At 42.5% G+C, this 71,166-nt stretch overlaps 5 protein-coding genes across 9 annotated transcripts in view; all 5 read left to right on the plus strand.

Annotated features, from left to right (window-relative positions):
* The first annotated feature begins 2,029 nt into the window (after window positions 1–2,029).
* Window positions 2,030–7,814, plus strand: LOC142202193 (glutathione S-transferase theta-1-like). The gene is made up of 5 exons (XM_075272305.1): window positions 2,030–2,144; window positions 3,263–3,350; window positions 4,490–4,640; window positions 5,660–5,836; window positions 7,596–7,814. Exons 1-5 carry the CDS (start codon window positions 2,030–2,032, stop codon window positions 7,812–7,814), a joined length of 750 nt encoding a protein of 249 aa, XP_075128406.1.
* A 455-nt stretch (window positions 7,815–8,269) lies between these two features.
* On the plus strand, window positions 8,270–8,715 carry LOC142202313 (small ribosomal subunit protein eS12-like). Its single transcript, XM_075272416.1, has one exon. The coding sequence runs from the start codon at window positions 8,323–8,325 to the stop codon at window positions 8,713–8,715; it is 393 nt and encodes a 130-aa protein (XP_075128517.1). The 5' UTR covers window positions 8,270–8,322.
* Window positions 8,716–11,101: 2,386 nt separating this feature from the next.
* Window positions 11,102–23,880, plus strand: LOC142193630 (glutathione S-transferase theta-1-like). The gene is made up of 5 exons (XM_075262623.1): window positions 11,102–11,245; window positions 13,178–13,265; window positions 18,833–18,983; window positions 22,250–22,426; window positions 23,540–23,880. Exons 1-5 carry the CDS (start codon window positions 11,131–11,133, stop codon window positions 23,741–23,743), a joined length of 735 nt encoding a protein of 244 aa, XP_075118724.1. The 5' UTR covers window positions 11,102–11,130; the 3' UTR covers window positions 23,744–23,880.
* Window positions 23,881–36,135: 12,255 nt separating this feature from the next.
* Window positions 36,136–39,990, plus strand: LOC142193641 (D-dopachrome decarboxylase-B-like). The gene is made up of 3 exons (XM_075262633.1): window positions 36,136–36,300; window positions 38,924–39,099; window positions 39,681–39,990. Exons 1-3 carry the CDS (start codon window positions 36,199–36,201, stop codon window positions 39,751–39,753), a joined length of 351 nt encoding a protein of 116 aa, XP_075118734.1. The 5' UTR covers window positions 36,136–36,198; the 3' UTR covers window positions 39,754–39,990.
* Window positions 39,991–45,966: 5,976 nt separating this feature from the next.
* Window positions 45,967–71,166, plus strand: part of CABIN1 (calcineurin binding protein 1) — a 108,198-nt gene continuing 82,998 nt past the window's right edge. For all 5 annotated transcript variants that reach the window (XM_075275483.1, XM_075275492.1, XM_075275500.1 and 2 more), the window contains exons 1-14: window positions 45,967–46,040; window positions 52,311–52,361; window positions 52,464–52,556; window positions 52,642–52,755; window positions 53,495–53,629; window positions 54,410–54,590; window positions 56,447–56,576; window positions 57,340–57,489; window positions 57,570–57,856; window positions 60,990–61,155; window positions 62,930–63,063; window positions 67,248–67,465; window positions 68,153–68,231; window positions 68,368–68,555. In XM_075275483.1, coding sequence (XP_075131584.1) covers window positions 52,359–52,361; window positions 52,464–52,556; window positions 52,642–52,755; window positions 53,495–53,629; window positions 54,410–54,590; window positions 56,447–56,576; window positions 57,340–57,489; window positions 57,570–57,856; window positions 60,990–61,155; window positions 62,930–63,063; window positions 67,248–67,465; window positions 68,153–68,231; window positions 68,368–68,555 — 1,878 coding nt within the window. In that variant the 5' untranslated portion in view covers window positions 45,967–46,040; window positions 52,311–52,358. The remainder of the gene's footprint in view (window positions 46,041–52,310; window positions 52,362–52,463; window positions 52,557–52,641; window positions 52,756–53,494; window positions 53,630–54,409; window positions 54,591–56,446; window positions 56,577–57,339; window positions 57,490–57,569; window positions 57,857–60,989; window positions 61,156–62,929; window positions 63,064–67,247; window positions 67,466–68,152; window positions 68,232–68,367; window positions 68,556–71,166) is intronic.

Raw genomic sequence — 71,166 nt, forward strand, 5'->3', positions numbered from 1 at the left:
CATTAGTCCAGGGCCCACTATCTCATCCCTGCAGTGAATTCTTGATAGTGATGGTTACGGTTGCTAAGGAGTTTATTGATCCTTGGTGTGGTTAGGGTAATCTGTGGGTCTCCTTGGCTTATGGACCAGATGGAAGTTGCAATCTCAATACTGATGCCAGTGCTTATAGGCCTTCTAAGGTTCCTGGGCCCTGGTGCGACTGCACCCTCTGCACTCCCTCAAGTTACGCCCTTGCCTTTTGTGGCCATGTGCACTTTGCCCCTTTTTGGTCAAAAAGACACAAAAAAAAGCAATCGCCCCTTTCTAATATATTTTAACCTGACAGCTCTTTAATGCTGCCCATGGACTGGAGGGCATCTGATTTCTAGTGGTATATCATGTCACACAACGCCAAGGACATGACAAGGTCTAACTGCATGCAATTCTTCAGTAGAAAAAAGGGAACTCAACCTAAGGGTATGTTCACACATCAGTATGCCATCCGTCCGTCCGTTTGAATTCAGTTTAACACTTCAAAACGGACTGATGCACATACTGATTGTATACTGATGCTAGGTTCACACCTGCGTTCTGGTCTCCGTTCTGTGCTTTCCGTCTTCTGCATGCCAGAAGACGGAAACCACAGACCGGGTCCGGCCGTGAGCGGCGGTGAGCGTTTTATGCTCTCCGCCGCCAAACCGTTTTTTTTAATCCGGACACAGAGTACTGCATGTCCGACTCTGTGTCCGGATTATAAAACCCGGTTTCGCGGCAGAGAGTATAAAACGCTCACCGCCGCTCACGGCCGCACATCTTTCTCACCCATTCAAATGAATAGGTGAGAGAGACTCCTGCAGGTTTCCGTCTCCTGCCTCTGTTTTATGCAGGAAACGGAAACCTGCAGTACGGCAGAACACAGATGTGAACGAGCCCTGACACCTTTTTATGCTGATAGCAAACACTGTCTGTCCCCTAGAGGACAGATAAGGGGATTAAAAGTAGAAATTGTAAACAGAGTAGAGATAAGGAGATATAATAAATGTCCTTATGTCCTCCTTATCTCTACTCTGTTTACAATTGCTACTTTTAATCCCCTTATCTCTCCTCTAGGGGACAGACAGCGTTTGCTATCAGCATAAAAAGGTGTCAGTATACAATCAGTATGTGCATCATTCTGTTTTTAGTCTCAAACTGAATTCAAACGGAGGACTGATGGCATACTGATGTGTGAACACAGCAGTGGCGTAACTACCACCATAGCAGCGGTAGCAGCTGCCACAGGGCCCGGGACATTAGGGGCCCGGTGACAGCTGCTACCGCTGCTATCATTATTCTCGGACCAGATTTTTTATCCACAATTTGTCCTGGTATAGTGGTGACGTGACAGTATTTAGTCCTGTAGGGGCCACTAAGGGACATAATACTGTGTGCAGTGGCCACTATTGGGTATAATACTGTGTGCAGGGGCCACTATGGAACATAATAGAGCGCGCAGGAATGCGTAGGAGGGACTCGGTCGAGATCTCCGGTGTCGGGGGGGGGGGGGGGCCCATGTCAAAAGTTCGCCACGGGGCCCCGCCATTCCTAGTTACGCCACTGGAACACAGCATAAGATGCTATGATTGAAAGAAGCAACAGAGCTGCGTTGTATGAACACAGCCTCATAGTATTTCCAATTAATTAATTATGTTAATTTCTTCTAGGTGAGCTTGTCCTAGAGGACAGAATAACTCATTGGTGCTGCCAATAAAAAAAAGACATTATATAAGACTAAGAATACAATTTGTTTGATATGTTGTTAGGCAGAAAGTCCCACATTTTCTGTCATTTTGTGAAATATACTATGATATAATATAGTACTTATCAGCCATGAAATGCACGTCCCAGCAATGACAAGCTCATGTCATAAAACCTGCAGTATATATAGGTGTCAAGTGGTTTTGTGGGTGGGGCTCTGTTATCAGGGGTGTGGCTAGTCTAATAAAGTCAAGGATCCTTGTGTGGTTCATCTCACTTTCAGAGTCTACCAGATACTAAGAGGTTTTCAATCATGGCGGACCTAACACTTTACTTGGACTTGGTCTCCCAGCCCTGCCGCTCTGTTTATTTCTTTGCTATGGCTAACAATATCCCCTTCAAATTCCAGGAGATAGATCTTTTCAGAGGTCAGTCTAAAGTCATGTGACTGGTCAGATGTGCTTGGGGTAGTTTGTGAATGATGCAAATTTATTTTTTTGTTTGGCATGAAACTTTGATAAACTGGTAGTTGCTCCAGTGGTGGATTCTGCATATAGTCTAAACCGCTACTAGTAAGTGTGACGTAACCAAATGGCAAGGAATGTTTGCTAGTAAGGCTAACATTTATGTATGGTATGTGTATATATGTCTCAAAGGCCAAAAACCTTTAAATTTCCACAAATCTAGTGCTTTTACATTCTTGGTTACGCTACTATTTTTCTGATATGTTAGAGTGCATTCACATGGTACAGTTTAAAACTGCATCAGAAAAAACTGCATGCTGTGTTTGGTGCAGTTTGGTAACTTCCCATATGAAACATGTTTATTGCATGTGATACACCTTTTAAAATTAAGACTCTGCTCCAGATCTCTGATTTTTGTATTAGACATTGGAACTGCCTAGGGGAATTTATCGTCACATGTTTGGTTGCAAAGAAAAAATTATTTCAGCACTCGAAAAATGTAATTTAATCAAACATGACTTTTAATGGAAAAATATACAAAAAACACAAGAACCAAAAAAGAATAGAAAGACGCACTTACGACATGTAATGACAAGTGACGCAAGACACGACTGGTAGCTGGTTGCCTACGTGTTTCGGGGTCGAAGCCCCTTACTCATGGCTGTCAGGTGATCTGTGGCCAATCACTGGCTTTATAGGGTCACATGTTTGGTACCAGTGACGTCCGTACTAATAAGCTATCAATAATAATGTGACTGCTGATGCGATTGGCTGGCTGCAGTAGACATCAGAGATCCTTCATTTCCAGGCCAAGAATGTGTCAGTAAGGCATGAAATGGAGGACCCGGAATAGGTGAGTATGGCTTCTTTGGAGTACTCTGGCATGTTTTATCAGTATGGGTAGATCTGCTCTTCTTTCATCAGCACACACTGAGCTGTGTTGGCTGCTTGGGGGAAGGGTAGGTGCAAAAGTCAGGACAAATTCCCTTTTGAACAAGTGTAGTAAAATTTCCTTGTGGATTATTTCTAGTGATGTTCATGATTTCAGACTACTTATTACAGTATTTTGTTGCTTTCTTTAGGAGGCCATATGTCGGAGGATTTTTGTAGGTTGAATCTACTTCATAATGTACCTACTCTCAAGGATGGAGACTTCGTAATGACTGAGAGGTAAAGGAATATATTGTACTTTAAGGAGACATGTGCATATTGCCAGGATGTGATTGAACAGATAGATGACATCCATGCACTGCCCGTGCCTCCATAACCCCTTTTATTGAGACCAGTCTGCGACTTTTCAAGCAGACAGAAAAACCCGACATATAGGTTTTTGCTGTCCGCTTGAAAAGTCGGACATCTTTACAAGCGGACAGTGAAGGAAGGGCACGGAGTGCAAAAGAACGCACCCGATTGCCATTTAAATGAATGACAGGTGTCACAAACACAGCAAGTGTCCGCTCCTAATGTCCGTGCGAGATTTTGAACGGACACTAGGAGCGGACGCTACCTGTCGGACACTGACGGTAGTGTGAACGCCCCCTTAGACCAACAACTTGGGGAAGCCTGCAAAACATGCATTGAGGTGCAGAGGTCTCCAATTGGATGTGCACCATTTAGCTTATTCTGTTGTAATTGGCCTTATACCCCCAACTGTCATGTCTGAGGGTAATTTCTTGTTCCTTGCACTTTGGATCAGATTAGCTGGCTGGAACACTTCTGGACATCTTGTACTTTAGGCTTTATAATATTATTCTATGCTATGTATACTCTTGTTGAGTTTATCTCTAAAGAATTCTTTGTATAGTATCATAAGAATAGGGTGTATATTGCAGGTCATCAAAGAGTATTTACCTTTTCTATTGAGGACACTTGACATATAATTGGTGCACATCTGGTTTCCTATATGGGATTTTGTGTGTTGTACACTTTCATGGCTATTTTTGATGTAGACATTTTGGCATAGTTAGTAAATGGTGTAGAAAGGTTTCTATATAACTGTTTTGGCACTGGGCTCTATTTGGTTGGGTTAGACCAGGGGTACGGAACGTACGGCTCTCCAGCTGTTGCAAAACTACAACTCCCAGCATGCATACTGGCTCTGCTGTTCTGGGAACTCCCATGGAAGTGAATGGAGCATGCTGGGAGTTGTAGTTTCACAGCAGCTGGAGAGCCAAAGGTTCCCTACCCCTGGGTTAGACAAACTACTTGCTTGGACAAAACAGTTAAATGTATTTGTACACCTATACGTTAGTTAATGTATACCACTATTTCTAAGATCTTGTATTTCCTTACCATTCCTTCTTTGCCAGCACTGCAATCCTCCTTTATCTAGCTAACAAGTATAATACCCCTGAGCACTGGTACCCATCAGACCTCCAGAAACGTGCTCGTGTAAATGAATATCTTGCTTGGCAACATACAAATACCCATCCACGTGGTGCCAGACTGTTTTGGGTCAAGGTAAGCAAGTTTTTACTTAAAGCCGCACATTTAGGCATATGGATAAGAGGGGGAAATATAGCAGGTGGGCGTCTCCATGCAACAATCCGCCTCTCCTGCTGTACCGGTATGCAGAGGTGAGCTTGGACAAGCGGCTGTGGCAAACTGTAACTCAAACTGGTTAGCATATAGAGGGGTGGACGGCGAAAGATATCAGTGTGTTCCAGCAACTATAGTGGTTAGTGGTAACCGGAAACAGCAATAGCTGTTATACACTTGACGTGACTGACGGTATCAATCTGTGAGGGATCCTGACAGTTTCGCTTAGACCCCGTTCACATGGAATGGTGGATTTTAGTCCTGATTGTGATGTAGCAAGCCACGTCAGAATAGGGTCAAAATACGACTGTCACGGCTTCCGACAGTTGCGGCTTCCAAATGAATGGGCCTAGTCTGGAGGGTGCTGCTGCAAGCCGGACGCAGGGGCTGAATCAGCTGTGGAATCCGCCAGAAGAAAGGGCAGCACGCTTTTTTTTTTTTTTTTTCTGTGAGTGACATGCCGCTCACAGAAAAAAGTAAGCTGGCGGTCTACATAGACTGCTATTGTGAGGAGGCAAATTATGATGTGGATTCAGTGCTAAAATCTGCCCCTCTTGCCCTGTGTGAACGGGGCCTTACCGTCTACAGATCTTTTTGTTCTGGGATGTGAATTCTTGTTCATAGAAAAGATGACATTCCCTGAAAATAAGACTTGGGGCCCCTTCACTCCCCATAGAAATGAATGGGCTGCTTTTTTCCCTATTGCTTTCAATGTGATACGCACGTATGCCGGATCCCATAGAAGGCAATGGGATCTGTTTTAACGCTGCTGATACGGAACGTGTTACACCTTCAGAATCAGCGAGCGTATACTCCGTTTGGGGTCCTTAGTGTGTTTTTAGGAGTAAAAATTGACTGTCTTATTTTTAGGGCAACACGGTATGAGGTGTACATTATGTAAATTTATACTCCAAAGTATTTTTGTCTTTTTTGTGTTCTAGGCCATGACTCCATATCTCCTAGATCATGAAGCCACACCTGAGACATTACAATCTGCTCGTTCTGAGCTTGATGCTACTTTGACAACTCTACAAAATAAATTCCTCGAGGACAAACCTTTTTTGGTTGGAAATGAGATCTCCATTGCAGATTTAGTAGCTATTGCTGAGATTATGCAGGTGAGTAAATAATTTCTGGTTTTCTTTGAGAGTTGGTGTTGTCATCGTCACCACTGCCATGTATGGTGGAATTATAGTAAGGTGCTCTCCATACACCAGAAACTCAAATCTACTCCAACTAGGAGCTGGCATAAATTTCAGCTATACTTTATATCTTATGGCGTAACTAAGGTCTTGTGGACCCCAGTGCTAAAATTTTTTTTTTTTTTGGGCCCCACTCAGTATTATGTGCTGCGCAGTGGCCCCCCCACATGCAATTATGTGCTCCCAAGAGCACCCCCTTCCCTACAGACTCAGACCCCAGAGTATAAGAAGTAGAGTCCCAGGACAAGTGATTAAACCTAACACTTATAGGGAGCCTTCACATGGAGTTTACGCTCCGCTCATTCTGAACGTAAACTCGTTCAGAGTGAGCGGCGTTAAAACAGATCCCATTGATTTCTATGGGTGCCAGCATACGCGCGCTACCAGCGCCGCACCTCCCATGAGGCGACCTGAAGCGAGCGCTTCAGGCGGCGCTATGCCAGGGCCTCAGGGAGGGCGGCATTTTTGATTACCTAAGCCAGTCCAGGACAAGCTGTCCTGGACTGGCTTAGCACCGAGCGGTGGTTTGGGGAGGCCACTGGAGCAGCGCTGCTCCAGCAGCCTCCCCTCACGCTCAGGCAGAGAGCAGGTCTTCTCCGTGCCTGCTCTCTGCCTGCGAACAGTGCTAAGCCCCACTCCTTTGCTAAGCCACGCCCCTTCACACGGCCACAACCCTTCACTCTGCCCCCTCCTCCCAGGAGGGGGGGGCGGCTTTCTGTAGTTCGCCTCGGGCGGCGAAAGGGGTAGGTTCACCCCTGCGCGCTACCCATTGAAATCAATGGGAGGCTTTTTTACCTATGGCTTTCAATGTGATGCACGCATATCACATTGAAGGCAATAGGTGAAAAAGCCTCCCATTGACTTCAATTGGTAGCGCGCGTATGCCGGCACCCATAGAAATCAATGGGATCTGTTTTAACGTCGCTCATTTTTAATGTAAACTTGTTCAGAATGAGCGGAGTGAAGGCTCCCATACTCCTGGGAATTCTCAGTGACTGACGTCCTGCTCTCCAGACATCACTGTTGGGCCTGTGATTGGATGTCACGTGGAGTGTGATGACTTCATTATGCCAATGTGTCCCATGACTGCTGGGGCCTAATCGCAGGACCCAGCTGTGAAGTCTGACCTTATTCACCAGATGGAAGAGTGCTGGAGTGTGTTTAAAAAATAAATAAATAAAAAATAAAAATATATATTTTATTTTAAACCTTCCATGGACTGGTATCTAATGGAAAGGGCCCTAGCTAGGCCCCTTTTCACTAACAATAGGTATTGTGGTCGGAACAAAGCTTTCCCCAACCACTATCATGGTGGTCCGGCGCCTCTGCCATTTCCAGCTGACCACAGGCACTGGTTGCAGTCACACCCCCTGTTACTGTGAATGTTGTGCCACTGTTTACATCAGTTTCTCTCATAAATATTAATTCCTTCTTGCTCTTTAAGGCTGAGGCACACACTGCAACTATTTTTTTTTTTTTTTTTTTTCTCTGCCATGTTAACCTAGCCTGTTACTTCTAGCTTCTGCTCCTGGTTTTGCCCCCCCAAACAACCTACAACAAAAAAAAAGCTGTGTTTTTTGCAATGTGGTGCCTCAGCCTAAGTGACAGACTGATGGATTATGATTGAGTATTTATTTTATTTGGTTTTTCTATTAACCTATTTTGTTTTTTACAGCCAGTTGTTGTTGGAGTCGATGTCTTTGAGGATAAACCCATATTGTCGGCTTGGAAGCAAAGAGTAGAGGAGGCAATTGGAACAGATCTATTCAAAGAAGCACATGAGAAATTACTGCACCTCAAGGATACAAAAGACCAAGCAATCTCTCCAAAGCACAAGGAGCGACTTATAGCTAGACTAGAATATCACACTATTGGATTCAAGCAGATTTTATAAGAAATAAATGAGCCCAAAAAAATCAGTGGGGAGATGATGTTACCACATTGTGATAAATTGCCTAACGTTTATAATAAAAATGTATGGTCAAAGAGTTGTGTTATAGTGAGTGTGCTATATCAATTAGATGCATCTATGGCTTGGAACACTTGGGCAGATAGACTAATATTAATTTTCAAACCATGTAAACATAGATAAGACAGTCTTACGTTTCAGATTTATCACAGTCTAAGGGAGCCTTCACACAATGTAACTCCACGCTCATTCTGATCGTAAAAACACGTTCAGAATGAGCGCATAAAAAGCAGCTACCATTGACTTGAATGGGAGCCGGCATACATGTGCTCCCCGTTGAAATCAATGGAGGCTTTTTTCCCTATTGCTTTCAATGCATTACGCGCATAATACATCTTGATAACCTGACAGCGTGGGGAGCATTTTTAGAACAATCCTTAGTGCAGTGGAGCAGGTTGGCGGATTAACGCCGAACATCCATTAGACATCAAGGATGGCCGAGGAAGGCATTTCTGCTGGAGGTGTAATGGATATTAACACCGCTCTTCAAGAAGTGCTCAAGACCGCACTTATCCATGATGGCCTGGCCCGTGGCATTCGTGAAGCTGCCAAGGCTCTTGACAAACGTCAAGCTCACCTGTGCGTCCTGGCTTTCAACTGTGATGAACCAATGTATGTGAAGCTAGTTGAGGCTCTGTGTGCTGAGCATCAGATCAATCTCATCAAGGTTGATGACAGCAAGAAGCTTGGCAAATGGGTGGGTCTCTGTAAAATCGACAGGGAAGGCAAACACCGTAAGGTGGTTGTCAAGGACTATGGCAAGGAATCCCAGGCCAAGGATGTTATTGAAGAATACTTCAAGTGCAATACAATGGTTGATCTTTGATGTAATCAGCCGTGATTGATGTGTTTGATTGCAACCTTTTCACTGATGCAGCAGGTATGCATGGTTTATGGGTCTATTACAGGGGGCAGTGGTGTGCCACTTTTTTGGCCTAAAGTGTGACAGAAATTGGGCTTGATGTGAAATTTGACTCTCCTAGAATATTCCTGATCATAGTCAGTGTCAATATGGGGTGGGGCTTTGGGGGACAGGAAAGTCAGGTTTCATTATGTCAACATGTCTGTTTCAGCCATAAACAAGATCCAGCGCCCACCTCGAAATAAAAAAATAAATGAAAATTTGTAAAGTAAAAAAAAAAAAAAAAAAAAACAGTAAAGAATGTGTATCTTTATGGGGGGAGGGAGTGCCATATTAATTTTTCACTTCTAGCGGTAGAAAAGCTAGATTTGGACATGACAGTAATGTCTCTGCGTCGTGCCACTCCTCCAGGGGGTCATAACATCCAGTTCTATGACTCTTTAGAAAATGTGACAGTCTGTAATTTTATGATTGCAGAAAACCCAATGTAAAAGAATTAAGAGATCCATGGCCAGCATGAGTATTCGCACTATCTCTGACCCCTGAGTAGTCTGCTGTAGTTATGTAGTCAAACGGGAAAGCGTCTCAGGGCTCGTTCACATCTGCGCCCGGTCTCCATTCATGCAGGTTTCTGTTTCCTGCACAAAACTGAGCAGGAGACAGAAACCTGCAGGACTTTCATACCCATTCATTTGAATGGGTTTGAAAGATGTCCGGCTGTGAGCGTTTTATGCTTGCCGCCGCAAATTTTGTTTATTTTTTTTTAAATTGGACAGTCGGCCATGCAGTACTGTGTCCGGTTTAAAAAAAAAAAAATTTGCGGCGGAGAGCATAGAACGCTCACTGGCGCTCACGGCTGGACCTGGTCTGACAGGTTTCCATCTTCTGCATGCAGAAGACGGAAACCTGAAAACAGAGTCCAGGCGCTAGTGTGACCCCAGCGTCATATTCAGCATTTCTAGAAAGCAAAGCTATGACGTCCTGTAGACTAGGCAGAGGAGACTCCCCTCAGGCGAGGCTACATGGTGACTCTGGTTGCATGACCAAAAATTTCTGTCACCTTGCGACTCTCCTCAATGTAAGGCCTCATTCACATCTGCGTTCGGGTAATCCGCATAGGACTAGAGATGAGCGAACACTGTTTGGATCAGCCGATCCGAACAGCACGCTCCCACAGAAATGAATGGAAGCACCTGTGACACCTCCCGGCGGCTGGCAAAGTCAGTGTCACAGGTGCTTCCATTCATTTCTATGGGAGCGTGCTGTTCGGATCGGCTGATCCGAACAGTGTTCGCTCATCTCTATATAGGACCCCCCCCCCCCCCCAAATGGAATACCGAACGCATTGACAAGGCGGTGAGCAGTGAAAGCACACAGACCCCATAGACTATAAGGGTATGTTCACACAGAGTATTTTGCAGGCGGATTCTGATGCAGAACCCGCCTGCAAAAAAGTCTCCCATTCATTTGCTTTTGGGTTTTTTTTGTGCTTCTTTTTTCCTGCTAGTAGCAAAAAGAAACGCCCAATCTTCCCGCAGATTCTGCGGCGTCCGCAGCTGGAGACTCACTCCTGATTAGGTCCTTTCATTCGGGCCTAATCAGGAGCAGGGTGCCGTGATGAAATGTCGACGCACTGCATCAGCATCCCATTGCGGCTAGCTGCGCGTATAAATTACACAGAAGAAAAGGTTTCTTCTATGTGAACTTATCCTAATGGAGTCTGTGTGTTTTCTGCACGGTGTACGCACAAGTCATGCGGCGAGGAAAGTACTTCATGAACTACTTTCCTCTCCGTATGACTCGTGTGGAAAACACATGGACCCCATTCTAGTCTATGGTGTCCGTGTGCTTTCAGAAGCTCACCACTTGTCAATGTGTTCGGTATTTCGTTTGGAGGGTCCCCATGTGGACTCCCAAGAAGAATACTGAACACAGATGTGAACCAGGCCTAAGTGGATGAAACTGTACACCAAAGAAGCTGCGACTGTGATTTTAGATAAACAGTGGTTGATCCTTTTGTGACTTGAAGTCGTAACACCCTTGAGGTTCACAATGTGACTCCATTCACTTACATTGGTGACGGATGACTTGGCAATATTTGGTTGTCACTGTGTAGCCCCAGTATGAGATGGAATTATTAGTGTTTATTGTATAAGGAATTGATGACTTATGTACAGGAACCTTCTTCACAATCCAGACACAAGTGTCAGTATAATATAGGTCAAGAAATCTGCAGTGTAATGAGCCAAACGTGAGAGCCATGAAGTGTGGGTGGGCGGGGCTGTGGTGTCAGGGGCGGGGCTACAGTCAGTAATACAGAGTCCCTGCGCTGGAGCCTCTCAGTGTCAGTGTGTACTGAGTACAGAGCGGGTGACAGCCATGTGCGAGCTAATACTTTACCTGGACCTGCTCTCCCAGCCCTGCCGCTCTGTGTACATCTTCGCCAAGGCTAACAACATCCCCTTCCAGCACGAGGAGGTCTTACTTTTCAAAGGTCAGTGCGGGTCTTGCTGTCTGTCCTGGGTAGTTCTTGTACTATGGAGGAATCGGTGGACTGGGAAGAAACGTGCAGGAACTTCTAGCGGCAGCAGAGATGGGGTTGGCATATAGTGTGAATAGCGCCTAGTATGTGCCGGGACACTCCCAAGGCAAGGTCGCTGTACCTGATATGGGGGGGGTTAGGGGCATGTTCACACCTACCAATCTACATGTGGCGATAGGGCTTCATCAATAGCTAATCCCATGCACTAGAGAATAATCTGGACGACTCCTGTACTGTGTAGGGTGGGGACATCTTCATATGAGTAGTATAACTCCAATAGATCTATAAAACAAGCCCTGTTCACACAAGGAGTTTAAAACTAGGCAGATTCTCAAAATCTGCTTTGAGTTCTGCCATAAACCATTCACTTCAATCTATCTCTCCCTCCATATAAATGTACTCTGATAGGATCTCTAGATGTCCACAACCCCTAGTAATGCAGGGTGTGGCATATTGGGCTGTAACATATGTATATGGCTAGTTGTATGTAGTTCACACAAGTGCCTGGAATTTCTGTGATACTCTGAATGCTCCTTTATGTTATCGCTTTTAGAAAACTTCCCCCTTCAATCCCTCCCTGCAATCACCGCTGAGTCTTTTGTAGTTCCTGAACCGGTTAGTTCAGCTTAAGAATCTTAAGCTTTTACTGCTGATACACAGGGAGCGAAGATCACAATTTTATCATAGTATCGATGTGTGCGCACATATTTCACAAAATATCTGCTCCATTCAGTTGAACAGCTTTGCACATTTTTCTACTGCCATTCAACTGATTAATGGAAGTCAACAGATAATGGCCTTTGTTTCTTTTTAAGAGAAAAAAATAAATAAAACGCACCCTTTGCCTGCTCCTGCCTGACACCATCCTCCTGCTAGCTGTAAAAGGAACCCATTTTTTCAGCACTGAAATTCCACACCAGATTCCTCACCATTTTCCTCCATGTGAACCCTAAAGAACCTAAATAGCACATCAGGCACCAAAACAAACAGCATTGATTGTTCGGGAATGGTAGAGGCTAGAGAAATTGGTGATGGAATGAGTGGAGCAGCAGTTATTAATTGGTGTAAATAACTGGTCTTTTTGGTGGTGATGAAAGGTCGTGTTTAAAGGGCTTGCCCAGTTTGTGTGTTTCTGACCTATCAGGACTGACTCCTGCTGATCATGGAGCATGTGAACGCTTTGACCTCATCAGTTGGTGGGTGATGTAAATGGTGATCTTCTGACAGCGTGGCCCACTTGATGTACAAACTGTATCAGTGGAGCACCTTCCCTTATACTCTCTTAGGGTGCATTCACACTGAGTAAACGCTAGCTTATTCTGAACGTAAAACACGTTCAGAATAAGCGGCGTCTAAAGCAGCTCCATTCATTTCTATGGGAGCGGGGATACGAGCGCTCCCCATAGAAATGAATGGGCTGCTTCTTTCACTCCGTGCAGTCCCATTGAAGTGAATGGGGAGTGCCGGCGTGTACGCTCCGGCATGAGCAGAGCTTGCCGTATACGCCGGCACTCCCCATTCACTTCAATGGGACTGCACGGAGTGAAAGAAGCAGCCCATTCATTTCTATGGGGAGCGCTCGTATGCCGGCTCCCATAGAGATGAATGGAGCTGCTTTAGACGCCGCTTATTCTGAACGTGTTTTACGTTCAGAATAAGCTAGCGTTTACTCAGTGTGAATTCACCCTTAAAGCCGCTGCTTCATTCTATACAGCTAGTGAGCAACATAACTCCTGGCCAGCTGGGGGAGAGTATCTCAACAATGATACTGCATGGCAGCACCCATTATGTCCACATTAAGATGCAAATATCTACTAAAATCTTGGGTATGGTATGTTTCTGGTGATGCTATATACAATTACAATATGTGGCTGCTCTCTTTAGGTGATCAGTTGGCTGAAGACTTTGGTAAGGTGAATGTACTTCGTAAGGTGCCAGCTCTTAAGGATGGAGACTTCACAATGGCTGAAAGGTGAAGAATTTATATCCCTTTTACTTGAGTCTAAACCTAAATTGAACCATGGTTATTGTTTCTCCCATTGAAGTACATATTCAGTATGTAATGGGGCCATAGAATTAGGTAAAGGGTTTCCTGATATAAAAGTATTGTACATGAAAAATAATCCTTGTATTGTGCTCTCTACAACGCCAGTCCTTACTCACAAAAGCTTGGATTAACTTCCTATTTCATTGTCACTTATGAATTTTTTTTTTTTTTTTATGTCACATAATCCTGGTGTATTTTGAATTCATCATCCTACTACACCAGGTTTCTTGTGTTGGTCACAGATTTTTGGGCAAACTGACTGTTTTGCACACAAGCTGCAACTTTATTTTTTACATAGATATACAATGAGCGTTCAGTCTTGCCTGAAAAAGGACCATGCGATAAGCCTGCCTGAAGGGTTACACCTTTAATAAGCCGAAGCGGGATTCCTAGGTTTTAAAATATAAGGGTGTTGTTCTGACTTCTTAATTTTGTTGGGAGAATGGTCCGTCCCTAACAGGATATTGCAGCCACACCACTATTGTCAAGGCTGCTTTCTACCAGTGGAAGTTATTTAACTTCTGTCAACACCTGCTCCTATTTTCCAAAGTGGGTAAGGCTAAACCAGGACATGAACAAACTTCCCTTTAATTTAGAAACTACACCTTATATATTTTACACACTGATGCATTGTGAATTCCACAACAATTCTGCATGATTATACATGGAGCTTTTACAACATAATTACAGGTTTCTCAATGGATTTGGCAAACTTGTAACTGCACAGATACAATGTATTTATGGCGACTACTGAAATGTATTTATCAAGGTTGTATGTAAATTGTGGATAGGGCAAACTCTTGGAATGTGTCTGTCCATGTATAAGGGTAGACTATGGCCCAGTTGGATACATGTAGGATTTTGCTGTCCGCTTGAAAAATCGGACATCTTTGTAAACGGACACACGGACATTAAAGGACACTTCATAATATCCCATTTAAAATAATGGAAATTGTAAACGGATACAGCTAGTGTCCGATGCTAAAATCTTGCACGGACATTAGCTACAGACACTAGCTGTCGGACACCTACGCTAGTGTGAACCCAGCCTTAAAAGTCTAGTTTATCTGTAAAGGTGGCACTTTCCCAACTTCCTGCATCACCTCAGGGTTGTGAGTGATAAGGTGTCAGAGCAGGTTGTCAGTAACTGCAGAGAGGTGCAGGGAAAATGCTGTCCTCTCAAATGTAGGGGGGCCATATCTGAGGACCCCCATTTCGAATGGCACATGGTAGGTTTTAAGTGGCTATGGTAAAATGTTGCAGAAAGTTGTTTGCCAGTGGTGTCTCCCAAGTTTGAATCGGCCGTAGACCTTTGTTTTTTGCGGCAGCATCTTGCTGCTGAATCTCTATTTAAATTTGTGTGGGCCCTGCCTCATCTCCCTGTGTACAAACTGCACATCAGCCTTCTAAATCTATATGTTTTGTTGTGGTCTGGACATTGCTTGCTATGGGCAGAGTTGTAGTTATTGAAGTTGTGTGCTCTCTCTTCCAGCCCCTGCCTAGCAGTTCCCCAGTCATGATGCAGCATGGTGTGCATGCAGAACATTACCCCTAGTGTCAGGATTTGTGATCATATGGCATATCCTCATAAACACGAGTTATAATAGTGTTAGGGAAAATATCATCAGTACCACTTCAGTACCAGGCCAATTTGTGGTCCAGGACCAGACACTTTTTTTTTTTTTTTTTGTATGTGCGGTTTTGAGGGCTGTAACATTTTTCTCATGTCTCATTCAACTAATTTTTACCTCTTTTTTTCGGGGACACATAGGGCTTTATTTTTGTTTTTATTTTCGAATATGTTTTAAAAAAATTTTTTACATCTGGGAAAATATAAACCTAATAGGAGGGAAATTGTCTGGTTTTCACTTTTTTTTTTTTTTTTTTTTTTTTTTTTTTTTTTTTAATTTAATAACACAAAGTGCTACTGAAAAACTTTATAAAATAGTTTTTCCCCTCCGTTACGGTAATTTTTATTTTGTATGGTGATATTGGGGGTGGGGCTATAACCTTTAATAACAGTGTATTTTATTTTCCTTTTTTTAACTTATTTATTTTTTTTCCAGATTGAGTCCCCATAAGTTAGAGACCTTTGGGGACATCTGATCATTTTTTTTTTTTTTTTTTTTTTTGTTAGGGAGGCTGATTTCCCCTATAACTGAGGCTGCTACATTAAGCCTCAGTTGCAGCAGGAATCCAGCTTCTTGCACATTGTTCTTTACACTTACAGAGCTGATCTGGGTCTTGTAAGACACTGAGCCCGGCGGATCATGTGACCGCCGGGTCAGAAGGCAGCCGCATCATGGTGGCGCCCATAGCTGTGTATACAGTGCTCATTGAGCAGTCGAGAAGGCAGGGAAGGGAATAAACCTTCCCTGTCATCTCTCTGGGAGCTCTGGCTGAAGTTACAGCCGACTCCCAACTTCAGCAGCTGCACGATCTCCATGCAGTTGCTGTGTTCTGATTGGACCTACCGGTACGTCCTGTCAGAACTAGGCAACCACTTCCCGGACATTTATAGTCTATGGGCGGTCCGGAAGTGGTTAAAGAGGACCTCTCATGTCCTCATCAACATGCGGCATTATATACTTCTAGAAAGCAGACATTGTGGTGAATTCAGCACACTGTCAACTTTCCTGGTAATGTGCTCTGGTGCTGGAGATATCTGTGCCTTTAGTTTTGGCACCACTATCTTCCCACTGTTAGAAGGGTTGGCCTAACATCCTAGTGTCATTGCTGCGCTGTGAGGAACAGCCTACCCCGACTGTACTCTAACATAGCCTTGTATTGTCAGAGGGGGTGTTCTTTGTTGCACAGCAATGACGCTGAGCAACAAAGAACAAAATAATCCTACATGCAGGATTTTTCTGTTCGCTTGAAAAAAATGGACATGGTTGTAAACGGACACTTAAGGGCACAAGATAAAATCCCATGGAAATTGTAAACGGACACAGCTAGTGTCTGATGCTAAAATCTTGAACGGACATTAGCTACAGACACTAGCTGTCGGACACCTACAGTAGCGTGAACACAGCCTTCGACTAAAGTTGGGTGGAAAGGGGGTGGGGGTGTTTCTCACAGACCAGCAATGACGCTATGCTGTTAGGCCCACCCTTCTGACAGTGGAGATGTGTGCCAAAACTAACTGCACGGATCTCCAGCATCAGAGCACATACCAGGAAAGTATGTGCTGAATTCATCAAAGTCTGATTTCTAATGGTATATAATACTGCACTTTGAGAACATGAAATTGATAACAGAAAATGTTATTCCGGACTGCCTTAGTGTGTGTGTGTGTCTGTGTTTTTTTTTTTTTTTTTGTTTTTTTTTTTAAATATAAGAACCTGTGATGCCTGGTACATTTCAGGTTCCTTAGGGTGCATTCACACAGAGGAAAATGGCGCTGAATTTGGTGTGGAATCCGCATCAGATTCAGTGCTGAAAAAAAAAAAGCCACCCATTGAAGTCAATTAGAGGCTTTTTTTATTTTCAACGCTGAATCTAACATGGATTCCACACCAAATTCAGCGCCATTTTCCTCCGTGTGAATGCACCCTTAAAGGGGTTGGCCACTTTCAGACCAATATTGACAAACAAATGTACAATAGAAAGATATACAATTTTCCAATATACTTTCTGTATCAATTCCTCACGGTTTTCTAGATCTCTGCTTGCTGTCATTCATTCTGTTACTTCTAGTGGATAAAACTCTGATCATGGTCATGTGATTTACAGTCCTTGGTTATGTGATGAGCACACAGGTGCACAGCTGATTACCAGGCAGATGTCTGATTATTGTGCTGTGACTATAACGATAATCACTGAGAAATCCTAGGAGGACTCTGATGCGCTAGTATAAAACTTAACTTTTAATAAGATAAATAATTAAAAATGTAGTTCAGAACAAAGAGTGGTCAATCTTTTTTTTTGTCACACTCAAGACCAACACGATTGCCGTAGCAGATCAAATGCCTATGGACTTTGGCATACCACTCCCACTCACTGCACTCGCAGCAACTGAGGGGAATGAATTCAATCACAGGGAGAGGGGTATTGACCAATAGTCATCTGTGTATAAAGCTAGATATGTACTCTAAAATTGGTACAGACCTCTGGCCCTTCCTCCCTGTAAATACCATGTCATAGCTAATCCAGTGGGAGTGTGATCAAATAGCATGGGATTCCAAATAAATGATACAGCCTTCAACACAGTACTTGCACCTGAGGATACTGGCCTAATGCCACACCAACAGGACTCATGCCAGATGAAAGCTGAATTTGGATCCACTAGACTCCCCACAGAGAAGCTATATATGACATGTAGCTAAATAGCCCTGCCACCATTAGAATGCCCAACGCGTTTCCACTATTCAAAGTATCATCAGGGGCTGTCTCAGGGTATTTTCTGCAACAGTTAATGCCATTGCTGGGAAATAAATTGTGTAGCGTGACCGCTCTGATGTCGGCGGTCCGCCGACATCAGAGCGGTCACGCTGCGGTGCAAGTACTGTGTTGAAGGCTGTATCATTTATTTGGAATCCCATGCTATTTGATCACACTCCCACTGGATTAGCTATGACATGGTATTTACAGGGAGGAAGGGCCAGAGGTCTGTACCAATTTTAGAGTACATATCTAGCTTTATACACAGATGACTATTGGTCAATACCCCTCTCCCTGTGATTGAATTAATTCCCCTCAGTTGCTGCGAGTGCAGTGAGTGGGAGTGGTATGCCAAAGTCCATAGGCATTTGATCTGCTACGGCAATCGTGTTGGTCTTGAGTGTGACAAAAAAAGATTGACCACTCTTTGTTCTGAACTACATTTTTAATTATTTATCTTATTAAAAGTTAAGTTTTATACTAGCGCATCAGAGTCCTCCTAGGATTTCTCAGTGATTATAGTTTTGATAGGTGGGCACAATATTTTTTGAATTCAGTGAGTGACTATAACGAGCGGCACCTGTGTACTCATCACATGACCATGGACCGGAAATCACATGACCATGGTCAGACTTTTATCCACTAGAAGTAACAGAATGAATGACAGCAAGCAGAGATCTATAAAACCGTGAGGAATTGATACAGAAAGTATATTGGAAAATTGTCTATCTTTTTATTGTACATTTGTTTGTCAATATTGGTCTGAAAGTGGCCAACCCCTTTAACTGATGGGGGCACCAATTCCCTCCCATTCATTCTTACAGGAGCAAGGTATTCGAAACTAGAGTTTCGAATAGTATTTGCTCATCTCTAGTGTTAAAGTAAGGTCACATTCAGAGAGCCAATTTCTTTGTTTTATTTTCTGGCTTCTGGAAGTGCCACAGAAGACAAACTAATGCAAAACAAAGGAGCTTGGTGAGTAGTAAGAAGAAATATGAACATGGATAGTGCTCAGTTGTTCAGTTATTTACATAGGCTTTTAACCTATAAAACTGCAATCTTTAAAAAAAAAAATAAAAAAAAATGTTTCTTTACTTTTTCTTCACCAGCGCTGCAATGCTCCTTTATTTAGCGCGTAAGTATAACACTCCAGATCACTGGTACCCATCAGACATTCAGAAGCGTGCTCGTGTTGACGAATATCTAGCTTGGCAGCATACAAATACCCGTCCACTTGGTTCCAAACTGTTTTGGGTCAAGGTAAGCAGGTCTCTATCTTGTACTCCATCCAGGATAACTGTTAGTGGTAATACAGATAATAGCAAGTATAGAAGATGTGTAGCCCCCTGCAACAATCTAAATGAAGCTTCCATCCTTTTATATCCCACCTGTACATCCAGGGAAGGTGCTTGTTCAGCTACTTCTTGAGAGCAAGAAAAGGACATTGTTAAAATTAGTTCTGTTTTGCTCTCTTGGTGTTACTATCAATGTGTTCCTAAAGAAAACTATCCTTAAAGTGAAGGGTCGTCTTGTGGGGGAGTAGGAATTCTCCCCAAACTTCTTTGAACTCGTTCTATTGAGAATTGTACAGCGGACACATTAAAATGACAGTGTCTTGAAGCACAGTGTACATAAGGCCCAAACCCCTAAGAAAAGTGGAAAACCACCCATTTCTACACTTCCATCACCTTATTAGTCCATATGAAAGTGATGCCATAAACATGGTAAGGCTACAAAACAGGCATAGAGGTGAGAGGACTGAGTGAAGAGCATCATAAAGTCTGTCATATGGAAGACAAATGATTGAAAGCGTTTTATCCAACCCCAAATACCTTATTCACTTGTCATTACAGGCCTGTACTTCTCTATTGTCCTATGTAATGCTGCTTATGAGAAGGCAGGTTATGGCGCGTATTCTCCTATGCTGAGTGTCTCATGGGTGGATATAAGATGCTGTGAGCTCTGCCAAGGACTCATAAGTGAAGTGCATCCTCCATGTACAGAAAATAAAATCTAAACTGGTACAAGTAATAAACCTTTGCCTTTTTTCTAACCCATTTTCCGCTTAAAGGGATCCTATCAGTCAGACACAAATTTTTTTTTTTTTTTTTTTTTTTTTTTTTGTAGGTACCACGTCGGAATAGCCTTAACAAAGGCTATTCGTCTCCTACCTTTCATCTTCTCCGCGCCGCCGTTTGCCTACAATCCCGTATTTTCTTGGTATGCAAATTAGCTCTCTTGCAGCACTGGGGGCATCCCCAATTCTGCAAGAGAACACTCTCCAGCACCGCCTCCATCTTCTCTTCGTCAGCAGCGTCTTCTTCATCCTCTTCTTCCAGCGGTGGCTTGTAACTTTTAGGCCTCGGGCAGAGCGGACTGCATATGTCCACAGGCCACGAGAAAATGGCCGCTTACAATACTGTGCAAGTGGACATTTTCTCATGGCCTGTGGGCATGCACAGTCTGCTCTGCCCAAGGCTCGAGGCCTAGAAGTTACAAGCCATCACCGGAAGAAGAGGCTGAAGATGACGCTGCTGAAGAGGAGGCGGCGCTGGAGAGAGTCCTCTCGCAGTATTGGGGATGCCCCCAGTGCTGTCTGAGCGCTGGGGCCCGCCCACAGTGCTGCAAAGAACTCATTTACATACCGACAAGATCCGGGATTGTAGGCGAACGGCGGCGTGGAGAAGACGATAAATGGTAAGAGACTAGTAGCTTTTCTTAAGGCTATTCTGACGTGATGCCTACAAAAAAATTGTCTGATAGAATCCCTTTAAGAGAAAAGTGAGTGGGGTATGACAGAAATACTTTCAGTTGACACTTACTGACATGAGCCAGAAAAATTTCATTAGTTATACCTGAAATCCACAAAGGTCCCTGACTGTCATAGATTTCTTTTCTGGTGCACAGGGCCTCCCATGGTGCCTTAGAATTAAGCTGCACTTTAGCCTCTTAAGTGGAACATATTCACTGGTATTGGGGAACACAAACTTTGGGGTCTCCATTGCCAGCTCCTACAAGTCTGTTCAGTCCTCCTACATCTGCCTAAGGACCTTTTGAAGCCAACTGACAGACAATTTCCATCCTTTGTCCAGGACTCCAGTGAGCCCAGGGGCTCCAGTAGGAGAACACCACACTACTTGGAGAACCTTTCATGTCCTCACAATGTGCTGTATTATATACCCCTAGAAAGCCAGCAGTGTTCTAAATTCAGCGCACGGTCGTTTTTCCCACTATGCACCCTGGTGTTGGAGATATTGCTGCTGTTAATTTTGGCACCGACATCTACCCACGGTCAAAGGGTGGGCCTTATTGCATCAATGAGGACTTGAAAGGTCCTCTTTAATGTAAGACATAATTGAGTGATGGCAAATCTATTCATAGTGCAGGAGGATATAATTTGGGGATGTAAAATATTGATATTAGAGGTGTGTGTAATACCATATTTTTCGGACTATAAGACGCACCTAGGTTTTAGAGGAGGAAAATGGGGGGAAAAAATTTTGAGGTAAAATATTTAATATATGGGAGTTGTAGTTTTGCAACAGCTGCAAGGCCACATTGACAGGTGACCCTGCAGCTGTACGGGGACGCATAGAGTTTTTTTTTTTTTTTTTTTTTTTTTTGCGGGGCCAGATGTACTTTTTAGTTATACCATTTTGGGGAATATCTATTGCTTAGATCACCTTGTATTGAAAAAAAAAAAGCCGGTGGCTTATGACATATGATTTTCTACTTTTATATATATATTCTAGGGACAGGAGGTGATTTAGAACTTTTATTTATTTCATATTTTATATATTTTTAAAGCTTTTTTTTTTTTTTTTTTTTTTTACTATTTTATTCTCCCCCGGGGGCTTGAACCTGCGGTCAGTTGATTGCAAGTCCCATAGACGGCAATACAACTGTATTGCTGTCTATGGGACATTCTGTCTATTAGTATTACGGCTGGTCATAGACCCAGCCGCAATACTAATATAGCAGTGACAGGCCTGGGAGCCTCAGTAGGCTCCCGGCTGTCACCCGAACAGGTCGGCTCCTGCGATATCGCCGCGCAGGAGCCGGCCTGCAACTTCACAGGTACGGGGCCGGTGGGGACCGGCCCCGGGGGAGAAGGGGCCACCGATACTGACCCGGCATCCGCTGTACTAGAGAGGTGGATGCCGGCAAGGGATAGACGCTGGCACTGGTGCCGGGGCCTGAGACATCGCTATGCTCCTCTGCCCTGCATGAAGCCAGCGGCGGGGGGACGGAGGAGCGGAATAGCATCACTCCTCCCGCTGCTGTCTTCATGCAGGGCAGAGGAGCGTAGCGATGTCTCAGGCCCCGGCGTCTATCCCTTGCCGGCATCCGCCTCTCTATTACGGCGGGTGCCAGGCGCCACATTCGGACTATAGGACGCACCCTTCTTTTCCCCCAAAATTTGGGGGGGGGGGGGAGTGCGTCTTATAGTCCGAAAAATACGGTATATAACCAAAAGAATATATACATTTAAAAAAAATTATATATAACTTCTTTTTTTTTTAAAGGCCATGACTCCATATATTCTTGGTCATGAAGCTGCACCTGAGATACTAAATCCTCCTCTTTTAGAGTTTAGTGAGACTTTGACAGCCTTACAAGAGAAATTCTTGCAGGACAAACCATTCTTGGCTGGAGATGAGATCTCCATTGCAGATGTGGTAGCACTTGTAGAAATTATGCAGGTGAGTAAACCTAACTTGTGGTGGTTTCTTTGATGGATCTCTTGTGCTTGGCGTGTCTCTAACTTTGTTTTCTGTACATGCTTGTGAGCGATCATGTTCTCTGAGCTGCTGAGTTATGAGATGAGTTTGGTCCACCTGGACCATAGACAAATAGTCTGGAAATGTTCATTAAAGTGTAACCCCTCGTTCACATCTGCATTTGGTAATCTGTTCGGGGAGTCTGCATGGGGACCCCCCCCCAAACGGAATGCCAAACGCAATTGCAAGCACTGTGCAGTAAAAGAACACAGATCCCCATAGACTATAATGGGGTCCGTGTGCTTGCCGTGCGCTGCAGACAGGAAAGTAGACTGTGAAGTACTTTCCTGTCCACATATTCTGTGCGGAGATCTGGCGGCAAGCACACGGACCCCATTATAGTCTATGGGGTCCATGTTGTTTTACTGCACAGCACTTGCAATTGCATTTGGTATTCCGTTCGGGGGGAGTCCTCATGCGGACTCCGCCAACAGATTAACAAATGCAGATGTGAACAAGGGGTGAGGGGAGCAGATAAGCTGTTGCAGGCTTGTGCAAATGGTGGTATAATACAGTATATAACAGCTCTATATACAGTATAGTTAATGCCTGCTATTGTTTTTCTACTCGTGACGGTTGCATAGAAATCTTAGTGGTGTATTTGGATTGAGAAATAGTCCACATGTCACACTGACTAACACAAGCTCCTGTGACCTTAAAACATCATAGTGACTTGTGCTGTAAGCTTCAGAATTGCCACAGATCCACCATGTCATTACACAACAGTGTAGCTGCGCTAGTTCTATTATATTATTAAAACATCTTTAAAATGTGTAATATTAAAACTTGATTGAAAAAGGGTTTTTCTATTAGTAGACGTTCCATTCTTTTGCTGATTTCTTTTAATAGGTGACAGTGGTAATTTTTTTTTTTTTTTTTTTAATATGAAATTTGACTTATTGTGGGAATACCTATCTAATCTATCAACTGCCAGTCTACAGCATGGTTCATCACCTTTTTGTCGTTTTTTTTTTTTTTTTTTTTCCTCAAACCCCCCCCCCTCCCCCACACATCCTACCCCATTCTTTCTGTTAGCCCATTGCCGCTGGAGTGGATGTCTTCGAAGACAAACCCAAGTTGTCAGCCTGGAAGCAAAGAGTGGAGGAAGCCATTGGAGCAGATCTCTTCAAAGAGGCACATGAGAAAATACTCAATATAAAGGAGATGCAAAATCAACCAGTCCCTCCACAGCTCAAGGAGCGTCTTAAAGCCAGACTAGAAGCTTTCAGCCGCAAATGAAGCTATTCCAAAGATTGCAGAGTAATCTTTAGCACTTGTAAAATTGCTGAATCTGTAACAAATCGACAATAATCCAGGGAAAATCTCTACATACTGATATGCTGTGTAAGTGACCAGCATTTTATAATAAAAATGGATGTCAGGAGTGCTGTCTCAGTGTCTGCTATACAAGTTATGTGCCTCTACATATACTGCAGTTGCAACACGCTGGGACATTCAGTAAACTGATCCATAGATGAGCACCTCTTCAGTGAGCAAAGGAATACGGTGTTCTCTTCAGTACTATGGAGGGTTTGAGGGTTGTTCTGTCAGGCTGTGCTAGTCTATGCAGTCACTTCAAGTAGAGATGTATTGTCTATTGTGAGTGTTCTATTGGGGAAAGAGGGCACCAGAACCACTGGGGGCACTTCCCTTTCTTTGCCCTTTAAAAAACAAACAAAAAAAAAAAAAAACAGACTTTCTAAACAGGAAATCTTCCTACATCAGTTCCACTTTTTCCACGAATACGTGCAATTGAATTAAAAGCCGTCTTTCATGTCCTCAAATGCTAGCTGTGTATTACACTGCTGGAAAGCAGACGGTACACTGAATTCTGCACACTGAGTTTTTTTTTCACTTTCTGCCCCAGTTAGAAATGGGAGCACCATTAGTTTTGTGAAGGATGCCAGCTTGTCAGTCATCTTACATGGTGATACCCGCCCTGATATGCTCCTATTTAGATTATAAATAGCTTAAATAAATAGAGGCTGAGACTCAAATTCATTATTTGTGTCAGTTCACACGTGAAAACCGCCTAGCTTATTTGTGCGAGGTAAAAAACCTCGGAGTTTTTTTTTACGCTGTTTTTTGCATTCCATGCGGTTTTTGACGCGGTTTTCGCTAGGTTTTTTTTTCCCTATATGTGCTATAGAAACTGCAGGCGAAAACCGCGCGTTTTTTTGCAAAAAAACGCACGGTTTTGTGTGCAAAAAACCGCGTGGTTTTTTTACCGCGCGGTTTTCGCCTCCCATTCACTTCTATGCAATTCTTCAGGCGTTTTCCGCCTGAAGAAAGGTCATGTCGCTTCTTCAGGCGGAAAACGCTAGGAGGAAAAAAAAAAAAGCTAGTGGTCTACATAGACCACCATGTTAAAGGAGCGGTTTTTGAAGCGAATTCCGCTGTCAAAAACCTCCCCTTTGCCCACGTGTGAACTAGCCCTTTGGCTTAATTGGCCACGATACTTTTTGAAGGTGTTACCCAGGGAATATATTTAATTATAAATAATCAATAATAAAGTAATCAATACTGTGAACCAATAACTGACAGTCCATGAAACAAGTCCTGCCAGCATTATGACCCCACTAATAAAGCATTGCGACAAGGTGAATTCCAAATAAATGGGTGGGCGGATGGGGGGCTGCTCCATTCTGGATCCTGACAGGACTGGCACCTCAGCTGGTAAGAGCTCCACCTTTTAACTGCTTTATTTCCCGCCTGCTGACACAGCTGTCCAATCAGCTGTTCAGGCTGCTGCTGGGCAGATTAACATCTGGGACATTTCTCTCATGACACAGCAACAGCTGTCCAATCAGCTGACAGAAACCTGTTACTAGGCAGAAATGTAAACACCAATAACCTGCTCGTGGATGACCACAGCATGACCCAAGACTGCCCTTCAATCAAACTGAGGAGAATAAAGGTAAGTAATCAAATAACCAAAGCCACTTATTAATTTCAGAAACCAATTAATTAATAAAACATAACAAAACATGTAGGAGTTGGGATGGTATCCCCATGTGCCCCCATACGTAAAGCTCCTGAGGGCATGTACTTTCCAAGGCTGGTATGCCAACACTGCATGTTTTGCTGTTTCCTAAGGTTAGGGTGCTAAAAGGATGGAACTTTGAATGTTAAAATTTGGAGAAATGTGTTTTTATACACATGAATGGCTATCGGACAAGGCTGTGGCAGAGAAAGCAATGTGTTGGTTGGAGGGGCACAAGGGTTGATTTTTAAGTCCATTGAGCACTCCTAAAGCACTTGCTATGTATTTCAGCTATGGTATGCAAAAATGAAGGGTGTGGCCCCAGCACTTTGACACTATCTTTAGGGTAAGTTCACACAGGGTTTTTTTGGATCGGAACCTGAGGCGGAGACCGGGTAGCTGACAAAGCCGCTCCCGGAAAAAAGACCTGAGCGGCTCCTGTTGATTTCAATGGCAGCTGTCTTTTTGGTTAGGGTTTTGAGGCGGATACGGCCTCAAAACCCTGATCAAAAAACTTAACTTATCCTTGGTCTAAATACCCTAATCATATGAGTGGCCAGGAGGCTGGACCTGCCCTTGATGTAGGTAGTAAAATCTGTGTCATGAACCATGCCTCAATAAATCTGGGTTGTTCTTCATTGTAGAAATGTTAAGGTCATGTGTATATACTTTATATACTCTATGCTTATGATGAAAGCATCTCCATCCAAAGGTAATGCCATGCAATGTTTGAACTGCTTAATAATATCCTTTTGTTTGCGTCGAGGCAAACTATTTTCTGATATGAGAAGAATAAGAAGACACTGGGCGCCATGCCAAAGCAAGGTTATGTAAAGTATCAAGAAACAGTATATGATAAGGAGTAAGACTTGAGCCTGCGCAGAGAGTCCGAAGGAAAACACAAAGGCATTCTTCAGTTGTTACACCAAAAAAGATGATTGGACCATGTCTGCCGCATAATGCTACGTGTACAATGTTGATTGGTCAAACATATACTCTATAACAGGGGTAGGGAACGTACGGCTCTCCAGCTGTTGCAAAACTACAACTCCCAGCATGCATACTGGCTCTGCTGTTCTGGGAACTCCCATGGAAATGAATGGAGCATGCTGGGAGTTGTAGTTTCACAGCAGCTGGAGAGCCAAAGGTTCCCTACCCCTGCTCTATAAGATAATAAGTGAGACAGTCTACTCTGGTACACCTGCCGCGAGTAGCTCTGTGCGCAAGGAAACTGATAATTGACTACACAGTGAATTAGTCTGTGTCTGTGGTACCAACGCACACTCTTAATTTGGAAGACACCGATCAGAGGTAGAAGGGCTGAAACAGGTCCTTGACAGAAAGATTCCGAAGACTCCGAAATGAACCAGCTGCCCCGGCCCCATATTTGTCTACGTTGTAGTATTAAAAAGACTTTTGTTTGAAATTCCATTGTTTTAGTGCTGACTAGGAGAATTAGAAGTCACTTGCTTGTCTTTTTTTTTTTTTTTGTGATGAGGTCAAAGGAACTTGTGTGTCAGTCTCATCAGGGTTTTTTATTTTATTTTTTCAAAGTTTTATTTAAAATGTTCAAAATATGAGCGCATAAAAGAACTAGTGGGAAGAAAGTCATAGAAATATCCAGCAAGGATAGGGGGAATAGTATTCAATAAAGACCAAAAAAAAAAAAAGGTTGATTGTGGAGGGAAGGCGGGGAATGCTCCTTACGCAGCAACAATGTAGCAAAATATTCAGATATGAGGCCTGGTTCACATTTGTCTTTGGGGAGTCTGCATGGGGATCCCCCGAACGGAATACCAAATGCATTAACAAGCTGTGAGAACTGAAAGCGCATAGACCCAATAGACTAGAATGGGGTCCGTGAGATTTCCACGCGGTCTCTGCACAAGTCATGCGGACAGGAAAGTGGATTGTGAAGTACATTTCTGTCTGCATGTTCCATGTGGACACTGCGTGGAAAGTACATGGACCCCATTCTAGTCTATGGGGTCCGTGTGCTTTCATAAGCTCACCGTTTGCCAATGTGTTCGGTAGTCCATTGGGGGGGGGCATGCGGACTCCCCGATCGGATTACCGACTGCAGATGTGAACCAGGCCTGAGAGGAAGGAAAGGAGAAGTGGAAAGGTGACTGAGAAAAAAACACTACAAAGGCTGGAGGGTGGCTCCAGGAGAGGAAGAGAGAGTGAAAGGCAGAGTATTAAAGGTATTCCAGTGTAACCTTTCTAGTGAGAGCTAATCTCCTGACGCAGTGACACAATCAAGTCTTCCATTTGCTAGATGTGCAGAATCTCATGTAGCCATTCCTCCATAGTTTGGGGGGAGAGGTGGATGTCCAAAGATTGGGAATGAGAGACCTGGCTGTAATCAGGATGGAGCTAACTAATCTACGAGCATGCTTCTGAATTATGAGGAAAGATGGAGGGGAAAAGAGAGGCTGGATCGTCCTCCACTGTGACACCACTTACTTCTCTAATGACCCAATGGACCTCCTACCAGAATGGGTGAAGTCGTGAACAATTCCACCAAATGCATAGTATCGTGCCCTGGCCTTCAGAGCAATGCCAGAACTTAGCGGATGCTGAAAGGAAGGGTGGAGGACAGAAGGAACCCTGTACAACCTTGAGGATTTTGTAATTGGTAGGGGGTCATCCTTCTCAGAGGAGAAGATGTATAGGTGGTAGAGATTGGATGTAAAGGCATGGTATGGCAGACACATAGGCGCTGAAACAGGAGTTGAGGCCTATGGAGGTTATTAGAGATGAGCGAGTAGTATTCAATCGAGTGGGTATTCGATCGAATACTACGATATTCAAAATATTGGTACTCGAATGAATACTACTAGCTATTCGCAGGAAATATTCCTTTCAGAACCAGCGTTGATTGGCTGAATGCTATACAGTGTACAGCATTCAGCAAATCAACGTTGGTTCTGCAGCAGGCTCGTCCTTGCTAGTCAGGAGAGCTGGCAGCTTGCTGTTACGAGTGAGCTGACTTTTTCTCATAGGAATGCATTAACTAGCGTTGATTGACCAGTGTACAGCATTCGGCCAATCAACGCTGGTTCTGCCGGAGGCTCGTCTGTGAAGAGGCGGAGTCTAACATCGGACCACTGCAGTCTCATCTTTGCTAGTCGGGAGAGCTGGCAGCTTGCTGTTACGAGGGAGCTGACTTTTTATCAGTGCAAGCGCACGGACCCCATAGACTATGATGGGGTCCGTGCGCTTTAACTGCACAGCGCTCCTCCTAAACACGCTCCTCCTGCTGCTCGTGGACTTGGTGACTCTCCTTTAGGGTGCATTCACACTAAGTATACGCTGAGCTGATTTTGAACATAAAGCACATTCAGAATCAGCGCGTACAAAGCAGATCCCATTCATTTCAATGGGAGCCAGCATACGAGCGCTCTCCAATTAAATGAATGGGCTGCTTCTTTCCCCTATTGGTTTCAATGTGATACACGCGTATGCTGGCTCCCATTGAAATGAATGGGATCTGCTTTGTACGTGCTGATTCTGAACGTGTTTTATGTTCAGAATCAGCTCAGCGTATACTTAGTGTGAATGCACCCTTAGTCGAATAGTGGTTTCCCCTGAAACAAGCATTTTTTCCCATAGACTATAATGGCATTCGTATATATACACTCACCGGCCACTTTATTAGGTACACCTGTCCAACTGCTCGTTAACACTTAATTTCTAATCAGCCAATCACATGGCGGCAACTCAGTGCATTTAGGCATGTAGACATGGTCAAGACAATCTCCTGCAGTTCAAACCGAGCATCAGTATGGGGAAGAAAGGTGATTTGAGTGCCTTTGAACGTGGCATGGTTGTTGGTGCCAGAAGGGCTGGTCTGAGTATTTCAGAAACTGCTGATCTACTGGGATTTTCACGCACAACCATCTCTAGGGTTTACAGAGAATGGTCTGAAAAAGAAAAAACATCCAGTGAGCGGCAGTTCTGTGGGCGGAAATGCGTTGTTGATGCCAGAGGTCAGAGGAGAATGGCCAGACTGGTTCGAGCTGATAGAAAGGCAACAGTGACTCAAATAGCCACCCGTTACAACCAAGGTAGCCAGAAGAGCATCTCTGAACGCACAGTACGTCGAACTTTGAGGCAGATGGGCTACAGCAGCAGAAGACCACACCGGGTGCCACTCCTTTCAGCTAAGAACAGGAAACTGAGGCTACAATTTGCACAAGCTCATCGAAATTGGACAATTGAAGTTTGGGAAAAACGTTGCCTGGTCTGATGAGTCTCGATTTCTGCTGCGACATTCGGATGGTAGGGTCTGAATTTGGCGTCAACAACATGAAAGCATGGATCCATCCTGCCTTGTATCAACGGTTCAGGCTGGTGGTGGTGGTGTCATGGTGTGGGGAATATTTTTTTGGCACTCTTTGGGCCCCTTGGTACCAATTGAGCATCGTTGCAACGCCAAAGCCTACCTGAGTATTGTTGCTGACCATGTCCATCCCTTTATGACCACAATGTACCCAACATCTGATGGCTATTTTCAGCAGGATAATGCGCCATGTCATAAAGCTGGAATCATCTCAGACTGGTTTCTTGAACATGACAATGAGTTCACTGTACTCCAATGGCCTCCACAGTCACCAGATCTCAATCCAATAGAGCATCTTTGGGATGTGGTGGAACGGGAGATTCGCATCATGGATGTGCAGCCGACAAATCTGCGGCAACTGTGTGATGCCATCATGTCAATATGGACCAAAATCTCTGAGGAATGCTTCCAGCACCTTGTTGAATCTATGCCACAAAGAATTGAGGCAGTTCTGAAGGCAAAAGGGGGTCCAACCCGTTACTAGCATGGTGTAGTCTCAGCACGCCGGATGATACGTTTTCTTAAAAAAATTTCCAAATTTTATTGTGGAGACATGCTCCAAGTTAAAAATATATATATATTGTTCTTGGAAAAGCAGTCGATGGATATGTCCTTGTGCAGACGGGACAGAAGGACGAATAAGCCTACGCGTTTCGGGGATATGACCCCTTAGTCATGACTAAGGGGTCATATCCCCGAAACGCGTAGGCTTATTCGTCCTTCTGTCCCGTCTGCACAAGGACATATCCATCGACTGCTTTTCCAAGAACAATATATATATATATATTTTTAACTTGGAGCATGTCTCCACAATAAAATTTGGAAATTTTTTTAAGAAAACGTATCATCCGGCGTGCTGAGACTACTTCAATTTGTTGCTTCTATTGTGTCTGTGCCGGACATGACGTCCCGGGCATCCGGATGACTACAAGCACCTACTACTCCTGCATTAACAGTAAGAGACATTTATCATTTTTGTAATACGGGCTGAGACAAATTTTTCTTCTTTGCATATACTAGCATGGTGTACCTAATAAAGTGGCCGGTGAGTGTATATATACATAGTTAAAATATCCAAGTAAAAAACTTGTATCCAGCAGTGCTATGACTAAGGGGTCTCTCCCCGAAACGCATAAGCGGTTCTTCATGTCGTGTTGCTAGTGTCTCGTCCCGTTTTTGGTATGTCTCTTGGATTTTATTTTTATGCTTAAATGTGTTGTGAGCAAAGTGTTATGGACAATTTGTTACTGAAATAAAAGTTATGTTTTAGAGGCTTTACCACTTCGTGCTGGATACAAGTTTTTTACTTGGATGTTTTTGCAGTTTTGCCTGGAGGACGGTGTCCGTGCAGCTGTGGAGCCTCCATTATATTAGTACAAGAGTCTGGCTGTGTATTGTATATATATATATATATATATATATATATATATATATATATATATATATATATATATAGTTGCTTTACCATTTCTTCTGCCTGTTGCGTTGATCAAGACTAACTTCACTGAATTGTTTGTAATGTCTATTGTGTAGAAGTTCTAGAGCAGTGATTTTCAACCTTTTTTGAGCCGCGGCACACTTTTTACACTTAAAAAATCCTGGGGCACACCACCAACCAAAATGGCACAAAATGACACTAAAACAGTACATATTATACATATAGTTAATAATATAGATTCTAAATGGTTGATTCTTTGGTTGAAATAAACTGCCGCAAAATCTGCAACAAAAACGCTGCGTTTATGCAACGTGGGGCCTCAGCCTTACGCCTTCTGCATACAAGTGGCACGCATGTGGTTTTCACTGATATAAACATTAAAAATTAATTGACAGGGCCACAAATGCAGACAGATATAGGGTATGTATAGGACAGATATAGGGTAGGTATAGGACAGATATAGGGTATATATAGGACAGATATAGGGTAGGTATAGGACAGATATAGGACCTGCTCTATAATTTTCAGTTCTTCAATTTGGCCCAGATACACAGCCACAAAAGGAATGGCTGTATATATGGGTCCTTAGAAATGTATAGGTCTGTACTTTTATCCACAGTTGTGTATAAAAAGTCTGGTCATGTATATTACAGGTTACAACTCAATATGCCTCATATTAATAGCAGTGAACCCCATCATGTCCCTCACATTAACCCCCTGTGTGCTTTACATAAGGGATACTGATATGTGAGACATATGGAGGTGATAATTAAGTAAATATCTTCATTATATAGTACCCCTATATGTCACACATGTTATTAACTCTTATGTGAGCCACACAGGAGTTAATATGAGGGACATGATGGGGTTAATTGCTATTAATGTGAGGCACATGGAGTTACTAAAACTAAAGTAATAACCCCAAATGCCTGACATTCATAAGAATAGTTACTAACCTGGTGTTTTCTTTTACTTTCACTTTGTTCAGCTTCCTCTCCTCCTCTCCTATTCAGGGCTGCAGACGGCAGGAGCTCCTCCTCACATGTAGCAGCAGGTCCCTTATCCTGTGCAGTGAGAGGCTCACCTCTGATTGGTGGGCAGGGAGAGAAGGGGGCGTGTCCTACACCTCAGCTCTAGCTAGCAGGGCAGTGAAGGGACGCTCCGTCTACATTTACAAGGGCACTGGCTGCTGTGCCAGCAAAATAGGTCTCCCGTGCCAATCTTAGCACGCGTCTGGGGAACTTTCCCCGCGGCACACCCGACCATGTGTCACGGCACACTAGTGTGCCGCGGCACACTGGTTGAAAATCACTGTTCTAGAGTACTGAATTTACCTGTATGGGATTGTATGAATAAGCTGCTGGCACTTTTAAAACTATTTGGCTTGCTGGGCCATATTGTTCTATAAGTCAGTATGAGAAGTAGGGAAAGAGAGGGCAGCTGCATGCATAAGGGGGGAAAAAAAGGTTGGATACAAGATCTTTGTCTTGCTCTGTCCTTGACAAGTAACTGCTCATTTCTTTACTCCCTCTATATTCAGCAAGGGGGAGTGATAACATTTCTGCTGGCCACAGAACTCGGAGTAATTTGATCTGATACATAAATATGATGGTTTAGAAAATGTAGAAGACGACCCTGTTGTTAATGCAGATTTTGAGTTTTGGAAACACTGAACTATAAGTTCATTCTTGCAAGCACATGAGGCACTGGGAATACTTATCTGACTTTTTGCAAGTGTCTTAGGGACTTAGACTTTATTAACCCATTAATAGCACAATTTTTTTTTCTTGCCCAGAAAACCCCTTTAATGCTTATAGAGAGACAGCAACAACACATACCTCCCAATCGTCCCGATTTCCGCGGGACATTCACGATTTCGGTGTCCTGTCCCGGTCGGCGGGAGGTATGTCCCGATTTCAACTCAGATCTGCGTCCAGAGGGCGCAGATCTGAGTTGAATATATACAAGACTAAAGCAAGGAGCTGTCATACTGTAGCTCAGCTCCTTGCTTTGCCGCAGCGAAGTTAGTGCCCTCCACTCAGTATTATGCTCCATTAGTTCCCGCCACTCAGTAAAACGCTCCATTAGTACCCGTCAAACTGCACAGTATAATGCTATTTGTTCACCAGGTAAAATTAATGTGTCATATTTTTTCCTCATTTTTCTTGCCTAAATTGGGGTGTGAATTCCAAGATCCAGGATCTAGGCTTCCATATGTTTTGCACAAAAGCATGCCTCATAAAATGGCTGTTAAAGAAGGGCAAAGATAGCACAGGATGTACACTCAACCTTATTGTTAATCATGGAGCATATTTTGACTACAAAGGACTTTAGGGAAAAAAAAAATAACAAAAAGATTAAAAAAAATAAACTGAAGATGTGTACATTTAAAAGTCTTCTAAGCTACTTGAATCTAACATTATTTAGGGTATGTTTAAATGGTTAGGTTTCTGATGTTATTTTTGTAGCCAGAACAAGGTGTGGATCATAAAGGGTGTGAAAATATAGGGGAGCAAGTCTTTGAGCAATCTGGGGTCACATAGTAGTTCTCAGCAGTATCTGTAGGCAGAAGAGAGAAACTTCTGATTTTCACAGCAATCCATGTAGAATCAACAACAGAACAGGTGCTAATTTTTGTCAGTCACACCACTTCTGGTTTGGCTTAAAAAATGGCATCTGAAAACTCTTAGGTTAAATTTACACAAAAAACATTGAAAATGACAGTGAAAAACATCCATTTTTCATGGCTGTTTTGCAACTGAGGATTGTCCTTTTTCATGGACCCGCTATACATTATAGTGTATGGAGGGATCTGTGAAAATGAGTAAAAAATAGAGCATGACATATATTACGTCAGATGGGACAATTTTAATGTTCATGGAAGCCTGTCCGGGGAGGTGAATAAAAATAAACATTTATACTCGCCTCTTCCGGGTGTCTGGTTGGCTGGCATCATTGTGGCCTGTGGCTGAAGTCACATGTTCCAGGGCCTCAAAAGTTACATAGTGCACGCTGGCATTATAGGCCTCAGCATTAACTTCCAGGACGCAGCCTCGGACCTGAAGAGGAAGCTGGCGCAGTAATACGAGGATGTCCAGGAGAGTTGAGGCAAGGTGAGTATAAGTGTTTGTTATTTTCTATCACCTCCCTTGGGCCTTTCCTTATCATACTCTGGAGTCTGAAGAGACTCCAGAGTATAATAATAGCACCGAAATGTACCAGTGGGCCAAACCTCATGAATATTCGTGGAAACAAATTTCGAGGGGTTCGCCTGAAGTGGCTAATCAGTCTGGGGAGGAAATTATACTGTGTGGGACAGCTGGGGGAAGTATATTATACTGTTTGCGGACACTGTGGAGCATTATAATGAATGGGGCTGCTGGGGGGTATAACATACTATGTAGGGACCCTCTCAAGCATTATACAAAGGGAAGGCCTCTGGAGAGCATGTTGTGTGGGGCGCCTGTGGAGCATTACACTGTGTGTGGAGGCACTGTGGAGCATTATACTGGGAGGGCCTCTGGGGAGTATAGCATATACTGTGTTTGGGATCTTCGGAGTATTTGTACTGTGTGGAGCATTATATACCATGTGGAGCAAGGGAGGGGGGCCTTCAAAATTCCTGCTGGAAGCCCAGTGTGATATGCCTGAATCACAGCTCCTTAATTAAAATCTTAAGTGTGCATGTGGTGCTCCATAGCTGTGTCATTCCCAGTACAGTAGCCATTTAGCTATTGTAGCATGCACAGAACTATAGGGCATGATAAATACTCCGTAACTCTCAGGAGCATAACTAGCAAAGACTGGGCCCCATAGCAGACTTTTGACTTGCCCCACCTCTCACGGCATAGCACCACCTTTCCTGGCCCCTACACGGTATAACACCCCATTTACACACACTATAATGTCCCAAAGTGTCCTCCAGACTCTATAATGTCCCACTGTGGCCCCTCCTTATAGTATAATGTCCCATAGCGGCCCCTCCACACAGTATATTGTCCTGCACACAGTATTATGTGGCCCTAGGCCCTTCAGTCTGGTACTGCATGGGAATACAGGGTTAGGGCTAGTTCACACTGAGTTTTTTGCAGGCGGATTTTGACGCGGAATCCGGCTCAAAATCGGCTTGCAAAAACGGCTCTCACTGGGAGTGGTTTGCTTTTTTTCCCGCTAACTAGTAGTGGAAAAATGAAGTGAGATGCCCTATCTTGCCGCAGATTCCGCGGCTGATACAGCCGCGGCGTCCGCAGCTCGAGATACACTCCTGTTTAGGCCCATTCATTTGGGCCTAATCAGGAGTGGAATGCTGCATCGGCATCCCGTCGCGGCTAGCCACACAGAAATTTCATATGGCGGAAAAGGTTTCCGTGACCTTTTCCTCCATCTGAACATACCCTTAGTTCTCAAGCACATGGCTGTGTGACATCTGTTTTTATAATGAAAAACACACTGCTGTTTTTAAAACACGCTGGGACACATTTATTACGCCTTGTACGCCAGTTATCACATTTGCAAGCTCCCACACTTGATTTTTCAGTAAGATTTAAAAAATGTTTTATTTAGATGCAGTGAATGCTACAAATGAGGCATCTGGTCGCATTATCTTTTATGTTTGTATTTATATATTATTGCAAAACAGCAGTAAAATGCATTATGGAATCTATCAGGATCTATTGGGATCTGCTAAAAATGCCTCCTTAATAGCTTGCGTAGCTGTTATATACAGAAGACATGATGCTAGTTACAGTCTTACATTTGCTCTATTACACAAGCCAAGATCCAGCTCATGTGTGTCTGTATCTTTAAGAGGAAGAATGTAGCTGCTGAGAGGCGTATCAGGAATAAACCAATCGGCAGTTTCCAGTCTGTCCTTTGCTGTATACAAGACCAGTTAGCAGTCATCTTGCTGTGTGCTGCCGAATCTCAATATGCCTTTCCTGGATTTTGATACTAACCTTCAATGTATTCCAGAGGACTTTGCTGAGAAGCTTTGTGCAGCTGCTGCATCAATTCTGGCCAAACCTAAAGATGTGAGTTAGCAGGGCCTGTCATACTCTAAATGCATACTCTAAATTACAACAGGCTGAACTCTGATCACTCTGCTTTTGTATATGTGCAAGTGAGAAATGCTGATTTAGACCTTATATATTGGTGGGACTTTATTAAGAATAGCATATCCTACACCAAGTCTTAATTTCCCGGCTGCTGTGAGGATACCTGAACTTTCTGGCAAGAATTAAAGGGATTAAAGTAGAATACTCCTTTTTAAATTAAATACATGTAGCAATAGCCTTAAAGGGATCCTATCATTCAGAAGTAATTTTTTGTCCCTAACACGTTGGAATAGCCTTAAGAAAGGCTATTCTTTTTCTACCTTTAGATGTCTTCTTTGGCCTGCCGTTCTGTAGAAATACCAGTTTTCACCGGTATGCAAAAGAGTTCTCTTGCAGCACTGGGGGAATCCCCAATGCTGCCAGAGAACTCTCCAGCGCCACCTCAATCTTCTTCAGGAACGTCTTCTTCCGGCGCAGGCTTTAAAAATTGTAGGCCTCGGGCAGAGCCAACTGCGCATGCCCTCAGGCCACAAAAAAATGGCCGCTTACTTCCTGTGATCCCTTTAAGAAAGGCTATCCTTCTCTTACCTTTATTATTCTGATGTTCTGTTCTGTAGAAATATCATCTTTTATTCCTTATGTAAATGAGTTTTCTCACAGCATTGTGGGCATTCCCAGTGCTGCCTGAAAACTCTCCAGCGATGGCCTCCATCTTCTTCTCCGCCTCTTCTCTCATGCTCCTCTTCTCTTTGTCCAAAAGCACCGACTGTGCATGTCCGTCAGCCGTTTTCCTGTGGCTGAACGGGAGAGGTCACAGGAAAATGGCCAACTGTGCATACAGCTTACGTGTTCTTCTTGTGATAGGCCGTGATTTGATGTGAAGAAGGGAGTAAAAAGTTTTGGGGTGACCATATTTCCTTTTGACATAGTCAAACCCCTTTTTGTGCATGTCATAATTTTTTTTTTTTGTTCACACAGACGCGCAGCATGCTTGTTATTCCCCTTTTTTGGGACATGAATAGTATATAATGTGCCCACATTATGTATAAAACGAGTAAAAAAAACAGTGAATTCAGGAGCATTCCGCCAAGCTTTTCTGAGGGTTCTGGTTGTGACCCCTTTTTTGAACCCCCCCCCCCCGAATGTTCTGGAACTAGGAAAAGTGGGACAAAATTGCTCATGTAAATACTGTACACACTTAGTAAATAAAGAAATAGGACATAGTTCAGTGTTGCTTAAAAATGGGGTAGAAACTAGCAAAACAAGTTATATCTACATGGAAAGTGCACAGAAATGTCATTAACTTGTTAAGTAAAAATAAAGTCAAAGAAGGACATTCAACTTTTACTGCAATCTTTTGGTATTAAGGCACAGGTTTTATTTGAAAGACTAGACCCAGTCCCTTATGGATCCACTCCATAAGTGAATTTCTTTAGGGCATGAAAGCTGCTGGATTTGAAGCTTAAAGGCGTTGTCCGGCCTAAAATTTTATCGCTTAATTAGGCCAGGAGGTTTTAAAAAAAAAAACAAACAAACAAGCAAACAATAACATATTCACTGGTGCTCCAGTGCCTTCCCATACAGTTCAATCCTGCAGCTCCATTGTTGTCGTCTGGCCTCAAGAAGGGAATTGAGAGGTTACTACCTGTGAAGTCCCCAATTCCGTTCCTGAGGTCAGTATTGTGCATTAGCATCTTTGGGTTGAAAACGCAGTAGAAGTACAACTTTTTATATAATACTTCTGGTTGTGGCCTACAAATACTAATGCAATGATTCTATTCACGTGTTTGGGTTGGGAAACAAGGACTGGTATTTAATAAGACTGGCTTTTCTTGTATAATTCACACCAGTTTTAATTCACATCACAGCCCTCGTCCGCTTTGCCCACTTTCTGAAAAAGTGGTGTGCAAGTTGAACGAGGAATGTGTTACACTAGAGATGCAAGAAAGGGCCTTGTGCCTAAGATACACCAAGTTAAGAAACCCAGGCCTAATAGAGATAATAAATTCTCCCCATTGTATCAGTTCAGCTGAGTTGCAGACATGCCAATACGTGGAGCGTGTTTCCCAGTTCAAACACCGTAATGTGAATTAAGTTACACATATTATGGCTGTACATTTAGTACTAAAACTTGACTGGATCTTGCCATGGTAAAGAAGGAAAACCTTTTGTGTATCTATAACTAACATGGAGCCATGTCCTAATAAAGCCATACCTCAAATTGTTAAATGCCTTGCTGGATAAAAAATTTGATATCAGACATTGATGGCATATCCCTGCCAGGTCACATTATCGCAGCTGTGCTCTCATTCCAGTGCTGCATAGCCACTGTCCATTGGTCTATCTGTTTCTGGCTCTATACGATGTATGGACATCAGCTGATTGGTGAGGGTGCTGATCTGAATTTGAAGACCTTATCCTAAGGATAGGCCATCAATGCCTGATCTTGGACAAACACTTTAATGGCATGTATCACTTTAAGTTGACAAACCTGGTTCTAGGGGTTAATGTGTCTTGAAATTGCAATATAAAAAGCTGCATTGCAGTTGGGAGTATGTGGTAACCTGAAACAACAACCTGTTTATATTTGTTTCCACAGAGGGTTAATGCAACCGTGAGGAGTGGTCTGTCAATGGTGATAGGTGGCTCGTCAGCCCCTTGTGCTCAACTGGTAATCTCTTCCATCGGAGTTGTGGGCACTGCAGAGCAGAATAAGGAGCACAGTGCTAAGTTCTTTGAGTTCTTAACCAAAGAATTAAACTTGGGACAAGACAGGTACAGCATATACTGGGGAGTCGTAGAAAGAATTCATCTGTTTGTGTAATACATTCAATGGAGATTAGTGAAAAATAAAATGACTTGTAAGGCTCATCCATATTGCCATGTCATGGCTCTACTTTATATGGAGCAGCAATAGGCCTGGCACTGAAGTGAACTAATCTTCTGCTGTACCTCTGATTTCTTACAGAGGCACATGGAGTTTTTATCTGATAGATTCCGCATGAAAACAAATGCACATTTTTTTTTTAATACATGCTTTGCTTTTAGGTGAGACTATTTCTTAAACATTGAATTCAATGGTGCCTACGCAGAGTAGGTGCCAGTGTTTGCAGAAACTCTCCACTATGTCTAATAGAGGGTAGACTTGAGCAGAGGACCCCCCCCCCTTCCCCACGGGGGTTCATAAAACTATGCTTGAATATTACTTTATGGACCTGCTGTTCCAGTTTTGATAACTGGCCCAACACTGTGCTTTCAATTCAATCCTGTAAAGGCATCTACCTGTAATCTATTGTGATTATTACTGTTATAACGCATACATAGAAAACTAGATGTCTAATGTTCTTGTTCTACAGGATTATACTACGCTATCACCCTCTGGAGCCATGGCAGATAGGAAAGAATGGAACAGTTATGACCTACTTGTGACCTTCAGTAGACCACAATGGGATCATCTCTTAGAACACATTCCTGTCTTTTCTACTTTTGTCCAAGATGACATCTAAGGTTAAGATCTGGTGAAATAAGGAAATGTGTCAGCTTAGAATACCTCAAGGCTATGGATAACATCCCAACAATCACAGTCATCATTTAATAATACATTTTAATGCTGGATGTTGGAAGAATCTTGTGGCAGTATAATGGTCCAATAAAGAACAAAAAGTATGGTTTGTCTGGATTTCATCTGCACTATTCATTTATATTCTTGGTTGGTTATCTAGGGGATTTATTTTTGAGAAATTCAGAAGCATGTTCTTGTGCATGAAATTGTGCAGTTCTCCTACAGCATTATAAGGATTGAGGATTCTGTGTATAATCTTATCTATATGTTGTGCCTGAAACCTACAATGCAAAGTGACCAGGCAGATTCTACTCTATTGATGATCTATAGTAAGAACAGGCCATTAAAACAAAACGTGAATTTCATAGGGTTAAATTTTCTGTAGCAAATCTGTGACAATATTTCCATGTGCATTTTCCGGCTGATTTCACTCTTTGCATGCATTCTACAGTAATAGGGTAGGCTAACACAGCAAAATGGGAGGCAAATGCTGTTTTGTTTTTGTTTGTTTTTTTTCTCCAGCTAACAGAAAAAAATAAGCATCATGTTTGATGTGTATTCTGCCACATTAAAGTGAATGAGAGGTGGAAAAACACCGCCTGGCAGGTGCGAAATTTGATGTGGAATTCATTGCAGAATTTGATCAAGGGAGCTAATGTCCGTGCAAAATCTCGTGCGGACATTAGCATCGGACACTAGCTGTGTCCGTGACATTTTGCATTGATTTTAAATGAACATCGGGTGCGATCTTTTACTGTCCGTGGGTGTCCTTAACAGCAAAAACTTACATGTCGGGTTTTGCTGTCCGCTTGAAAAGTCGGACATCTTTTGGAACGGACAGTTAAGGACACCCACGGACAGTAAAAGATCGCACCCGATGTCCATTTAAATCAATGCAAAATGTCACGGACACAGCTAGTGTCCGATGCTAATGTCCGTGCAAGATTTTTCATGGACATGAGCAGCGGACACTAGCTGTCGGACACCGACGGTAATGTGAACGCCCCCTAAGCAATAAAATTCCTGAAGCTGAATTTTTCAGCTAGGAAATATTTTACCGGGTGAACATACCTATAATCTGAATTTACACAATGTGAATTTAATGTTCACGTTATTTATATTTGTTAAAACCCCTCCAGTGTTTTTTGGCTATACAGTGGATTTTCGGTCCACAAATCCAGATAGAAAATCTGCAGCATATGCACCACAAGAGAAGATAATCGTACAGGGCATTATCCCTCTGACACTTGCCCAAGTTACAGAAATACTACTAATATTATAAATGTGATTTTTTTTTTTTTTTTGTGTGTTTACTACTCGATCACACAAAAAAGGCTGAATGGATTTGGATGAAATTTGGTACATAGATAGTTTGTAACCCTGGATTAACACACAGGATACTTTTTTATCCCAGTAAATGACATGGCATCATGGCTGTTATGAATTTATGTTCCTATACTATATTTAATTGCTCTTGGCAGCAGCTAATTGCAGGTTAAAGCCTGGTCTGTTATCTCTCTATGTACACACAGATAACACTGAGTCCATTCTGTAAAAGCATCTGCATATTATCTGATCTGCGTCAGTGCTGAAACACTGACTTGAGACAACCCTTTTAATCCAAATTGTCAGTTTGCCAGTTTTAAACATGCCGGGAAAAAAACAAAATCTAATTTGTCACAAAATTCTCAAAAAGACGAGCACTATGAAGGTAGCCAGAAGTCAACAGAGTACTCCTCAAGCTGGACTCAAAGGGTATCATCGACGCCAACAACATGCTCATATGGCGTCCCAGCAAACTGCTGAGATGCCAGAACAATCACAGGCACGGTGCAAGGAACAAGTTGAGCAGCAGGGCAGCCGACCCATCTACGGCAGTAATTTGCTGAATATAGGCGGATCATCGACGCCAACAACACGCAGACAAAGTCGCGGACAGAGACAAGTAATATAATAATTCAATTTAACAGCAATCTGTGTTCCACTAGTGTCTATGCAGACTACCAGCCTTTCACTATATTATACTTTGTGACACCACTGATCTCCATAGAAACTTGAAGATGATGCTAAAGTCACTATACCTTGCATGGTCTGTTATCCAACCATACTTTGGCCAGTACTTGGAAACGAGCACAGGTAATAGTCTGGATAGAGGTAAAAGTATGAACCATTTGTGCCAAACTGCGGACTTCAGAATTGGTGCATAGTCTGCAAACAACTGCAGTGTGAATAATGGCATTCTGTACACTAGTCTTCATACAGTCCTAGGCTGGCTGAGATGCTTCTGAATTCTTAAGGCATAGATGGGTTAGTAAATACCCCCCACTGTGTCAAATTTATCATGGTACATTCACAGGGATTGACTTTATTTTATGATCCAATGGAAAGTTCACAACAAAATCTATGCCTTCCACACAGATTTTGGTGCAAAGGGTGAAATCTTCATCAAATCACATGTAAGAGGAACTATTACGGATAAGGGGGACTATTACTGGTACGGGGCACTATTTATAAGCAGGGACTATACTGATAGGATGGCACTGTGGTTATTATTGTTTGTGGGATAGAAAGGGGGCTTCCACTGGAACTACTGCAACCGCCTTCTGAATTTAGTGACTATGATAGTATTGTTGGTATATCAGCATTTGGGGCCTCACTTTTAATATTGCCCAGGGCCATTGTTTATCTAAAACTGGCCCTGTCTCAGTGTTGTCTGCAGTCCTGGTTTTGGGACACAATAACTGATTAAAATTGCTGACCAAAACACTATGTGCATGTAAGGCCTTAAAGAGGACCTTTCACTGATTTGGACACAGGCAGTTCTATATACCGATGGAAAGCTGACAGTGCGCTGAATTCAGCGCACTGTCGGCTTTCACGATCTGTGGTCCGGGTAAAGCGCTATCGCTCCCGGTACCGTAGCTCTTTACAGTCAGAAGGGCGTTTCTGACACTCGGGTACATCCTTCTCCACAGCAGCGCCAATAGCGCTGTACAGTGTGAGTGGGGAGGAACGCCCCCTCCCTCTGCTCACAGTGCTCGTCCATAGACAAGTATTATCAGGAGGGGAGGGGGTGTTTCTCCCGGCTCACTCCCTTCTGACTGTAAAGAGATACGGTACCGGGACCAATAGCTCTTTACCCGGGGCACAGATTGGGAAAGCCGACAGTGCGCTGAATTCAGCGCACTGTCAGCTTTCCAGCAATATATGGAATTGCCTGTGCCCAAATCGGTGTAAGGTCCTCTTTAAAGGAAGTCTATCACCCCCTTCAACCACTTAAAACTTCTACCATAGTCCTGGAGATGCTGTAAAAAAAAAATAAAGCTCAGACCTTTCCTATGGTTCACAGCCCCATGGATGCATAGAATGTGAGCTTTTATTCTGTTGCTGGTATCAGAGGTGTGTGTGTGTGTGTGTGTGTGTGTGTGTGTGTGTGTGTGTGTGTGTGTGTGTGTGTGTGTGTGTGTGTGTGTGTGTGTGTGTGTTCAACTCCCACTACCCATCGCAGCTACATTAACTGAATAAGGGATGTGTTTTGTAATGATTCAGCGATACTCAGGAATAGAAGAGAAATCCCCAAGTGCTCCAAGGTCTTTATTTCCATAAAAAAGTTTTTTTCTATGAGGCTGTGAAACATAACAAAGGTATGATTTTCATTCATTTGACAGCATCTCCAGCACTATGGTAGCAGTTTAAAGTGGTTGGGTGGCTTTAAATGGATTGTCCAAAATAGCACATTTTATGGCCTATCCTTAGCATATCTGATCTGAGGGGGCCAACAGGTGGTCCTGCACCAATCAGCTGTACGGGGCTGCTTTTGGTGCACATACCATACACAACACGGCTGAAAGCAGAAAGCTCCATGCCCTGTTTAGTGCCAGGATTTGCTGCTTGGGAGGAAACCAATAAAGTGTACATATCACCCTACACGCATCAGATCTTTGTGACCAGAATGCGCCAACATAACCCCTCTTTGTTTCCTCCCATTGCACTCCCGTCCATGGTCCGGTGTCCAGTGTTGTCAGCGGTGCTTTGCTGCCTCCTCCACCTGGGTATCCATACATGCTGTTTATGAGGTTGTGACATTCTCACAACTCCTCCAGGTGAGAGGCCAACTGGTCTTATTCTCTTTTTATATTTCACGATTTTGTGATCTCCCAAACCACAACAGATCTACACTATTTTGGCTGCTCAGTGTTCTTTTCTCTACTTCGAGAATTTGCTGCTTAGTTCCCAATGAAGTGACTAGCAGTGAAGCTGCAGTGACACCTACACCCTAAACACAGACTGGAGATTTATGCCTGTGGCCCTGTGTTGTGTATAGTACAGGTGGAAGCGGCCCCATACAGATGATCAGTGCATGGAATAGTTGTTAGGCTCCCACCAATCAGATACTTTTAATCATAAAATCTGATATCTTGGAAAGTTCATTTAGGCTAGGGCTACATGGTCACTGCCATTGCACGACCAAAGATAGCCAGGCCAACTTGTGACCCTTACAATAATGGTAGTGAATGGAGTTGCATTGTGACCCTAAGAGTGCTGTGACAGCAACTTTTAGTCACAAGAATATTGTTTTTGACATTAGAAGTTGCGGTCAGGGCGCTCCCAGGGTCACAATGTGACTCTATTCACTAACATAATATATACAAAAAGGAAAAAAAGACGTGGACCACTAGTCAGCTCATGGCGACCTCTTTAAAGCGGGTCTCTATTGGCTGGATCTCCACCGATCACCTAGTAATCAACTATGCTGTGGATGTGGCATAGCTTGAAATTATACAATACCCCTTTGCATTGTAAGTCATACTTGCCAACATTTGTGATGTAATATCCGGAAGAACAACATGCCACAAAAATTTCAGGTAAGACCAACACCTCCTTTCTTGTGATTTGGACAATAAGACTGAGGCCCCACATTGCGGAAACGCAGCTGTTTTTGTTGCAGATTTTGCAGCAGTTTTGTGAGCCAAAGCCAAGTATGGTTCCAAAAGGAATGGGAAATATATAAGAAGTTCTTATACTTCTCCCTTCTATGCAATCCACTTTTGGCTTTGGCTCAAAAAAGCAACAAAATCTTCCAACAACAAAAAAGCTGCGTTTCCGCAGCGTGGGGCTGTAGCCTAAGTCTTCACAGAGTATACACTCTGCTCATTCTGAACGTAAAAGGCTTAGTTCACACGGAGTTAACGCACGTATACACGTGTCAAAATGTGAGCGCTCAAAACAGATCCCATTCATTTCAATGTGTCGGCTTACGGGCGTATAACGCTCATCATTTTGTGCTTGCAAAATTACGTGCGTTAAATGAAGAAAAAAACTCAATGGCTTACCACAATGTATTTTTACACATGTAATTTGTGGCAAAATGCGTGGAGCATTACTCCGTGTGAAGGCTAAAAGCCTCCTATTGATTTCAATGTGTAGCGCCCGTAAGCCGACACATTGAAATGAATAGGATCTGTTTTGAGCGCTCACATTCTGCGCACGCGTTAACTCTGTGTGAACTCGCCCAAACGTTCAGAATGAGCGGAGCGTATATAAAAAGATGGGCTCAGGAGATTCGCCCTCCTTTCTGGGAGGTTACCCCTAGAGTCTCCAGTACAGTTGGCAAGCACAGCATCTGTGGTGTGGATATAAAACTGGCAGTGTACCAGTTATACAGTATACACTGGGGGTCGCTCTTTGCAATGCACAGGGTTAAACATTGGAAAAGCAGCAGAAATAACGCTAGGAATTTCACAGCAAATGATTTGATTATGATTTCATTGCTATCCCTTGTGCACAGTCACTGCTGACAGTATCTAAGAGCAAGGCTATGTTATATGTTATTATATTATATAAGATGTTCCACTTGTACAGGATGAAGCTGGCACCCTGGCAGGTATTTGGCATACACTGCTGTACTTGCCCCCTGCAGGCGCGCCTCCACATACAGAGACTGCCACTAGAGGGCGCTGTTGGCCGCATCTCCGCTCACTATAGGTATTTCCGGGTGTATAGCGCGGACTTCCAGCACTCCTCAAAGTGGTTGGCTTGTAAAAAGGAATGTGTTGATTGGTTATTTTGTGACTGGAAGCCTAGCCTATAATCCGCCGCGATACTACGGGGTGCGAATGGTCCTGCACGGAGCCGGTTGCCGTGGTGACCAGAGGTGAGTTTTACGGTTTTCTCCCGGTTATTCTTTCTGCTGGAAGAGAAAACATCCCGCTGAGCGCCAAAGGACGTGGACGGGTGCAAAGTGCACAGAGGAGGGGGGTGGGAGCCGGGCCGAGCGCGCTCATTCATTCTCTAGGGGGAGTTCTACTTGCCGAAGGACGTAGCTTTATTGAGGGCTGGTGGCGTATAAGTACCTGTATGTATTGTGTCATTACATTGTGACGTGTGCCGGCTACTGACACCTGACTTACACACATACTCTTACAGACCACGTGACTGTCTGTCTGTCTGTCTGTCTGTCTGTCTGTGAGGGGGATGGACGATTACATACTGCATTGTTCTCTGTGGTGTGTATGCCTCTTCCTGCAGCCCTGGAGACTTGTGCTGTGCCCTGACTGTCTGCTGACAGGTTAATGCTGCTGATATTATTTCACTCCCCACCATGCAGCGATGAGCCCGAGAAGGCCAGGAGGCAAATGTGCGCTGCTGTCAATATTTTACCCTGGTTAAAGGGCTTGTCCAGTTTCTGCAAATAAATGTTACTGTTTGTATAGTGAAAACTCCATGATCATGTGATGGACAGGTGTATGGCTCGGTTCACATCTGCGCCCGGTCTCCGTACAGGCATTTAGTTTACAGCTCGCCATATGAAAAATGCAGAGAGAAAACCCTTCAAGCAGCGCTTTTCTCTCCTAGTTTTTCACCCTTTTCGTTCAGTTAGGGAGCGTTCACACTACCGTCGGTGTCTGACAGGTAGTGTCCGCTGCTAATGTCCGTTCAAAATCTTGTGTGGACATTAGCATCAGACACTAGCTGTGTCTGTGACATTTTGTATTGATGTAAATGGACATCGGGTGCGTTCTTTTACACTCCGTGCTTGTCCTTAACTGTCCGTTCCCAAAGATGTCTGACTTTTCAAGCGGACAGCAAAACCCGACATGTAGGTTTTTTTCTGTCCGCTTGAAAAGTCGGACATCTTTAGGAACGGACACTTAAGGACAGGCACGGAGTGTAAAACAATGCACCCGATCTCCATTTAAATGAATGTAAAATGTCACGGACACAGCTAGTGTCCGATGCTAATGGCTGTGCAAGATTTTGAACGGACATTAGCAGCGGACACTACCTGTCGGACACTGACGGTAGTGTGAATGCCCCCTAACTGAACGAAAACCTCGCAGACCCATTATAGTCTATGGGATCCACAGTTTTCCTAAGGCAGCTGCTTTTTTTCAACATTAAAAGTTTATTGAAAGTTTTACAATTTTTACAAAACCAGAAAGGGGAGGGGAAAAGGGGAAGGGGGGGTCAGGGAGGAGCAAAGAAATATGGTACAACGGTAAAGTTCGGGGGATGAGGAAAGGGGGGTGGGAAGGGGGAGATAAGGGTGCAAGGGATAAAGAAACGCTCTGTCACAGCAGAGTTCCAAAACAAAACAGATATATAAACCTAGAAAACATCGGAATATCTATTGCCAGACAAAGCAAACAGAAAAACATATGAACAGACAGCACAAGGGGACACTACACAGGGGCCACAGAAGGGAAGAGGGAGCGGAAATCGGCAGAATAATAGAAATGGTTCCAAAGGAACCAAGTCTGCTGATGTTTGGTTTCGTCTTGGTGGAGCTCAGCCACCAGGGTCTCCATAGTTCGCAGAGCAAGAATCTCACTTAGCCAGCCAAGGAGCGAAGGAGGAGTCGAGGACTTCCAAAGCCTAGGAATAACAGAGCGAGCAGCAACTAACAAAAATCCAAGAAGCCTACGGGTGGATTTGCGAAACGTCCGGGAGAATAATGAAAGAAGTAGGGGCGCAGGATCGTCCTCCAAGTCAATTCCCGTCACTTGCCGAATCACCTGTCTGACCCTGGTCCAGAAGGGGCGTAGAAGAGGGCATCCCCACCAGATATGGGCCATCGTGCCTCGCTCGGAGAGACACCTCCAGCATCTATCTGAAGTGGAGGGGTATATATCATGCAGGAGGGCCGGGACTCTATACCATCTGGAGAGTATCTTGAAATTGGTCTCCTGTGCCCTACATGACATGGAGAAAGTATGGCACACACGAAAGGCCGACGACCACACATCCGGGGGGAATGAAACCCCCAATTCCCTCTCCCACCCAGTGGTGAACGATGGAAGCGAATCCTCCGCCCCGTCCAACAAGAGACCATAAAGAAGAGAGACAGTATGGGAGGGGGAGGAGGGGGAAATACAGAAACGCTCGAACGGTGACAGGGGTCTGTGGAGATCCCGGGAAGATCGTATAGAAGAGTAGAAGTGGGAAAGTTGAGCGTACTGCCAGTGGAAGAGAGGTGTGTCCGGACAGGAGGTCTGGGTTAGAATCTCAGAACGGGAAAGAAGTGAGGACCCCGAGGTGACCTGTTTGAAGTAGAGGATGGGAAGACCCGCACGATAAGAGAGAAAAGAAGAACCCAGGGCTGCAGGAAAATCCGGGTGACCCGAGACGGGAGTCATGGGGCCATCATTCGTGGAGAGGAGACGCAGGGCACTGAACCTGCGATAAACTCCCATGGTCTGGCGCGCCACGTAGGGAAGCGGATACCGCTGATCATCGGACCAGTACTTCTCAGGGAGCCAGGGAAGTGCAGTGAGGGGAACGGGGCTCAACGAGTCCTCCAGGGCAACCCAGAGCTTTGTCTTAGCAGCGTGAGGCAGCTGCTTTTTTATGTGGATTAGTTATCCATTCAGGGATTCCCAAGTGGACCTCCCGAACGGAAACCCGTGTGCAGATGTGCACCAAGGCTATGACTTGTTACACGGGAGGTGTCTGATTACTGTGCTGTGACTGTATCAAGCTGTGCACCTGTGTGTCCATCACATGACCATGGACCGTATATCACAAAGGCCGTGGACCGTATATCACATGACCATGGACTGATGTTTATCCACTGGAAGTAAACAAAGCATGACAGCAGAGCAGAGATCTAGAAAACAGCGAGGAATTGATTCAAAAATAGGAAAATTGTAGAACTTTTTACTCTCCAAACAGTAACATTTATTTGTGGACATTGGACAATCAATTTAAATATAAGATCAGTCTTTTATTTATATTCTCATTCTAAATATTTCTCTATTAGTTTTGAGAAAGTAAAGTTAACTTCTCAGAAATCTGTAATGGTGCTAGTGTGGAGTGTCCAAAAAGCTGAGAAAGACATAGCACAGTCATGTGTGACTCTTGCTGACCGTTATCTGGGTGAATCTTGCTGGTTATTTTTGTCTAGAAGACCACCGGTGTGATCATGTGGGAGACTTCTTCTATAAAGTGCCTACTAATCCAGAAAATGAACAGAGATGTAAGGATTCAACTTGATGGAGAGAATGGCAGAACAACCCGTGAGAAACCTTGTCCTGAGACAGCGCAGACGGCTCTTTCATTCAGAAGTTAGAGCATCTGCCAGTGTTGTCATTGCATTTAGACTCTGTTCACTTTTGCCTTCTAGGATTGCATTGGGGTTTTCCATCAAGAGTTTTGGTATTTCTGACAAGAATTGGTCTCTGGTGATATTTTGCCATGAAGAATAGCAGAGTCTGGTCTGTCACACTCTGTTGGTAAAGGGACTATTCATATGTCTCATTATCAGTGAAAGACAGGATCCTAAGGTGAACGCAGCCCTATTTGATCTGTCCTGTTATTTCCACTTTGTGTTGAAATGGGTCACTGCCATTAAATGGATATTCCAGGACTAAAATATTGTCCTTTAAGGTATCCATATCAGACACACAAATTAGCTTTTTGATGCAGTCTCACCACTCAGGTGAGTGTCAGTTCTGCTTCAAAGGCCAGTGACCTGTTTATATACCTTATAGGCTCAGTTCCATTCCAGCAAATGGTGTTGAACTGTAATACCAAGTACAGCTGCTATAAAATATCTGGCACTCTGTAAGTGGTGTAGAGGCCACAGCGAATGCTGTAGCTCCTGCAAACAGTCGTCTGTTTTTCAACACCTCCAAAGTGTTTTTTGTCTTCCTCTGTAACAACTGTGGTTTGTAAGTATTAAATGGGTAAATGTGCTGGATTTAAAGGGTTGTTCCAATTAATATTTTTACTTGCATTGCATTGCAAGTTCTGTTTGGGTCCCTGGTCTCCCTGACCTTTGGCCACACAGGAGCGGGTCAGCCAGTCTGTGGCTGAGCACTGATACTCTTGTTGAATAGAACGTCATTGCGCAGGCACTGATTGGCTAAAAAAAAACAACTTGCGTACAAGCAAAAAGCAAAGACTGGGGAAATGGAGACTCCCACTTGACCCCCTCTCTAACAGACAGATGAGTATGTATTGTTTTGTTATTTCTCAATATCATTGGGGAATTCAGTACCATGAGTATGGGACCAGCCACCAGGAGGCTGACACTAGGAATTTAAAATATTGTGGGCTATACGCTCTAGTGCCTATTTCATCCACCAGGGGTCCCATACACTGAGGCACAGGGCACCTATTCCCACATCAATTCCTGGGCTCTTAACTTGTTTCAGGCTTCTCTATGGTCCTCCACTATGCTATTATTTTCTGGCTTCTGTGGTCCAGACCCTTCTTCTGCTGTCTGTCTATAGACTTGTCATTCCACATTACTCTGTCCTGGGCTTGGACTTAATGCCCAACGGCTATCCGCCTGGTTCATATCTGGGTGGTGACTGCTCATCTTGGCTGTTGCAAATTATTTGCTTCTTCTCCACAGTTTCTTTTTGTGTCCTCAAAATGCCAAGTCTTCTTGGTGTGGCCATCTTGTCCTTTTGAAAGAGTTATGACTTTAGTTATGACTGTGTCTGTTAAACTTTACTGGCCTTTTTGGTGGTCATCTCTTCCTTATTGGCAAATCCCTCTTCCTCCTCCAGGATATGGGATGTGGAGATCTTTTGTCATTATGATGGTGCCCCTCCCATCAGATTTTGTTCCCCCACTTCCTTCCTAACTGGTCTCTCTTTCTGGAAGGTTCTTATCCATCTTAGGTGGAATGTATTCTTCTAGTCATGTCTGACTGTTTCCCTTTGTGGCTTGCACATTCACCCTTGGATGTAGCTTCTCTCTGCTTTGTGGTTCTTCTGTAGGTTCAAGGCTGAACCTCTGTTCTGAGTGACCGCCCCCTGTGTCCACATGGTCAGGTTTTCTTAACATCTAGCTTTACTGCTCTTCCAAGTCACCATCTGATCTTAAGGATCCTGCATCTAGTCTTCACCTCATGCGGTTTCTTGGCGGATTCTCTTCCCACCCTCTGGAACTTGTTTAGGACATCCCATAGCACTGTATTCCCCGATGATATTAGTGATGAATTTGGCTTTGTGATCTCGCTCTAAAATCCCTTTCTTGTTAGTCATTGGGGGACACAGATCTCATCCTCTGTGATGTTGTCTTTTGTCTTCTGGATGTATTTGTCATGTCTCAGTTATATTGATTCTTCTTTCGCTCTCCTACTGCTCTTAGTATAACCTTCTGGTTGCCAAGCCTATACTTATGGTGCTGTGTCGCCCCAGTGGATTCAATGAGAAAGGAATTGTGCAAAAAAAACAGACAAAAAAAATTTGTTGGATCGCCTCTTGTAGTTTTATTTATTTTTTTATTTTCAAGACACTACTTTATCATAGCTTATTATCAGTTGTTATTCTGCAAGCCTGTTTAATCAATAACTATATTTTACCTCAAGTATCTGAGAAGCTTATCCAAAGGTGTAAAGTCATCTGACCTCCTCTCCTCCTGTTTTTGCTTTTGTCAATATCCAAGCAAATGTCATCACTATGATATGTCTACAGGGTCGTTCAGGGTGGGAGTCTTGGGATCAGATCCCGACCTACAGTGTTATATATTAGCGACCTTTCTCTTTAAGCCAGTCATGCAAATTTAAAGGGGTGGTTTTCTATTGTTAAATGAATCCTCTGGGAGTGAGCAGCTGTTGGAACCCTTTGCGATGAGCTGATATTTTCCTCTCTTCAGCTCTGTAGGAAAAATGAAATGATACATGTTGGATGTAGAATTAAATCTAGTCCTGACACTGTCTGTTGAAGATCACCAGTGACGCCAGAATACTAATAACTTTGGCCAAGACCGCAACTCTCACTCGTTTTTGGCTTTCAAATATGCTTATTTTGATAAAATCTGGATAGCCCATCACATAATAGCCTGAAATAACGGTGAAAAATCTCTGCCATTTTCAGTCGTCATGAGATACTTATGTTTCTTTCTGTGATGATGTCATTAGTGGATATTCTAGTCACTGTAACATTCATCTAAATCTCTTTTTGTGTTTTAGAATGGATCCCTCTCCGTAGCTGGAAAAACTCACATTGAACCATTCAGAATGGTAATTCAATTTGCTGCCACTTTTTTTTTTTTTTTTTTTATTATTATTTTTTATAGTAATGTTTTTTATATATTGTACCTTTTTGTGTTATTTTGTTACTAGATTCGTATAGCGGCCCTGAACGCCACCTCAGCCGTAGAAGGAGAACATGAAGAGACTTTTAAAAGCCACAAAACTCAGACCAAAGAGGCGCAGGTGCGTGTAGCAGAGTCATTTGTTTGAAGTTGCCATTTTGTATGCGCAACGTTGCAACACCATTTCTTTGTCCCTTTCTTTGTAGGAAGCTGAGGCATTTGCACTTTATCACAAGGCCTTGGACCTACAGAAGCTTGACCGCTATGATGAGTCCTCCCAGGCCTATCACCTGCTACTTGATACCCGTCTGTTGCAGGAAGTAAGTAAAATGCTATTTGACTTTTTTAGTGCAGTTCCTTGGTTCTGTCAGAATGCTTTACTAGATTCTGTTCACATGTCTGTTATTCCCACTGTTTTGTTCCATTATAGATGCAGAACAGTGAAAATGATAGAAGTACTGGATGCATAGTTGAACTTGCAGTATTGCATTTCTGGCCCACTTTTGGTCCATCGATATGATGCATGGTGTACGTTCTCCATGGTCTCTTCAGTTGCCTTTTAGCTGGTGCAATTTTAATCTTGTTCAATAAAATCTATCTGGATATCGATGACCAAATTTGCAGTCTTTATTTTATTTCTTTTTCACTTACCATATATACTCGAGTATTAGCCAACCCGAATATAAGCCGAGGCCCCTAATTTTACCACAAAAAACTGGGAAAACTTATTGACTCGAGTATAAGCCTTAGGGGGGGGGGGGGGGGGAATGCAGCAGCTACTGGAAAATTTCAAAAATTAAAATGGTCGGAGTTTTTGGGTGCAGTAGTTGCTGGGTGCTGGGACCCCCCCTCCTAAAAATAAATAAATAAATATTTTTTTTTGCTGACGAGAGTATAAGCCGAGGGTTGTTTTTTTTTCAGCACAAAAACTGTGCTGAAAAATTTGGCTTATACTCGAGTATATACAGCATATATTTTGTGCTGTTGTCTAAATTCGGTGGATTTGTATACATGCTATGAAAATATATGTGCTACATATAAATGTGTTCTGTGTTTCAGGCTGTGCCTTTGAGTGAAGAGCGAGAGGGTCTAAAGCATCCTGGGTTAATGCTAAAGTATTCAACATATAAAAACTTGGCTCAGCTTGCAGCAAAACGAGATGACCTGGAGACTGCAATGGAATATAACCTAGAAGTATGTGGTTGTTATTGATCAGCTATGGTGGATGGGATTGGATGCAATTATTTAGGCCACGCCCCTTTTAATCACAGGCTTCGGTGGTCTTTGACATCTGTCAAAAGACTGGAAGAGAACAGGCAGTCGTGCTAGTGTGGGCCTCAGCATATTATGCTCTGAGGTCTCTTCAGATCCCAGTGTATGTTTATCAGTTTTGGTTCAAATGTGTCCAAACGAACCAGCTGGGTGAACCCTATGAGACGAATTTTGTGAGGTTTGCCTAACACATACTTATACATAGGGGCATAGTTAGAAAGGGGTGACCTAAATAATCACTATTTAATCTTAATTGAGGTAAAATTAATCAGAATTTTGATTAAGATCATAACTGTCTAGCCCTATTAAAAGAGAGGATCTCCTCTTTCATTTTACGTCAAAAGCAAGCATCTGTGTGTTATAATGACCAAGATACATCCGTTTGAAGTGACCCTCCCACACCCGCATTTCCTCATAATTTTACACAGCCTTGTACTCTGTACACATTGAGAAACAGGCATAAGTTCTCAATAGAGAAGCAAGAGAAAGAGTAAAATAAAAATGTAGGATTTCACAGAAAGGAGACAAAATAAACAATATATCTAAATGTATTAACATCTCAGAAGCTGCTGATAGATCAAAAGCTGTCTGAAAGTTTAGTTACACTTTAACTCCGATCACATCAGAATGATAATGGAAATGTTAATGCCTTTTTTGTGATGTCTCATTTCTAACTTTTGTATTTTTTTTTTTCTATGACAGGCTGTTATGTTGGACTCCACTGATGTCAACCTATGGTATAAAATTGGTCGTCTGGCTCTTCGCCTAGTACGCATTCCGTTAGCACGACATGCATTTGAAGAGGGCCTTCAGTGTAATCCTGATCATTGGCCTTGTTTGGATAACCTGGTCACTGTCCTATACACTATTTATGATTATAGCAGTAAGTAGTTAAAAGCAATACTGAATCTCTAACTTTGTGGGGGGTTTTAATGGGTTCTTAAAGGTAACCGCCAGTGCCCGTATGCAACCTCTCCACCTAGAAACTGTTTTTTATTTTTGCACAGACACAAAAATGGACATGCAGGACTTTGTGTCTGTGCAAAAAAAATAGTTTCCAGGTGGAGAGGCTGCATACGGACACTGGCAGTTACCTTTAAGAACCCATTCAAATGCATAGCTACGCATAGAACAAATGGGACTAAACATACAGTAAACTTACAGCAAGAGCAAATAAAACTCCCTAAGGGTCAGTTCACACGTGAACTGCCCGCGCGGATTTTGACACGGAAAGAGACGCGGTGAGCCGCGTCTCTCTCTTGTCAAAACCCGCCTGCCGCGACCATCACGGTCGCGGCTTTCCCCTCCGCTGTTGGCTCAAATGAATGAGCCGACATAGGAGGGAGCTGCCGGGGGCGGAAGCCGCGCGGCTTCCGCCTGAAGAAAGGTCATGTCCTTTCTTTTCTCCGCTAGCGGCAGCCCGCCACTAGCGGGAAAAAAAAAGCCCAGTGGTCTACATAGACCACCATTGTAAAGGGGCGGATTTTGAAGCAAAATCCGCTGTCAAAATCCGCCCCTTTGTTCACGTGTGAACTAGCCTTAAAGTATTCGATGAGAGGTGTATTGTAGAATTAGGACATTATTATTTTCCATGTTATTAGTTGCAGGACCCCCATCCACTTCAGTTGAAATGACTATGGTAACAAAATAAGTAAAAAATAAAAGAATTATGACATTTGTTTTAAAATATAAATCATTAGTTATGGAGAATGCTTGGTTACAAGCAGAATCAATTGGTTCAGCTATTGCTAGGCAGGTTCCTGAGATTCTGTGGATATCAAAAGAGCCAGTGTCAGAGAACTCTTCTAAATATAATGCTGACACAAACAGAACAGCAGATCGCACCCTACCTGCAAGGGACGGGGACATATGTGACTAGAACATAAAATTAAAATTAAGGGGCGTGATGGGGTTAAATGTATAGGGAAAAGGATATAAAACACTTTTCTCATTACACTTGTTGAGAAATTAGTGTATTGTACTAGAAAACAACCGAGAGTTGCAAAGGAATACCCACGTGGACACTAGCATGCAGAGTTTTTCCCAGCCTCCCTTACCCAGGCTGGTTGTCTCTATAAAGGTAGTATTTATGTGGCCCTACGCTGTCTTCCCTACTATATATCAAATCTCACCCCCCTCCACCTTGGCTCAAGCATAAATATAGTAGGGCACACATATAAATCATGTTTGTGTGTGTATCTATTCCTTATTATTAATAGAGGGTGCTGGCCAGTGAGAGCAGAGGCAGGTCTGCGAATTCTTTGCATGTGACTACCATCTGTATTCTGTTGTATAGTAAACGCAGAATACAGATATTTCTTAGTAACTCTCAGTTAGGGAGCTGTTAAGGAGACAATTTAGAGGCCATTTTCTAATAAAGATATAAAGAATAAAATTTATTACAAAAGTCCTGTAGAACACTTTCCTTACACATTAAAAAACTTGAAATGACACTTTAAACTTTAAGCAAATGTGTCAAAAAGTAGTAGAACAATATTGCAGATGAAATGAGTACAGGGGGCAATTCACATTGCACAAAATAGCGAGGAGCTCAAACAAAAGGGCAGATTTGTTTATTGATAATTAGACTTCTTCTCTGTCTCAAAAATCCTGTTAGGCCATATGGATGTCATGAAAATGATCTGCCCGAATCTGTAAGAAAGAATGACTTGCCATTTATAAGGACATCTCTTGCTCTGGAGATCTTGTTGTGATCTTACATGGCATCTTTCTTTTCAGCCTGTTTGTACTTCATCTGCAAAGCTTTAGAGAAAGACTGTCGTTACAGCAAAGGTCTAGTACTAAAGGAGAAGATCTTTCAAGAACAGCCATGTCTACGAAAGGACTCTTTTCGTATGTTTCTGAAATGGTAAGTACCATAGCTTGATTGCATCTTCGTATGGTACATGGCATTAGTATTATTGGTTAAAAGAAAAAAAAAATGTATATACGGTATTACTGCAATATTTAGATTCAACATGGTGTAAATGTAAAATATATATCTTTAGTCAGAATGCACTTTGTTACCCATCACTTTATAATCAGTGGGAATAAACTTGTGGTACTCCCACCGATCCTGGTAATGTAGTAGTAGGCCTCTGAATCGGCACTGTGACCCCTTTGTTCTCAGGAAGTTATATGCCATCTCTCCATAAATTTCAATGAACTACGGCCTGTTTTTTAGTGTAGATGGATCTCTGTTAGTGAATTGAATAGTTTAGCAGCCAAGAGAGGGGCTCATATTAGGAGATAGAAGGTTTTCCATTGATAAGATATATTACAAAGCTTCTTATATTCACCGGGACTATTCATTTAAAGAAGAAGAATCTGAAACGGCTACTCTTTAAAAAGAAAGTCTTAGCCACATAGTATGTCACATATGTCTGATAGATGTAAGTCTCACCTCAAGATCAGGGGTCAGTCAGTTTGCTGTTCCATGGTCCTTTTGAATAATAAGGAGGCCATGCATATGTGGCTTTCTTCCCATTCATTTCTAAGACCGGTTCCAGAAACAGCCGAGTAGGTCACTGTAGAAGTGTATGGAGATGGATAAAACACCTTAGGATATATTTCTTTTTAATTGTTTGTGTAAGTGTATTATAGCTATGTATCTAATTTTGTATGCGTTACAGTGACCTTTCCATTCACGATGTGGATGTTAGTGAGGAGGAGACTAACAAAATTGTGGAGGAGGCGTTAGAATTACGCAGGAAGCGACAAGCTCTATCTGTAAGACAGGAGGAACCTGATTTGAAGCTGATTCAACCACTCCCATTTTTTACGTAAGGATAATATAGTCAATAGCTGAGACAGGAACCACTGCAAATATTTTTATCAAAACTAATCTGCTCCTTCTTCACAGGTGGAAGTGTCTTGGAGAAAGCTTACTGGCTATGTATCAGCACCTTACAACATGTGAACCCCCTCGTCCTAGTTTGGGGAAAAGGGTTGACCTCACTGACTACAAAGATGTTACAGAATTGGATTGTGTTGCCCAAATTTCCTCACTGGCAGGCAAAGTCACAGACAAACCCAACACTTCCACTCCATCAACACAAACCGTGCCAGTACCAGAGGCCACCCCAATAGTTCCTACCACTAATCCAGTCGTGTCCTGCCAAGCCAATAATGATTCCTTAGCTGCTCAAGGTGAGAGTCATGTTGCAGGGTAAGCAGGGAGCAAATCTCTGGGTCCAATTTGGCATATTCTTCAGCACAAAACAAAAACGTATTCTATATCTCTCAGACATGAATGGTTGCCCCCAACTTCCAGTCAGTGTCCAGCTTGGAGCATTGCAAGGAATTATGGAAATATGGTTGCTAATCCACTTTTTGGCTTTAGTAGTCTGCTAATATGAAAAGTCCTTGTGTTGGAACATACTCTAGATTATTTGTTTTGTTGACTCTAGGTGGGATTTATGAAGACTGGCGTTGTCGACATCAATCTTCGTAACCCCATCACCAGAAGAGAGTGCGCCTAATTTATGATGAGGCTCATGTCTCCTCATAAATAAAGCTCATCCTCTTGTCAGGCTATACACCTGAAAGGAGATCTATGCAAGCTCATAGCTGGCACAGATTTCCTGTGTCATTTACATCGGATTTCTGGGGTAAATGATAATATATATCTGGTGGGGCGCTGAACGCCATTTCCATGCTATCTTGTTAGGAGAGTGGCAAGGGTGGCACAGAAAACAAAAAGTCACGATTTATTATGTGCAAAAAACTGATTTGCGCCAAAAATTGCACCTTTTTATGCCTTGTACACCAATATACTGGCGTACAAGGCATAATACACCATCTTCCAAATTATTATGCAAACTATATTTTCTCCTGTTTTTCCTAAATGGAAATTCAAAATGATAGTCAGTCTGATTCAAATGATAGTCGATTCAAATGATAGTCAGTATAATGTGCAAGTCTTCAACAGTTAGAGTATAAATCAAATTTTATTGGACAAACCTCCCAATCATGACATTTTTTTTCCCAAAATTTAAAAAAATCTAAATCCCCTGTTTTAAATTATTCTGCACAACAGTTTCTAGAATTTCATAGGTTGTAAAGAACTGAAAATGGTCATTTGTTGAATTTGCAGCATTAACATATTACTCATTTGCTGAAATAGCAAGCCTATAGAGAATCCTACACATTGAACTTTGAGGGACTCCAGAGGCACCAGCAGTTTCAAATACCATTTTGCTGCTTTGTAATAATATTTTAGCAGCTGTTCTCTTAATCCGCTGAATTTGTCAGTTAGAAACCTTTCTGATTATGACTTTATCTGCATGAACCCATCTGTACTCTGAATCATCCACAAATCTCTTCACAGTATGAAGATCATGCTTAAGTTTTTTTGAAATATCTAATTCCTAAGGCATTGCACTATTTGATACTTTTCATCAGTAGAGAGATCCTTTTTCTTTCTCACATTGCTAGAAATGTTAATAATGGTGAATATCCTTCTTAAGTAGGTTTCCTTTAATTGGGCCCACATGGCAAGCTGATTATCACAGGTATTTGAGATTGATTTTAGTGATCCAAAGAACCCGGAGACACAAGTCCATCCATGAGTTTAATTGAAAAACAAAAAAAAAGAAATCTTTATGAAACTTAAAGCTGATCTGCATAATAATTTGGAACACAGTTTAAATGTTCCCCATTATTTTTAAAGCATAACTAAACTTTTTGACTTGATTTTCTGGCAATATTATGTCATTAATAAATTATATACAGCACATTTTGTCTCCTTTCTGTGAAATCCTGCATCTCTTTATTCTTTCCTTTGCTTCTGTAGTGTGAACTATTTCTGCACTCTCTTATTAATTTTGTATGGAAAATGAGGGTAGGCGAAGGTCACTTCAAACAATTCTTAACAATTAGAGATGAGCGAACACTGTTCGGATCAGCTGTTCCGAACAATACGCTCCCATAGAAATGAATGGAAGCACCTGGCACGTACACTTTGCCGGCGGCCGGTCGCCATGCCAGGTGCTTCCATTCATTTCTATGGGAGCGTGCTGTTCAGAACAGCTGATCTGAACAGTGTTCGCTCATCTCTATTAACAATCTCTTGTTATAAAATGTAGAATATGACACCAAGGTTGCAGTTCTATCTATATTATATCCAGAGATATCATTGGTTGAAAATACAGTTGGCATTAAGATATTTACCGTATATATACAACTTAATGTCATATGCAAGAAGAGAATCTCATCTTTCAAATGACAACTAAAGCAAGTTTGTACGTTTTATAATGTCCGAGATCTGCTTGAAGCGACCCTCCCCTCATTTTCTCTATGTTTTAAACAGCCCCTACTCCAATACACCGTGACATTCATTGAGAGGCAGGAACAGCTCTCAGTACAGAAGCAAGGGGAAGAATAAAGAGGTGCAGGATTTCACAGAGAGGAGCCAAAATGTGTCAATAAAGTATATTATAAAATTTTATTAATGGCACAAATACTGCTAGAAAATCAAAAGTTGTCAGAAAGTTTAGTTACGCTTTAAGTCACATTCTTTGAGAGATGAATAGCATTGTCTAAAAGACTATTTAGTGACATGAACGTTTAAGGAAGGTTACTTCTGAAAACATTACATGTCCGCATTATGTGGAACAGGAGTGAACATTCTCAATTCCCTGGTTGCAGTGTCTATGCAATATAAATGATGGTCAGCAGCACATCACCCCATGTAAACAAGGCAATGTATGTGACAGTCATTTTAAGCTATATGGGATGGGGGGGAAAATGATTGCAGTAGTATCAGCGCTAACATCAGGCTGTATAAACCAGTCTTAAAGGGGCTCTATCACTGGGAAAAGTCATTTTTAACTAATCACATCCTTGCATAACCTTTAGAAAGGCTATTCCACACCTACCTATATTATGTAGATTGCCTCAGTGGTTTCTGAATAAGTCCGTTTTTATTCATATGCTAGTTAGACTGTTGCACGATACATCGTGCACTCCTCTCCTGTTGTTTCCTATGGGAGGCTGCTGCTGCTGATGACTCAGCTTCCTGTTTGCCTCACACACATAGGAGATAATAGAAGAGACGAGTGCTACTGGGAACTTCCTGTGCTGGCTGGAAGCTCATTAGCATATTAATAAAAACGGACTTATTCAGAAACCACTGAGGCAATTTACATGCTAAAGGTAGGTGTGAAGTAGCATTTCTAAAGCCTATGCAAGCATGTGTTTAGATAAAAATGACTTTTCCCAGTGATAGAGCCCCTTTAAGTCTATTTGTTGAATATAGTGTTAGATTTTGACCTTGCTGTAGATCAGTCCAGTGGCGATAAGAACAAGAAAGGAGTGAAAAGAAAGAGAATCTCAGAGGATGCAGGGGAAACTGCCAAAAGACGATCCGCTCGTGTTCGCAACACTAAATGCAAAAAGGAGGAAAGAATTGATTTTCAAGAATTACTGATAAAGTTCTTACCATCCAGGTAAATGTCTTCCTTTTGGGGATGAGTGATTTGTTTATAGAATACTTTTGTATAGATGACTATGTGTTGAATTTGCCCTCTATTAATCTACCCATTATTTGTCACTTGTTCTCTCTTTTTGTTTTAATTGGTTGTTAAAAGGGTGTAAATAAAAATACATCTTCCAACAACTATTTTTTTTTATCCTATGGAGGAAGTGGTTGAAATTAATGTTTATTTGTATTGGTTCACATTAGGTTTTTTTGTATGATAGTCCGTTAAATACTACAGTCATAGTAAACACTTCCAAAATTCTAAATCAAGGCTCATAGCAATTGTTAAAAAAAAGTTTTCTTAAGGAGGCCTTAGGGCTAGTTCACACAGAGTAAAATGGTCCAGATTTTAACGCGGGAAGCCGCGTCAGAATCCAGACCAAAATGCGGCTAGTCCGGAGGGTGGTGTCGTGAGGTGGACGTCCACGGCTGAATCAGCTGCAGAATCCGCCTGAAGAAAGGGCAGCTTGCTTCTTTTTTCTGCAAGTGGGAATAAACCATTCGCGGAAAAAGGAAATGACCAGATCCCATTGATTTCAATGGGAGGCAGTTTTTTGAGCAGGATTTTGAGGCGGATTCCTCCTCAAACTCCTGACCATTTTACCCCGTGTGAACTAGCCCTTAGAGTTACTCAAAATGGCTGATTTCAACCACAAATATTTTATGGCTAGTGAAATTTAACAATATGTAATCATTTTAGCCAGCCGGTAACAGTCATTGTCCATTCAGCAGTGTTTTAGGCGTACCTTCAACAGCTTTTTGGAAATAAATATCACACTTGAATATAGGAAACTTTGTAATATATAATATTAAGGAAATATGTTTCCTTCTCCTCTTATTAGGTAGGGTTCACATTACCGTTGGTGTTTGCTCAGAAGGTGTCCGTTTTTTTTGTTTTTGTTTTTTTTTATTAAACTGACTCCTATCAATAACGGACACAAACGGACAGTAACTGATGCCTATCAGTTACTGTGTTTTATGTCCGTTGCCCATAGACCTCGATGTTTAAAAAAAAAAAAAAAAAAAAACTTACTGTCCGTTCTTTCAAATGGACAGAAAAGTCCTCCATGTAGGATTTTTTTTGTCCACTTGAAAAAATGGACATGGTTGTAAATAGACACTAATGGACACAAGATATAATCCCATTGAAATTAATGGAAATTGAAAATGGCCAGCTAGTGTCCATTGCTAAAATCTTGTACGGACAATAGCCACGCACACTGTTGAGCGGACACCAATGGTAGTGTGAACGCCCCCTTAGACTACTCTTCTCCTTCTTGTCATTAAGGCTGTTTACATAGAATCCATATTCATAGCCTGCTCACACACAAAATTCTATGAGGGTTGGAGTTAGAGGAGGTTGTTAATTCATTTATTGCCTTATTCTGTGCAGTGATAGACTCTTATCATAAAACATAGCAGGGATCCCTCACTCGCCTAGGCCTCACTAGTCCTTGACTGTGTATGGTGCCGTTGACCATAACAGCTTGGCCAATCAATCTTTCTCTGAAAGAACGCTCCCTAGGAAAAAAAATGTGTTCTTTGCCATGAGTCATTGAGCATGTACGTCCAGTTTGGATGATGGTTTATATAACTTTATGATCGTAATGATAATCCGCTAAGTCATTGTTCATTTAAGGTTGTTCAGTGATCAATGTAGTTCTGTCTATTGTGACTGAAAACTTTTATAGTTCTGGTTTTTGCATTAGATTATACTTAATTGTTGCTTATATCCTCTATAGGCTACGTAAACCTGATTCAGAAGAGGAGGAAGATTCTTTTGGCAATTATGAGATGCAATCGGATTTAAAACAAGAACATTTTTCAACTGGAGACCAAGCAATGTCTTTTGATTCCACTACTTTCATGTCATCGGGTTAGTACATGCTGTATGTTTACTTAATATAGTAGAAAAAGTGATGCATACAGTGTTTTATTCTTTATTTAACCCCTTAGCGACCCATGACGTAACTGTACGTCATGGGTCGCATGGGGATGTATGGAGCGAGCTCACACGCTGAGCTCGCTCCATACAGGGCAGATGCCGGCTGTATCATACAGCCAGGACCTGCCACTCCTGAACGTCACATGAGGGCGGTGATCGGTTGCTATGATAGCCGGAAGCCTATTGAAGGCTTCCAGGCTTGTCTCTGCACGAGATCTATTAGACGATGCCAGAGGCATCGTCTAATAGAAGTGCTGCGATTTTCCTATTCATTGCAATACTGTATTGCAGTGAATAGTATGAGCGATCAGACCCCCTAGGTTTCAAGGTACCTAAGGGGTCTGATCATAAATGTATAACAAGAAAAAAAAAAGTTTTTAAAAGTATTGAAAAAATTAAAAAAATATAAAAGTTCAAATCACCCCCTTTCCCTAGATCAGCTATAAAAGTAATTAAAGAACATTAAACATAAACATATTAGGTATCCCCGCGCTCCAAAATGTCCGAACTATTAGAATATTAAAACATTTATCCCGTACTGCGAACAACATAGCGGCAAAAAAAATAAAAATAGCCAAATAGCGGTTTTTTCAACACTTTGCCTCCTATAAAAAATTGAATAAAAAGTGATCAAACCATCAGATCTTTCCCCAAATGGTATCAATAGAAACGTAATCTTGTCCCGCATAAAAAGACACTACAACCAGCTCCATACATGGAAATATGAAAAAGTTACAGGTGTTAGAACATGATGACACAATTTTTTTTCTATTTTGCAAAGTTTATCATTTTTTTAAAAGTATCAAAACCTTTCAAATACTATATAAATTTGGTATCACCGCGTTCGTACTGACACGTAGAACACAGGTGACATGTCATTTGTACCAAACAGTGAACGCTGTAAAAATTAAACTAATAAGAAAATGGCGCAAATGCATTTTTTCTCCAATTGCACCTCATTCTGAATTTTTTTCCAGCTTCCCAGTACATTGTACTTTGTAATGGCACCATTCAATATGTTGTGCAATTTGTCCTGCAAACAATAAGCCATCATGTGACTCTGTGAACTGAAAAATGAAAAAGTTATGGCTCTTGAAATGTGAGGAGGGAAAAACGAAAATGCAAAACCAAAAAATGGCCTGGTCCTTAAGGGGTTAAAGGAGTTCTCTGGGGTCATTTGCCCCAGTACTTTGTTTTCCGCTGCCAGTGCCCTTTCCATCTTCTGCCAATGTCACATTGTTGGAAGCCTTAAGACTAAGGCTCACATGAATGCTGAGACCAATTGGTAGCCTTAGAGGTTGCTGGAGAGGAACTGGTGACATCACTCATTTGCGTTGCCTTTTACTAGCAACTACTGAGGCCACTGATTTGTCTCAGAAGTCACGTGAACCTCGGTACTTCCAGAAGCACTGTGAAAAACAGTGTGTCTGGGACAGGTGTTTATGGTTTTGTTTTAATTTTACATCAACTCTGGTCACCCTACACATTGCTACAAATCCTGAACAAAGATTATTACAATTGGAGAATATCAGAAAAAGAAATCTGTTTACAGTTAAACGGGTATTTCCACAATAACAATTGTATTTCATATAAAACTAAGTTACAAAATACCACTATGTCCTATTGAAAGCAATTAGTAAAAGTGTATATGTCACCTGTCCACCGTTCTGCTAGGGAAGCCGTCAACGCAGTGGTAATTTGCTGTACCATTTGGATCCTTACATGGAATGCTGAATCCACCTCTAAGAAGACAGTCATTGTTCATCCCTGCTCTCAGAATGAACAGCACTACCATTTTTGTAAAAGGCCTAGAAAAGCTCATCTCTGAAGTTATGGGGGGGGGGGGGGAAGCCTCTCTTCCCTCACAGGAGTCCTAAGCGCTAGCCTCCCTCCTCCAACCATCCTCATTGTCTTTGCTCCTTTCATGACTCCACCTCTCACTCTGGAGGGCAGTCTTCCCAGGACTCCCACTCCAATAAGCCCTCTTTCAAGCCCAGAGGTGTCTGGCAGTCCCTCACTAAGCTCTCCAGGCCTTTCTCTTCCAAGCTATCCTCTCTATGAAGTACCTCACACACAGTCAGGGCTCCTAGGATGGGGAGAAAGCTGTGCTCCTTCTAGGACAGGCTGGCTTGCCAGCGTCAACAATGCCTGGGTCCGAGAGGTTGTCGACCGGCTACTCCATAAAGTTTTCCTCCCTTCCTCACTGAAGATTTTTTTCCTGTCCACTTTGCATTTTTTTTCTCCGCTCATGCAACTTCTTTTCTTCAGGCTGTCTCCACAATTCAACAGCAGGTTGTCATTCAGCGCGTTTCCAGGGCTTCTTTTGCAACTTGTTCTCCGTCCCCAAGAATGGCGACTCCTAAGCTATCGTCTCCATGAAATACTTCAACACACCAAAATTCAATGTATGAAAAACTTTATTCCATAACCTTTATAAAAAAAAATTAAACACATAGCCAATCAAAAAATAGAGCATCTGGATATTCGATGATGCTCTATTTTTTGATTGGCTGTGTGTTTAATTTTTATATCAAAATTATTGAATAAAATTTTTCATATATTGAATTTTGATGTGCTGAAGTATTATATTACAATTTGTGACTGGAGTCCATTCTACTTAGTTCTGCTATGAGTTGTAACTGGCGATTCTGGCCCACTGGGACAAGTCTTTGTCTACTCTTGACCGCCTGATCCTCCTTCCTCCCTGGGTTTGTTGAAAGCTTCTGTGTTTGATCTCCACCCCTGGAATGTCCTAGGGGAATTCTTTTTTCTTTTTTTTTTTTTTTTTTACCCCCTATTGTTGGCAGGTGATTTCCACTGACACCAGTCTTTCCAGCTGGGGAGAGGTGTTCAGTGCTTTGATTATTCAGGGTCCGTGGTCCAAAACAGAGACCTACTCCAGATCAGTGTACTGGAACTGAGGTCCAACTTCTTATACCTGTCTCATTGGACCTCTCTCCTACAAGGGTGTCCAGTCAGAGTCCAGACCACAACTCTACTGCCATCGCCTACTTGAATAACCAGGGTGGCACCAGTAGCCATGCAGGAAGCCTCCCATTCTCTTATTTTTTTTAAAATTTTTTTTTTTGAGGCAAAACATCATGTTCCAGTCCTGTCAGCGGTCCACATTCCAGGTGTGGACAATTGGGCGAGAGACTACCTAAGCCGAAAAAAGCTCAACTCGGGCAAGTGGTTGATTCAACAGCTGATCTTTCTCCGATTGTACTCCTGGGGGGGGTGGGTGCATACTGGATGTCGACCCCTTTGCCTCCTACTTGAACCAGAAGCTCGTGCGCTTCCTCTTCTCCCTTGGGTTCTTAAGTTCAAGGTGATTTGGTACACAGATCTCATGTTCTTACTGGCAGATGCTCCATGGGCTCTTCCTATACTAGTCGACCTTTGTTCAATGAAACCAAGGGACAGAATTCCTCAGCAAAACTCTGTGCCCCTTTGAGTGTAAAACAGCTTTTCTTTTTCTTTTTTTTTTTTTTTGGGAGGGGGAGGCTGTTCTCAGTATCAGGAGACGGGCTCATTGACTTCTAGGAGCCTGATTTCAGTTGCAGAGGAGCCAATGAAAGCTGATCACAGCTGAAAGGGCACAAAACCCTTCATTGCAGCGACTAATGGGGGTTTTGGTACTCGAACTGCTACCAATTAAACTGACAAGTCAAACTGACATATTTTGTCTTGATTACTCAGTTAACTATTGCTATACTATGGTATGCTCGGTCCCTTGCTGTGAAGCATAGTTGTGGTAGGTTTCTAGATTATCTTTCTTGTATCATATCTTTTGTTATTGCAACACTTTGCCTAATGTTCTGTATGTGAATGTCTGTTATGTTCTGTTAAACTTTTGAAAACCTTAATATAAAGTACAGTAAAAAAACAAACTTCTGACAACACTATGACATGTCAGAAGTTTTCTGATGTGACCGCTGCCCTTTAAAATAAAGCTTGATCACGTAGTGAATATAAACTAATACAACTTTCTAATCTGCTTTCTGCTTGAAATTCCTCACCACGTACAAAGAAATTTGCTGCCAGAGAATGAGAATTTTCCTGTGTGTTCTTTAATGATGCTTTTCTCATATTTTTTTTTTATTTTGTCCTAATAGAGAGGCAAGATGTGCATCAATTCCTTTTGGATAACTTAGAAAATGGGGGTATATTGGAGCTGATGATGAGGTATCTGAAAGTGATTGCTCAGAAATTTTTGGTAAAATGGCCCCCTGCTCTGTCAGAAGTTGTACTCAACATGTATACTTCTTGGAGAAAACACAGCAGTGGTCTTCCCAATCCTCTGCTTAGGGACTGTAAGGACCAACACATTAGAGTAAGTGAGCTTTATTTCCTGTCTGTTATGCATTCTACATTGGTTTGCTAATTGATTTGTGACCCAGCATTATAATATATATAATAATCATAATAGAGTGTTGTCAAATTGTACTTGCCAATTATGCTGGGTTCACACCAGAGCCTGATCTCTGTTTCCAGGCGTTTTGTGCTCTCCGCAGCGAAACCATTATTTATTTATTTTTTTAACTGGACACAAAATCCTGAAAAAAAATGCCTGCAGGTTTCCGTCTCCTGTCCAGTTTCGGTCAGGAAACGGGAACCTCCAAAACAGACTGGGGCGCAGATGTGAACGAGCCTTAAAGGAGTTTTCAGTCTCCAAATGTGACCTATCCACACTTTCATGAGGACATGAAAGGTCCTCTTTAAGTGCCATTTTTGTGCCAAGTGTTGCTGACATTGACCTTTCTTTATCAGTTACTTCTTAGTAACACATTACTTATTTCTGTTTTTGAATATCCAAAGTGTAATTATTGTAGAATCACCTAAAATCTACCGCTGTGTTGAATTAAAGCTGGATTTATTTATTCCAAACTGATAAAATAAACTGGGAAAGAAAATGCTTGTTTATGCATTTCAGACATCTTTACTGTTCTAGTTGTGTTTTTTTGCGATTTTGGTTTCTTTAATACTTCTGCTTAGTAGTTTTTATATTTTACTCCTATAGGACATGATGGTTATGAGTCTGACTTGCATGGAACTGCAGCTAGACCAATGGCTTTTGGCCAAGGTGAAGACTGGTACAGGTAATGTTGGAGCACTGAGTCTCTGATCTTCTTTTTTTTTTTTTTTTTTTGTGCTGATGTTTGTTTTTTCATTTGCCTTGGCCTTTTTTCATAGTCTTAATATTTTTGATTTTTTTTTTTTACCTTGCATCTGTAGTGTCTCCACGCAAGTGTGCTGCTGGTATCCATTGTGAGAACTTAGGGTCAGACTTTCCTGGCACTCATTTCTTGGAAGATCAAATGATGATGGGATTTGCAGCATCTCAACGGGATCTTTTTCCAGATGGGTGGCTAAATTATGTAGTGAGAGTGTACTGGCTAAAAGCAAGGTTCTTGGCTTTGCAGGTGAGTTGTCTGGTAAAATGTGCACGTTTACAGCACAGGAATGGTATTTAGAGGAGAAACTTACAAAATTTCATGAAAAAGTCAGAACTTTCTTTATATATTATTTGTCTGTTATTTGTTCTTTGTAATGAAATGTATAAATCAAGAGTTAACGTTTTATAAAGGATACCCATTTAGCTTATATGAGCCCAGGGTACTGGTAACCTCACCCTTGTTCCTTACATATGTTAAGACTGAGCAAGGTTTCCCTTCAATTAATTATTTTAACACTAGCAAGCAATGGAGAGGAGCCGTCAAAGATGTTCATCCTGGCTCTTTCTCTTGAATGGGAAGGGGGTTTGTGTGGTTATGGATTTTTATGGGTTTTTTTGCCGATGTTTAGTTTCCTACTTTGTACTGTATTAACAAGTTACATTACATAGGAGATAATGATAATAAACCAAAACTGTTAAATACACGATATTTAATAGTAGTGTGGTCACTAGAATTTTTTTCGGTGTTCTGATTTCTTGCACATACAGTTAGATCCATAAGTATTTGGACACTGATGCAAATTTTGTTGTTTTTTTTTTTTTACCTGTTTACTGAAATATATTCAAGTTATAGCTATATAATGGACATTGACACAAAGTCCAGACTTTCAGCTTTCATTTGAGGGTATCCACGTTAAAATTAGGTGACGGTTTTAGGAGGTTTAGCTCCTTAACCTGTGCTACCCTGTTCTTAAAAGGACCAAAAGTATTTGGACATTTGACTCAAAGGCTGTTTCATGGGTGGGTGTGGGCATTTCCTTCGTTATGACATTCTCAATTAAGCAGATGAAAGGTCTGGAGTTGATTTGAGGTGTGGTGCTTGCAGTTAGATTTTGCTGTGAAGAAAACATGCGGACAAAGGAGCTCTCCATGCAGGTCAAACAAACCATCCTTAAGCTGCAAAAACAGTAAAAAAAACGTATCCGAGAAATTGCTTCGATATTAGGAGTGCCAAAATCTACAGTTTGTTATATCCTGAGGAAGAAAGCACTGGGGAACTCATTAAAGCAAAAAGACCTTGATGCCGACGGAAGACAACAGTGGTGGATAATTTCCATGGTGAAGAGAAACCCCTTCACAAAGCCAACCAAATGAACAACACTCTCCAGGATGTAAGCGTATCAATATCCAAATCTACCACAAAGAGAAGACTGTATGAGAGTAAATACAGAGGGTTCACTGCATGGTGCAAGTCGTGCATAAGCCTCAAGAATAAAAAGGCTAGATTGAACTTTGCTAAAACACATCTAAAAAAGCCAGCACAGTTCTGGAAGAATATTCTTCGTATAGATGAAACCAAGATCAACCTTTACCAGAATGATGGAAAGAAAAAAGTATGGTGAAGGCGTGGTACAGCTCCTGATCCAAAGCATACCATATCATCTGAAAAACACGACTGAGGCACTGTGATGGCTTGGGCATACATGGCTGCCAGTGGCACTGGGTCACTAGTGTTTATTGATGATGTGACACAGGACAGAAGCAGCCGGATGAGTTCTGAGGTATTCAGAGACATACTGTGGGACCAAATCCAGCCAAATGTAGCCAAACTGATACATAATACAGATGGACAATGATCCAAAACATAAGGCCAAAAAACGCAGGAGTTTATTAAAGCAAAGAAGTGGAATATTCTTGAATGGCCAAGTCAGTCACCTGATCTCAACCCAACTGAGCAGCATTTCACTTGTTAAAGACTAAACTTCAGACAAAAAGACCCACAAACTAACAGCAACTGAACACCACTGCAGTAAAGGAGGAAGCACAGCAACGTCCGGTGATGTCCATGAGTTCAAGACTTCACGCAGTCATTGCCAACAAAGGGTGAACAACCAAGTATTAGAAATTAACATTTTATTTGCAGTTATTTAATTTGTCCAATTACTTTTCAGCCCCTGAAATGAGGAGATTGTGTTTAACTATAGGCTTTAGCTGTCACATTTTATGCAAACTTTTGTTCATCCCAGTGAACTAAAGCTGAAAGTCTGAACTTCAACTGTATTGGAATTGTTTGGGTCAAAATTCATTGTGGTAATGTACAGAAGCAAAATTAGAAAAATGTCTCTGTCCAAATATTTATGGACCTAACTGTAACTGTCTAAAGGGAAAACTGTCTTTATTTCCCATTTCAACAACCAATCACAGTGCAACTTTCATTTTTAAGAGCACTTCAAGAAATGAAAGCTGTTGTACGATTGTTTGCTATGGGCAACAAAGGTTTTTTTTTTATAGTTATAAATATCCCATTATATTCAGTTTACTCCTTTAGACCTCTTTCACAATTTTTGAGCATACAGTTGACGCTGGGTTCACACCTGCGTTTGGGGTCTCCGTTCTATGGTTTCCGTCTTCTGCATGCCAGAAGACGGAAACCATAGACCGGGTCCAGCCGTGAGCGGCGGTGAGCGTTTTAGGCTCTCCGCCGCGAAACCGGATTTTTTTATCCGGACACAGAGTACTGCATGTCCGACTCTGTGTCCGGATTATAAAACCCGGTTTCGCGGTGGAGAGCCTAAAACGCTCACTGCCGCGCACGGCCGGACAGCTTTCTCACCCATTCAAATGAATGGGTGAGAAAG

Source organism: Leptodactylus fuscus, chromosome 1 (assembly GCF_031893055.1).
Source record: "Leptodactylus fuscus isolate aLepFus1 chromosome 1, aLepFus1.hap2, whole genome shotgun sequence".
Taxonomy (NCBI): domain Eukaryota; kingdom Metazoa; phylum Chordata; class Amphibia; order Anura; family Leptodactylidae; genus Leptodactylus; species Leptodactylus fuscus.

Bases quoted from the DNA above. Each gene is read 5' to 3' on its own strand.
- LOC142193630 (XM_075262623.1), top strand. From the start codon at position 11,131: ATGTGCGAGCTAATACTTTACCTGGACCTGCTCTCCCAGCCCTGCCGC. The intron at 11,246-13,177 runs GTCAGTGCGGGT...TGCTCTCTTTAG, and splicing joins GGAGGTCTTACTTTTCAAAG to GTGATCAGTTGGCTGAAGAC. The intron at 18,984-22,249 runs GTAAGCAGGTCT...TTTTTTTTAAAG, and splicing joins CCAAACTGTTTTGGGTCAAG to GCCATGACTCCATATATTCT.
- LOC142193641 (XM_075262633.1), top strand. From the start codon at position 36,199: ATGCCTTTCCTGGATTTTGATACTAACCTTCAATGTATTCCAGAGGAC. The intron at 36,301-38,923 runs GTGAGTTAGCAG...TTGTTTCCACAG, and splicing joins TTCTGGCCAAACCTAAAGAT to AGGGTTAATGCAACCGTGAG. The intron at 39,100-39,680 runs GTACAGCATATA...CTTGTTCTACAG, and splicing joins TTAAACTTGGGACAAGACAG to GATTATACTACGCTATCACC.
- LOC142202313 (XM_075272416.1), top strand. From the start codon at position 8,323: ATGGCCGAGGAAGGCATTTCTGCTGGAGGTGTAATGGATATTAACACC.
- LOC142202193 (XM_075272305.1), top strand. From the start codon at position 2,030: ATGGCGGACCTAACACTTTACTTGGACTTGGTCTCCCAGCCCTGCCGC. The intron at 2,145-3,262 runs GTCAGTCTAAAG...TGCTTTCTTTAG, and splicing joins GGAGATAGATCTTTTCAGAG to GAGGCCATATGTCGGAGGAT. The intron at 3,351-4,489 runs GTAAAGGAATAT...CTTCTTTGCCAG, and splicing joins GACTTCGTAATGACTGAGAG to CACTGCAATCCTCCTTTATC.